Below are 72,089 nucleotides of genomic sequence, written 5' to 3'. Positions count from 1 at the left end.
TGTCAAAAGACACATTCCAAGTAATTTTCATGACAGTGGGTGTTCCTTTTCTTCGAAGGAAACAGCGATTTGTCCATAATGTCCGAACGCAGCTGAAGGAGGTGAAACGACATATAAAAACTGCGATGGTGTCCTGGGAAGTTCACTTACATGTTATGTTTAGGATAGCATGTTAGAAAAATATGTTTTTTTGCCTAAGGATACCTTAAGCAGATAGATCTAAAAATTTGAAGGCCAAGATCATAAAGTTTTCTCCTCGAATAATTGTCAGATTGTCAGATTAGTTGAGGCAAATTCAAGAGAAAAACGAATTGGAGGAGAAGCAACTGCTTGTAAAACATAGTTGATTCTATCACAACCCTGCACTTAAACTTAAAATTAAAAGTGGAAGATTTATTAGAAACTCTGTGATAGTACCGTAGCTTTTTTAAAAAGTGAAAAAAGAATTTGTACTCCGAATTGGTATACCCATCTCTTCATTCCGTTTATTACACCTTAAACAAATAATCTCGCACCACATTTATTGTGAGTTCATATCATCTTCGTTGTGTCTGCGTCCAGACCTCCGCATTCATACTTTTCGCTGCTGCGTTCAGTTCCATCTTCTATCTGTGCAGTACTTGTTCGAAGTTTCTCGTCACCGCCTCCCAGTTCGTCTTGTCTTCCAGCATCCTCTTGACTATTCTCCAAGGCGAAACGTCGTTAATCGCTGTTTCCTGTTCCTTACGTCTTTCGGGCATGCACTAACAGTGGAAGAATATGTGTTTCTCGTTGTCTGCTACCTCTAGCTCCTCATAAATGCCATCGTTCGATAGTCTCCTCTTGTAGGCCCGTCTATGATCCGTTGGGAATTTACCCTGATTTTGCACTTTGCGGCGTAGAGCCTGACGAGCTCCAAGGCGCGCTCCATCGCAAACATTCCGGCTATACAAACGCCACTATCTGGTAGGATGATATGAATATAAGAGTAGCAGGACGTTATTGCATGTCTCCATTAAGAGTCTGCGCCTGCTCGGGAGAAGCCCATCTATGTTTGCCATCAGTCGACTGAGTTAAACCGTTAATTGGCGGATTTGCTCAGCATATGTCAACTTTGTATTCAGTCGAATCCCAAGATATTTGGCCGATCTTTTGGACTTTACTAGTTTGTCGTCTAATCGCATATCCACATCCATTGGGATATTTGTTCTCGTTAGGAGTAGAACTTCGTCTTCTGCATCGCAATTTGCAAGTCGTAGGAGTCCATCCTGTGTTTTTGGTCTTCATCCCAAGTTGGGACGAAAAACCTTTTTTTTTACTTGTACCAAAATGGCAAAAGTAGACTTTTCGATTTTTTCCGCAAAAAGTACTTTTCGACTTTTTTAAAAAATGTACTTTTTGACTGTGGACAAAAATTTAAAAAAATTACTTAATAAGACATCCCTAATTTATATAAGTTTTCGTAAACTTCTTCCTTCTTTCAAATATAATAATTTTTTTTTGACTTTTTTTGTTTTTACATCAAACCACATCGCCATCTTAAAGCCAATATGACTATTTCTATACCGCAACATAGGATGGAGGTTATACAATTTCGTCATTCCGATTGTATCACCTAGAAAGATTCATCTAAGACCCCATAAAGTATATATATTCTAGATCATCTTGACATTCTAAGTCGATTCTAAGCCATGACCGTTCATCCGCTCGTCTGTAGAAAGCTTTCGAAGGAATAAAGCTAGACGCTTGAAGTTTTGCACAAACATTTCTTATTAGCGTAGGTCTGTTGGGATCGTAAGTGGGCCATATCGGTCCATTTTTTTTTTGTTTAGCTGCCATACGAGGGTTGCATTTTATATTTCGGGACTAGAGAACACAAAAACAAATATTAATCATCGAAAATCATTTTATTGTTTTTTCAAAATATTCCCCCTTAAGATTTATACACTTCTGCATGCATTTGAATCAATTGTGGAAGAACTTTTGCCACTCTGATTGAGGTATCTCCAAAACATGCATTCTGAACGCATCAACCGCTTCTTCAGGTGTCGAAAAACGTTGACCTCTCATTTTATTTTTTACGTACGGGAATAAAAAAAAGCCAGTCGGTGTCAGGACTATACGGCGGATGACTCATCAAATCGATGTTTTGAGTGCTCAAAAATGCAGTTGTTTCGTATATTTGGAACATTTCTTTCGTCCAGACACGAGCCTTTTTTGAGCGCTTGACAAATAGTATGGATGCAACGCGAACAAATTTTTTTTGAAGGTCAAATGATAATGTAATATTAAATGCATGCTGGTGCCACTAATGCCTACGGTTGTCTCAATCTCACGATAGGTCACATGATGATCTTGCAATATCAGTTGGCGCAGCGCACCAAAGGTTTTTGGAACAACAACTAATTTTATACGACCTTCACGAAATTCGCCTTGGAGTGAACTACAACTACGGCTGAATTCACAATACAATCGATAAACACTGGTCCTTCATGGAGCTTGATAATCGCACGATAATGTTCACGATTTAATTCCAGTCTTTCGGCGAGATTAATCTTATAATTTACTGTAAACAACACAAATAGCGGTCGTATGTCAAAACGTTCTGAGTAGGTTAGGTTAGGTTAGGTTAGGTTGAAAAGACGGTGCAGATATTAATCCGCCCCATGCCACTATGGACATACACCTAAACCAGTAATCGGCTTGTTGCGCGCTCTAAAAACTGTAAAGTAACCTATAAAAAGAAAATTTTAAATAAGGAATTCCGTGCTACTTACAAAATTCTTAATTGTTTTCAATACCACTCCATTAAGTTGGTTCATGTGTGATATTCTGTCTCCACCTAAGTACCGGCATCCGTTGGACGCGAAAGCCGGGCAATGACAAAGAAAATGCTTCAACGCCTCATCATCTTCCTCGCATGCCCTACACATGCTATCATTTGCCGCACCGATTTTACATAAGTGAGCTCGTAGGTCTATGTGCCCCGTTATGATACCAATAGCTATACTGACCTCCTTTTTACTTCTTTTCGGTAATTGCTTCGTCTTTTCACGATCTGGATCCCCCATAGGATTTTCGCCGTCCTACCGACCATTTCGCATTCGTCACCCACTCCTTTAAATCGGTCTTCGTCGACCCAAAAAGCTTCGGGTTAACCAAGTCTATTGACGGCAGTCCCCTGGCTTTCACCGCCAAATCGTCTGCCTTTTCATTTCCCCTCACTCCGTTATGGCACGGCACCCAAACGATGCGGATTTTGCCATCCTCAGAGAACGCGTTACCGCCCTGGTTTTTATTGCCCTTATGGCAATTTTACTGTCGGTAAAGATGTCCTCTAGCTTTGATCCATCCAGATGGCAATACTAGGGTTCCGTCAATCCAAGACTGTTCCGATGGCAGCAGTGCCTCGCATTCGACTTCAAGGTTCATCTCAGGTATCCCATCAGAAACATCTTCCCGTCCTTCCAGGTTTCCTATCGTCGTCTCGATTATACCGCGATGGTCTGAGCTGCTCCCATCCTCAATCCATTCTCCCATCGCCTTAAGTCTCATAGCCGCAGTGGCCGCCTCACACTTAATCTGTATGTCAATGGGTCGGATATCTAGAATAGTCTCCAGTGCCACAGTGGGCGTGGTCCTCATGGCTCCGCCTATGCCAAGACAACATGTTATCTGAACCTGTTGTATGGTCCTTATGTTGCACTTTTTCTCCATAGCAGTCCACCAAACTACTGAGGCGTAAGTAAGCATTGGTCTAATCACGCACCTGTTGTGAGCCTTCACAGTACGCTCCTGAATGTGAGACTTCCAATTCAGTTTCCTGTCCAAGATCACACCTAAGTATTTGACCTTATCAGATATCGAAATCGTCTTTTTGAGGAAACGTGGTGCGTTAAATTGGCCCACCTTCGTCTTCCTCGGGAGCAGGTATATTTCAGTCTTCTCGTTCGAAACCTTACCCCTTAGAAGTATTATAACATCGTCAGCGTAGCAGACGGGTTCAAATCCCTCCTCAGTCAGCATCCGTAATAGGTCATTTATGGTGGTCACCCATAGGAGTGGTGATAAAATGCCCCCCTGTGGCGTGCCCTGTGCCACTTTCTCCCTTATATTTATGCCATGGGACACACAATTTATCCACCTGTTCCTTATCATATAGTTTGTCCAGTCTCTAAGGACCGAGTCCACCCGGTACTGGTCTAAGGATTGGATCAGGTTGTCGGTCAGCACATTGTTAAAATCCCCCTCGATGTCAATGCATACCGTCAGTGTGTACGTTTTGGCATCGAAGGATTCTTCAATTTTATGCACAATCTCGTGCAGGGCTGTCTCCACCGACCTTTCCTTGACATAGGCATGCTGTTTGTATTTGAGCAGTTCGCTGGATGTCATACTCTTTATCATGGTGTCCACAATACGTTCCATTGGTTTGTGTATAAAGGATGTAAGGCTTATGGGTTTTTAGGCCTTTGGTGTCGCATAACTTGCCTTGTCGGGCTTGGGTATAAACACCACAATTGTCTTCTGCCAGGCTTTCGGAGTACGTGGAAGTCCTTGGTACGCTGTGAAAATTTTGGCCAGACGAGGCGCTGCCTCTTTCTGTAGTAACGCAGGTAATATTCCATCAGGTCCGGGTGACTTTAATGGTTTGAAACACCTCAGGGATTCCGTCACCATAAATTCCGTTATTATAAACGTTCGATCAACGTCATTATTCCAAGATTTCGGTGTCTCCGTGAGTCCCGTCGTACCCTGTGGAAAATGGGTTTTCATCAAAAGCCTCAACATGTCCTCCGTTGTCTCTGCTCTCACTCCCATGTCGTCTACAAAGTTTCAGTTTGGACATGGGTTTTTGAGAGAAACTTTCTTATCTTGGCAGCGTCATTAACGCTATCGACCTGTTCGCAGAAAAGCTTCCAGGAGGCACGTTTTGCCGCTCTGGCAATCTTAAAGTATTCCTTGAGCCGTGTGTAATACACATCCCAATAAACTTCCGCTGTTTTACGACGTTCTCTGTTAAAAAGTCTGCGGACCTCTTTCCCAATATTGCGAATCTCCGCGGTCATCCAGGGTTTTTCTTGGGCTGATTTCCTTTCCCGAAGAGGACAACTGTCTTCGAAGGACCCCACCAGTGCAGTCGTAATCCTGCTGACATTTTCGTCAATGTCTTCTATGCTTGGTTAATCTAAATTATCTTGCCCAAGTCTTCTTCTGAGTCTCCCTGTCTCACCACTGTTGCATCTCTGGGAAATATATATATTTCAAACTTTTATGACAAATAACGCAGGTCCTCGGCCAAGTACCAGAGTTAGCATAGAAACCAGAAACTTTGTTTCGGGTCGTCCATGGCTCCTGAATTAAAGCCATATGAATCTTGCCCTTGCTGATTTTCACCATCAGAGCATGTGTAGCAGTCTCGCTCCGGTGGAGGTTTATCTGGATTACCTCAATCATTGGTCCTCCAGTAAATGGGCATCTTGGGAGTAGGTGATGATCTCATCGTCTACTCCCAGTTATTCGGACTGCATTGACTTTCATGTCGCTACACGGCCTGATGTCATGGTTTTAGGCCCTTTGCCTAGTCTAGTCTTCCGACTTTTTATAAAGTCGGGAATGGTTCTATCGTCGGGTCCCTGTTCGTTAAGCTTTATTGGGTTTCCATTCCCTGTACTGCCTTGTGTTTCAATACTAGGATCTTTGCCTATCTTAGCTTTCCAAATCTTAAGTAAATGGGCTTTTTGGGAGTAGTTGATGGTACCATCATCGACTCCCTGTTCGTTGGGTTGCATTGAGACTCCCGTCGCTGCGCTGCCTAATGTTTCAATATTAGGATCTTTACCTATCCCAGTATTCCGAATCTTTAAGTCGGTGATGGGTCCGTCGTCGGGTTCCTGTTTGTCAAACTGTGTTGGGTCTCTCACCACTGCACTGCCTGATATTTTAGTATTGGGATCATTGCTTCCCCTAGTCTTTCCAATATTGAGAGATGCCGTGATTGTTACGTTGTCGGCCCCCTGTTTGTTGGACGGTGTTGAGTCACCTGCCACTGCACGGCCTGATGTCGCAGAACGAAAATTTCTGCCTATCCTAATCTTCCCAATCTTGAAAAAGACAGCTTTGCTTACGTAGTGCGCCATGCCTTTAGTCTTAGCCAAACTTTTCACGGAGACTTGATCAATGCCAACCACAAAGACAGTTCCTTCCTCCTTTTCCTCCCTGTGGAAGACCTACCACTTCTCTGCGACCAAACCTTCGTTTTGCTTGCCCAATAATCCCAACATGAGTTCCGTCGCAAATTTACTGGCCCATCCCTTGATGAAGAAGGTAGCCTTTGTGAGCTGGGGGATAACCGTCTTCCACACCAGGTCGAGCTTTGGGCCCTCCCAGACGGTATCAATACATTCCGCCGACGCAAAACGCAGCGTAATGATGTTCCCTCTAAACTCGCAGCTCATTATTTTTATGGGTGGACCCTCTACAGAGTTCCACACATGTTCTATAATCCGATCGTTAACCAGATGCTCCACTTGGGACCGATGATCTGGTGGAATCCTACCGGATGCACAGCCAATATTGATGACTGCATAAGTCAGCTCATTTCTGTTGTGCTTCCTTGCCACTCTGGCGTAAGAGGGCGGCTCCTTACCATTCTCAGCAACCATCTTTCCCTTCCGTGATGGCTGTGGCTTCCTTTTGGAAGTCACAGTCCTCCATGAAAACTCAGGGGCCGTGCACGCTTCCTTCATTCCTGTTCCAACTTTGTCTACCTCCGCAGAACACTGTCTGGAATCTCCACTGCGGGATGGCTGGCTTGGTTTTCCCAGAGTACTTTTTCTTCTTTTTTATACCCTCCACCATAAGATGGGGGGTATACTAATTTCGTCATTCTGATTGTAACTACTCGAAATCTTCGTCTGAGACCCCATAAAGTATATATATTCTTGATCGTCGTGAAATTTTATGTCGATCTAGCCATGTCCGTCCGTCTGTCCGTCCGTTCGTCTGTCTGTCGAAAGCACGCTAACTTCCGAAGGAGTAAAGCTAGCCGCTTGAAATTTTGCACAAATACTTCTTATTAGTGTAGGTCGGTTGGTATTGTAAATGGGCCATATCGGTCTATGTTTTGATATAGCTGCCATATAAACCGATCTTGGGTCTTGACTTCTTGAGCCTCTAGAGTGTGCAATTCTTATCCGATTGGAATGAAATTTTGCACGACGTGTTTTGTTATGATATCCAACAACTGTGCCAAGTATGGTTCAAATCGGTTCATAACCTGATATTGCTGCCATATAAACCGATCTGGGGTCTTGACTTCTTGAGCCTCTATAACGCGCAATTCTTATCCGATTGGAATGAAATTTTGCACGACGTGTTTTGTTACGATATCCAACAACTGTGCCAAGTATGGTTCAAATCGGTCCATAACCTTATATAGCTGTCATATAAACCGATCTTGGGTCTTGACTTCTTGAGCCTCTACAGGGCGCAATTCTTATCCAATTGGAATGAATTTTGACACGTAGTATTTCGTTATGATATCCAACAACTGTGCCAAATATGGTTCAAATCGGTTTATAACCTGATATAACTGTCTTATGAACAGATCTGGGGACTTGACTTCTTGAGCTTCTAGAGGGCGCAATTTCTATCCGATTTGGCTGAAATTTCGCATTTATTTTTACTTTCAACAACTTTGTCAAATCGGTCTATAGCCCGATACAGCTCCCATATAAATCGATCTCTCTATTTTACTTCTGAGCCCCCAAAGGGCGCAAATCTTATTCGAATTGGCTGACATTTTACACAGGTCTTCAACATATAATTTAATTGTGGTCCAAACCGGACCATATCTTGATATCGCTCTAATAGCAGAGCAAATCTTTTCTTATATCCTTTTTTTTTTGCCTAAGAAGAGATGCCGGGATACCCTTCACCAAGCGACCCATGGTGGAGGGTATATAAGATTCGGCCCGGCCGAACTTAGCACGCTTTTACTTGTTTCTTCAGTATTTTAGCAGTGTTATTCTCTTCGGGAGACCTGATTCTTTTTATACCCTCCACCATAAGATGGGGGGTATACTAATTTCGTCATTCTGATTGTAACTACTCGAAATATTCGTCTGAGACCCCATAAAGTATATATATTCTTGATCGTCGTGAAATTTTATGTCGATCTAGCCATGTCCGTCCGTCTGTCCGTCCGTCCGTCCGTCCGTCCGTCCGTCTGTCTGTCGAAAGCACGCTAACTTCCGAAGGAGTAAAGCTAGCCGCTTGAAATTTTGCACACATACTTCTTATTAGTGTAGGTCGGTTGGTATTGTAAATGGGCTATATCGGTCCATGTTTTGATATAGCTGCCATATAAACCGATCTTGGGTCTTGACTTCTTGAGCCTCTAGAGTGCGCAATTCTTATCCGATTGGGATGAAATTTTGCATGACGTGTTTTGTTATGACATCCAACAACTGTGCCAAGTATGGTTCAAATCGGTCCATAACCTGATATAGCTGCCATATAAACCGATCTGGGGTCTTGACTTCTTGAGCCTCTAGAGTGCGCAATTCTTATCCGATTGGAATGAAATTTTGCACGACATATTTTGTTATGATATCCACCAACTGTGCCAAGTATGGTTCAAATCGGTCCATAACCTGATATAGTTGCCATATACACCGATCATGGGGTTTTGAATTCTTGAGCCTCTAGAGTGCGCAATTCTTTTCCGATTGGAATGAAATTTTGCACGACGTGTTTTGTTACGATATCCAATAACTGTGCCAAGTATAGTTCAAATCGGTCTATAACCTTATATAGCTGTCATATAAACCGATCTTGGGTCTTGACTTCTTGAGCCCATAGAGGGCGCAATTCTTATCCAATTTGAATGAATTTTGGCACGTAGTATTTTGTTATGATATCCAACAACTGTGCCGAATATGGTTCAAATCTGTTCATAACCTGATATAGCTGCCATATAAACCGATCTGGGATCTTGACTTCTTGAGCCTCTTGAGGTCGCAATTATTATCCGATTTGCCTGAAATTTTGTACGACGGTTTCTCTCATGACAATTAACATACGTGTTTATTATGGTCTGAATCGGTATACAGCTCCCATATAAATCGATCTCTCTATTTTACTTCTTGAGCCCACAAAGGTGCAATTCTTATTCGAATTGGCTGACATTTTACACAGGTCTCCAACATATAATTTAATTGTGGTCCAAACCGGACCATATCTTATATCGCTCTAATGGCAGAGCAAATCTTTTCTTATATCCTTTTTTTGACTAAGAAGAGATGCCGGGAAAAGAACTCGACAAATGCGATCCATGGTGGAGGGTATATAAGATTCGGCCCGGCCGAACTTAGCACGCTTTTACTTGTTTTTAATTACAGTCGTGATTGAAATATCTGCCATTTTCAATTACAGAATGAATTGATTCAATTTATCTTTAAATAGAATCTGAAAATTTGTTCAATCGTAATCGTGGTAGAGGATTTTGTTTGTCCCCAACAATACAAAGGGGAGAAGATTTCAGAAACCCATTCATCTCACACTTCCACAAAGTTATAACAAGACTATGGTAGTCGGTTCAACGTGCCGTATTAATCCGATGGAATCATTCATTTGCCAAGAGCTGCTGCCTCAGGGCACATCACACTGCACGACAACAACAAATCTATAGGGGAACCCTACCCGACATCGGAAGGACTCCAAGGGGATGTTTTTTTTCGGGTGGCCACGGACCTTTACCAGCCAATTCGAATAAGAATTGCGCCCTTTGTGGGCTCAAAAAGTAAAATAGAGAGATCGATTTATATGGGAGCTGTATCGGGCTATAGACCGATTCAGACCATAATAAACACGTATGTTGATGATCATGAGAGAATCCGTCGTACAAAATTTCAGGCAAATCGGATAATAATTGCGAACTTTAGAGGCTCAAGAAGTCAAGATCCCAGATTGGTTTATATGGCAGCTATATCAGGTTATGAACCGACTTGTACCTTATTTGACATAGTTGTTGAAAGTAACAATAAACAAGTAAGAGTGTGCTAAGTTCGGCCGGGCCGAATCTTATATACCCTCCACCATTGATCGCATTTGTCGAGTTCTATGCGCGGTATCTCTTTTAGACAAATAATAATAATTGAATAAGAACTGTTATCCTATTAGAGCTATATCAAGTTATAGTCCGATTTGGACCATAATTGAATGCTGATTGACATTGTAGAAGTCATTGTGTAATATTTCAGTTCATTCGGATAAAAATTGCGCCTTGTACGGGCTCAAGAAGCAAAATCGGGAGATAGGTTTATATGGGAGCTGTATCAAGCTATTGATCGATTCAGACCATACTAGACACGTATATTGAAGGTCATGAGAGAAGGCCTTGTACAAAATTTCAGCCAAATCGGATGAGAATTGCGCCCCCTTGAGGTTCGAGAAGTCAAGATCCCAGATCGGTTTATATGGCAGCTATATCAGGTTCCATATCGATTTAGGCCATACTTAGCACAGTTATTGAAAGTCATAACAAAACACCTCATGCAAAATTTAAGCCAAATCGGATGAGAATTGCGCCATCACTTGGCTCAAGAAGTCAAGATCCAAGATCGGTTTATATGACAGCTATACCAGATTATGAACCGATTTGAATCATACTTAGCATAGTTGTTGAAAGTAATATCAAAACACCATGTGCAAAATTTTAGTTAAAGCGGACGATAATTGCGCCCTCTAGAGGCTCAAAAAGTCAAGACCCAAGATCGGTTTATATGACAGCTATACCAGATTATGAACCGATTTGAACCATACTTGGCAAAATTGTTGGATATCATAACAAAATATGTCGTGCAAAATTTCATTCCAATCGGATAAGATTTGCGCCTTCTAGAGGTTTAAGAAGTCAAGACCCAAGATCGGTTTATATGGCAGCTATATCAGGTTATGGACCGATTTATACCATACTTTGCACAATTGTTGGATATCATACCAAAACACGTCGTGCAAAATTTCATTCAAATCGAATAAGAATTGCGCACTCTAGAGGCTCAAGAAGTCAAGACCCAAGATCGGTTTATATGGCAGCTATATCAGGTTATGGACCGATTAGAACCATACTTGGCACGATTGTTGGATATCATAACAAAATACGTCGTGCAAAATTTCATTCAAATCGGATAAGAATTGCGCACTCTAGAGGCTCAAGAAGTCAAGACCCAAGATCAGTTTATATGGCAGCTATATCAAAACATGGACCGATATGGCCCATTTACAATACCAACCGACCTACACTAATAAGAAGTATTTGTGCAAAATTTCAAGAAGTATTTGTGCAAAATTTCAAGCGGCTAGCTCTACTCCTTCGGAAGTTAGCGTGCTTTCGACAGACAGACGGACGGACGGACGGACGGACGGACAGACGGACGGACAGACGGACGGACAGACGGACGGACGTGGCTAGATCGACATAAAATTTCGCGACGATCAAGAATATATATACTTTATGGGGTCTCAGACGAATATTTCGAGTAGTTACAAACAGAATGACGAAATTAGTATACCCCCCATCCTATGGTGGAGGGTATAAAAACGTCTTGCAAAATTTCAGCCAAATGGGATAGGAATTGCGCAGTCTAGAGGCTCAAGAAGTCAAGACCCAAGATCGGTTTATATGGCATCTATATCAGGTTATGAACCGATTTGAACCATACTTGGCACACTTGTTGGATATCATAACAAAACACGTCGTGCAAAATTTCATACCAATCGGATAAGAATTGCGCACTCTAGAGGCTCAAGAAATCAAGACCCAAGATCGGTTTATATGGCAGCTATATCACGTTAAGGACCGATTTGAACCATACTTGGCACAGTTGTTGGATATCAAAACAAAACACGTCGTGCAAAATTTCGTTCCAATCGTATAAGAATTGCGCACTCCAGAGGCTCAAGAAATCAAGACCCAAGATCGGTTTATATGGCAGCTATATCAAAACATGGACCGATATGGCCCATTTACAATACCAACCGAATTACACTAATAAGAAGTATTTGTGCAAAATTTCAAGCGGCTAGCATTACTCCTTCGGAAGTTAGCGTGCATTCGACAGACAGACGGACGGACGGACATGGTTAGATCGACATAAAATTTCACGTCGATCAAGAATATATATACTTTATGGGGTCCCAGACGAATATTTCGAGTAGTTACAATCAGAATGACGAAATTAGTATACCCCCCATCCTATGGTGGAGGGTATAAAAATCAATTTGTGTTTGTTTGTAGGTTTGTTTGTTTGTATGTTTGTGTGTTCCTTATAGACTCAGAAACGGCTAAACCGATTTTCTTGAAATTTTCGCAGATGGTGCATAATGACCCCGTTGTGAAAATAGGGTACTGAATTTTTTAATATCTGAAGGGGGGGTGGACCCTCCCCCTTACCCTAATTTTCAAAAACGCCAGATCTCGGAGATGGTTGGTGCGATTTAGGCGAAATTTTGTGTGCTCTCATTTAGTGCCCTAAAAATAAAATTTTGGTATCCAAATTTCGGATGGGGTACCTAGGGGGGCTGCCCCACCCTAAAACCTACCAAACATATATTTAGACCAATCACGACAATATGGGACTCAAATGAAAGTTATTTAGAATAAGAAAACGTATCTGATATCCAATTGTCGGACCAAGTGCTAGGGGGACCACCCCAAGCCCCAAAACACCCCCAAATCGGACATATTTACCGACCATGGCAATATGGGACTCAAATGAATAGTAATTGCGAGTAGAATACAAATCTGATATCCAAATGTGGGACCACCCCTTTCCCAAACAGGACTTATTTACTGACCATGGGAATACGGGGCTTAAATAAAAGGTATTTGAATGTAGAATACGAATCTGATATCCAAATATGAGACCAAGTGTTTTGGGGGCGGACCCCTTTCCCAAAACCACCCCCCAAACAGGACTTATTTACTGACCAAATATGGGACCAAGTGTTTGGGGGCCGCCTCTCCACAAAACATCCCCCAAAGAGGACAAATTTACGACCATAGCAATATGGGGCTCAAATGAAAGGTCTTTGGGAGTAAAGCACGAATTTGATATCAATATTCGGGAAGAGTGTCTATGGGGCCACCACACCCCCACAACACCACCCAAATAGTAAGTATTTTCTGACTATTGAAATATGAGGCTCAAATAAGAGGGTTTTTCAGAAGAACACGAATCTGATATATATTTTTAAGGCCAACTCACACAGTGGCCGCCCATCCCACAAAACACTTTACATATATATTTTCCGGGCTTCGTGTTTGGGGGACCACCCCAATGTCAAAACACCCCTAAATCGGGCATATTTACCCACCATGTCTATGTGGAGCTTAAATGAAAGGTATTGGGGGTAGAGCAAAAATAAATACCCATTTTCGCAAGAATTGATACCCAAAATACCCCACAAACAGCAATTTTTAGAGACCATCGCAATATGGGGCTCAAATAACGTTATTTGGGAGTAGAATACGTATTTTAAGAAGGGAGTACACCTTACATCCAAACTTAAATTCGTAGATCAATAAAGATCATATGGGATTCAGATAAAGGCACTTATATTGTTAAACTGTTAGTCAAGCGATATACTACAATATTTTCGTAGCACGGTATTTCACTAAAAGATCTTTAATTGTGGAAAATAAATATTCCAAGGAAACTTTTGTTTCATATAAAGTAAAAGAAGGCGCAGCGGAGTGGGCACGGGTCAGCTAGTTATAGAAATAAAATGGTGTTTTCAAAAAATTTCAATCATTATTTAATTTGACCAATTAAAACAGTAATTGCAAATTTCAAAAAATTCAAGCATGGGGGCATATTTATTTTGTCAATCCGTTTGCAACACACCAAAGTAGCCATTTCCTACCCTATAGAGATATATTCTTGATCGTCGTAAAAATCTAAGACGATCTAGCCATGCCCGTCCGTCTGTCTGTTGAAATCACGCTACAGTCTTTTAAAATTAAGATATTGAGCTGAAACTTAGCACAGATTCTTCTATGTCCATAGGCAAGTTAATTTCGAAGATGGGCGATATCGGACTATATTTTTATATAGCCCCCGACCGATCTCTCTCGATTTAAAGTTTTGGGACCATAAAAGGCGCTTTAATTGCCCGATGTGGCCGAACAGTGGAACAGTGAGTTGTATTACGACCTTCGACATCCTTCTCCAATTCCGCCTAGATCAGTCCAGATTTAGATAAAGCGCCATATAGACCGATATGTCGATTGAAGGTCTTGGGACCATAAAAGCCGCATTTATTGCCCGTTTTGCTAAACTTGGGACAGTGGGTTATGGTAGGCCCTTCGAATTTGGCCAAGAGCGGTCCAGATTTGGATATACCTGTCATATACACCGATCTCTCGAATTAAAATCTTGCGCCCATAAAAGGCGCATTTATTATCCGATTTTGCCTAAATTTGGACAGTGAGTTGCGTTAGGCTCTTCGACATCGTTCTGCAATTTGACCCAGATCGGAATAAATTTGGATATAGCTGCCATATAGACCCATCTCTCAATTTAATGTTTTGGCGCCTTAAAAGGCACATTTCTTGTACGATGTCGCCGAAATTTGGAACAGTGAGTTGTATTAGGGCCTTCGACATCCTTCTTGAATTTGGCTCAGATCGGTCCAGATTTGGATATAGCTGCCATATACACCGATCTCTCGATTAAAGGCGCATCTATAATACGATTTCGCTGAAATTTGACACAGTGACTTATGTTAGCCTTCTCGACATCGGTGTCGTACATGGTTCAGATCGATCCAAATTTGGATATAGCTACTAAAAAGACCAATATTTAGTTACAAAATTTAACAATGACTTGTACTTATTAGACCAATCAATGTCCGTGCCGAATTTGGTCCATAAATTTGGGGGCATATATTATGCATTTTTCACCGGATTATGACGAGAGTTGCTTTACATATATACCCGACGTAGTGGGTGTCCAAAGTTCGGCCGGGCCGAACTTAACGCCCTTTTACTTGTTTCAATTGACTTTGCAATTTTTATACTCACCATCGAAGTAAGGGGGTATATTCATTTTGACATTCCGTTTGCAACACATCGAAATATCCATTTCCGACCCTATAAAGTATATATATTCTTGATCAGCGTAAAAATCTAAGACGGTCTAGACATGTCCGTCCGTCTGTCCGTCTGTCTGTTGAAATCACGCTACAGTCTTTAAAAATAGAGATATTGAGCTGAAATTTTGCACAGATTCTTTTGTTTTGTCCATAAGCAGGTTAAGTTCGAAGATGGGCTATATCGGACTATATCTTGATATAGCCCCCACATAGACCGATCCGCCGATTAAGGGTCTTAGGCCCATAAAAGCCACATTTATTATCCGATTTTGTTGAAATTTGGGGCAGTGAGTTGTGTTAGGCCCTTCGACATCCTTCGTCAATTTGGCTCAGATCGGTCCAGATTTGGATATAGCTGCCATATAGACCGATTCTCCGATTTAGGGTCTAAGGCCCATAAAAGCCACATTTATTATCCGATTTCGCTGAAATTTGGGACAGTGAGTTGTCTTATGCTCTTCGACTTCCTTCGGTAAATTGGCCCAGATCGGTTCAGATTTGGATATAGCTGCCATATAAACCGATCCTCCGATTTAGGGTCTAAGGCCCATAAAAGCCACATTTATTATCCAATATTGCTGAAATTTGGGATTATGAGTTGTCTTAGGACCTTCGAAATCCTTCGTGTATTTGGCTCAGATCGGTCCAGATTTGGATATAGCTGCCATATAGACCGATCCTCCGATTTAGGGTCTTAGGCCCATAAAAGGCGCATTTATTGTCCGATGTCGCCGATATTTGGGACAGTGAGTAAAGTTAAACCCCTTGACATACTTCTGCATTATCGCACAGATCGTTCCAGATTTGGTTATAACTGCCATATAGACAGATCCCGCGATTTTAGGTTTTGGGGCCATAAAAAGCGCACTTATTGTCCTATGTCGCCGTAATATGGGACAGTGAGTTATGTTAGTCCCTTCCACATCCTTCTTAAATTTCACTCAGATCGGTCCAGATTTGGATATATCTGCCCTATTGACCGATCTCTCGATTTAATATTTTAGGCCCATTAAATGCACATTTATTGTCCGTTGTTGGCGAAATTTGGGACAGAGAGTTAAGTTAACCCCCTCCACATATTTCTGCAATTTGGTCTAGATCGATTAAGATTTGCATATAACTGCCATACAGACCGATCTCTCGATTTAAAGTCTTGGCCCCATAAAAGGCGCATTTTTAATCCGATTTCACTGAAATTTTTGACGCTGACTTATGTTATGCTTTTCGATATAACGTCTTAAGAGAGCAATATTTTGTTATATACGATTGAACAATAACTTTTACTTATTAGTATTTGTTAAAAATCGGAAGATATATTGCTGCTATGTGGCATAAGGTATGAATTTTGCACCGGATTTTGACGAAAGGTGGTATACATATATAACCGAGGTGGTGGGTATCCAAAGTTCGGCCAGGCCGGCCAGGATGTTAAAAATCTGTGATAATAGTTTCATTATTTTTTGAGCCCTTTAGATTTGTTTGTTTGTTTGTTTGTTTGTTTGTTTGTTTGTTTGTTTGTTTGTTTGTTTGTTTGTTTGTTTGTTTGTTTGTTTGTTTGTTTGTTTGTTTGTTTGTTTGTTTGTTTGTTTGTTTGTTTGTTTGTTTGTTTGTTTGTTTGTTTGTTTGTTTGTTTGTTTGTTTGTTTGTTTGTTTGTTTGTTTGTTTGTTTGTTTGTTTGTTTGTTTGTTTGTTTGTTTGTTTGTTTGTTTGTTTGTTTGTTTGTTTGTTTGTTTGTTTGCTTGTTTGTTTGTTTGCTTGTTTGTTTGTTGCTTGTTTGTTTGTTTGTTTGTTTGTTTGTTTGTTTGTTTGTTTGTTTGTTTGTTTGTTTGTTTGTTTGTTTGTTTGTTTGTTTGTTTGTTTGTTTGTTTGTTTGTTTGTTTGTTTGTTTGTTTGTTTGTTTGTTTGTTTGTTTGTTTGTTTGTTTGTTTGTTTGTTTGTTTGTTTGTTTGTTTGTTTGTTTGTTTGTTTGTTTGTTTGTTTGTTGTTTGTTTGTTTGTTTGTTTGTTTGTTTGTTTGTTTGTTTGTTTGTTTGTTTGTTTGTTTGTTTGTTTGTTTGTTTGTTTGTTTGTTTGTTTGTTTGTTTGTTTGTTTGTTTGTTTGTTTGTTTGTTTGTTTGTTTGTTTGTTTGTTTGTTTGTTTGTTTGTTTGTTGTTTGTTTGTTTGTTTGTTTGTTTGTTTGTTTGTTTGTTTGTTGTTTGTTTGTTTGTTTGTTTGTTTGTTTGTTTGTTTGTTTGTTTGTTTGTTTGTTTGTTTGTTTGTTTGTTTGTTGTTTGTTTGTTTGTTTGTTTGTTTGTTTGTTTGTTTGTTTGTTTGTTTGTTTGTTTGTTTGTTTGTTTGTTTGTTTGTTTGTTTGTTTGTTTGTTTGTTTGTTTGTTTGTTTGTTTGACGACGGACCCATCACCGACTTAATGATTCGGAACACTGGGATAGGTAAATATCCTAACATTGAAACATTAAGCAGCGCAACGACAGGAGACTCAATGCAACCCAACGAACAAAGAGCCGATGATGGTACCATCACCTACTCCTAAGAAGCCTATTTACTTAAGATTTGGAAGGCTAAGAAAGGCAAAGATCCTAGTATTGAAACACAAGGCAGAACAGGGAATGGAAACCCAATTAAGCTTAACGAACAGGGACCCGACGTTAGAACCATTACCGACTTTATAAAAAGTCGGAAGACTACACTAGGCAAAGAACCTAAATCGATGACATCAGGCAGTGCAGTGACATGAAAGTCAATGCAGTCTAAAGAACAGTGAGCAGACGATGAGATCATCACCTACTCCCAAGATGTCCATTTACTGGAGGACCAATGATTGAGGTAATCCAGATAAACCTCCACCAGAGCGAGACTGCTACACATACTCTGATGGAGAAAATCTGCAGGGGCAAGATTCATATTGCCTTAATTCAGGAGCCATGGATGACCCGGAAAAAAGTCTCTGGTCTGAACCATATCAACTACCAATTTTTCTATGCTAAGACTGGTACTCGGCCGAGGACTTGCGTTATTTGTCATAAAAATTTGAATTATATATTTTCCCCAGAGTTGTCAACATCGCATGCAACAGTGGTGAGATAGGGAGACTGTAGAGCATACCTGGCCATCCACGTCGGAGCTGCAACAGCTGGTGAGGAAAACAAAACAGACAGGAAGCGAGGTACTTATAGGGTGTGATGCGAACTCTCACCACATTTGTGGGGTAGTACCAACACTAATAAGCGGGGCCAAGCCCTGGCAGAGTTCTTAAATACTAACAACCTAATAACACTTAATATTGGTAACACCGTTGCCTTTGTTAATAGGATTAGGGAGGAGGTGTCAGATGTGACGATATATTCGGAAAATCTAATCGATGAGGTTCAACTGCATCGCTTAATTCTCCAAGGCCTTTGAGGGTTATACCTCCTATGAAAACTGTTTTTATACCCTCCACCATAAGATGGGGGGTATACTAATTTCGTCATTCTGTTTGTAACTACTCGAATTATTCGTCTGAGACCCCATAAAGTATATATATTCTTGATCGTCGTGACATTTTATGTCGATCTAGCCATGTCCGTCCGTCCGTCTTGAGCCTCTAGAGGGCCCGACGTGTTTTGTTATGATATCCAACAACTGTGCCAAGTATGGTTTAAATCGGTTCATAACCTGATATAGCTGTCATATAAACCGATCTGGGACCTTGACCTATAGAGGTCGCAATTATTATACGATTTGCCTGAAATATTGTACGACGGATTCTCTCATGACTGTCAACATACGTGTTTATTATGGTCTGAATCGGTCTATAGCCCGATACAGCTCCCATATAAATCGATCTCTCTATTTTACTTCTTGAGCCCCCAAAGGGCGCAATTCTTATTCGAATTGACTGACATTTTACACAGGTCTCCAACATATAATTTAATTGTGGTCCAAACCGGACCATATCTTGATATCGCTCTAATAGCAAAGCAAATCTTTTCTTATATCCTTTTTTGCGTAAGAAGAGATGCCGTGAAAAGAACTCGACAAATGCGATCCATGGTGGAGGGTATATAAGATTCGGCCCGGCCGAACTTAGCACGCTTTTACTTGTTGCTGCTCGTTTTGCTGCAGACACATCTGAAGACGATATGAGATATTATATATAGTCCAAGCTGAACTTAGATGTGAATTTGAAAATATTTAAGTTTCAGTACAGAGACACACGCAAAATGGCATCATTTCGAGTTTTGGCCACCGAGGGCTTTAGTACAGGAATATATATACAAAGAAAGGATTCGTTCAAATATTGCGCATTTGCCTGCACGTTCTGAAGATTTACCAAAAAACTAAGGAGCTCATCTTCTGATAAACAACTGTTTCTGGTTTATCAGAATGTTAGGGGACTAAATACCAAGTTATCTGGTCTGTATACTGATAGTTTTGGATTCGAATACGATGTAATAATTTTCACTGAAACCTGGCTTCATGGAAACATTTTAAATACTGAAATTTTGTGTGATAGATATCAAGTTTTTAGACGTGATCGTACAATTGGTATAAAAAAATCTGGTGTAGGCGTCCTAATTGCTGTCTCGACTGAATACAGTGCATTTATCATAGATGTATTTATTGATCCATCCATCGAATTCCTGGCTGTTAAATTAAAATATGGAAATAAATTTTTATTTTTGACTTGTTCATATATTCCTCCTGGATCTACTACTGAAATCTATAAAGCACACTTAGCTGCTATCCAATCTGTGCTAAGTCTTTCTAAACCAATGGACTCACTAATTGTAACTGGAGATTTCAATTTACCATCTATTCATTGGAAGGAAAATACTGATACAAACTATTTATTACCCGTCACAAAAAATGGTCATGTTGTGGAATTTATTGAAACAATTTTGAATACTGGGTTATGCCAAATTAATAGAAATTTCAACGCTAATGATAAGATGTTGGATTTACTATTTACCACTGAACCTATGCAAACTTCGCTACAAAGAACAAACGCTATTACTAGTCCAGAGGATGTATTTCATCCTACTATTCACGTTGATGTCAACCTTTCTACCTCTTTCCTTCGCAAAAGACGATTGTCTAATATTGATAGTATTTATGCTCTTTCGAAAACTGATTACCGAAAACTTAATACTCTTATATCCGAAGTTGATTGGCAAGAATCACTTCCATTAAATGATTTGGATGAGTCAATTGTTATATTTTATGATATTCTTAAGGGTTGTATCCAGAAATCCGTTCCTGTTAAATGTAATTTCATTGATAATGGGCCACCTTGGAATAATAACAAACTGCGCAACTTGAAGAATAGAAAAAATAAACTATATAAAAAGTATAAGAAAACTGGTACTGCGATGGACTTTTCCAAATACTCTGTTGTTCGTTCTGAATATAACATCTGCATCTGTACTTATGTCAACTACAAGTAAACCCTAAGTCTTTTTATAAATTTGTAAACTCTAAACGTCGGTCGAATACTTTTCCAAAAGTTTTTAAATTTGGAGCCATCGAAGCGGATGATGACCTTTCCATCAGCAATATGTTTGCAGACTTCTTTGCCACTACTTATTCCCGGAAAACATATAATAAATCTAATGAGCCCTCCCAAAGCTTCTACGGAAATAGCACGATATCTGTTCCACTAACAACATCTGATACTGTACAGCATTATTTGAGGAATATGAAATGTTCCTACAATCCAGGTCCAGATGGTATCCCTAGTAATATTCTTAAGCACTGCGCAAATTCTCTGTCCGGTGTTCTCTCAATATTGTTTAATGAATCTTTACGGAAACAATATTTCCCTCCATTATTTAAAAGTGGATGTAAATCTGAAGTCACCAACTACAGAGGAATCGCAAAGCTTAGCGCTATTCCGAAACTTCTTGAAAAAATCATCACTGACTCACTGTCTCATCAATTTTCTTCACTGTTATCACGATATCAGCATGGATTTCGTAAACCGTACTCAACTGTAACAAATGTTTTGGAATTAACTACAATTGTAAACGAAGCATTTAGAAATCGTTTGCAAACTGACGTTATATATTCTGATTTTAGCAAGGCTTTTGATAAGGTAAATCATAGTCTTCTATTACACAAGCTAGACCTCCTGGGGTTTTCAGACTCGTTGCTAGCATGGATATCAAATTACCTGTCTAATCGCACTCAAACTGTAAAATTTAATGATTCTGTTTCTAAAACTATTGATGTTTTATCTGGAGTCCCACAAGGTAGTCATCTTGGGCCTATTTTGTTTTCATTATTTATTAATGATTTACCATCCACTGCCACTTTCTCTCGAGTACTTATGTATGCAGACGATGTTAAACTTTTCAAAACCATTCAAAATGACACAGATCAACTGAAACTACAATCCGACCTTGACCGATTATACGATTGGTGTCAACTAAATCTAATGGAATTGAACATAAAAAAATGTAAACATATATCGTTTTACAGATTAAATCATCTAACAACAATTTACTCTATAAACGGTTCGCCCCTAGAATCCGTGGAATCAATCATGGATCTTGGCTTCTTGTTAGATCAAAGGTTAAACTATAGATCACATATATCTTTGACGATCAATAAAGCCTATGGTTCTTTAGGATTTGTTAAGCGTTGGAGCAAAGAGTTTGTTGATCCAATCGTCATAAGAAATTTATACACATCCCTTGTTCGACCGATACTGGAGTATGGGTCTATTCAATTCAATTGAGTCTGTGCAAAAACAGTTCGTGTTATTCTGCTTACGTAGACGTAACTGGACATTTAATACTTTACCATCTTATAAAGAAAGATTAAATTTGATCAAATTGCCTTCGTTGGAAAGTCGGCGTACAATTCTGAATCTGAATTTCATGTAAAATATACTAAACGGAAACTTGAAGTCGGAGTTTCTGTTGGACCACATCTACTTGAACGTGCCGCTGAGACCTTCACGAAATTTTAATCTTCTTCATGTTGAATACTATCGTACGAATTTTGCGAACAATGACCCATTTAGGCGTTTATGTGTTGAAATTAATAAATTTCACAATAATATAGATCTGTGCGAAAACAAATATTCTTTAAAGAAAAAGATTATTATTTTGCTGAATTCGTAGTTATTAAGCTTAGTTTGTATATATTGTATATAGTCTAGTCTGTAAGGATTATAATATCTATAGACTAATAAATAAAAAAAAAAAAAAAAAAAAAAAAAAAACAAGTAAAAGCGTGCTAAGTTCGGCCGGGCCGAATCTTATATACCCTCCACCATGGATCGCATTTGTCGAGTTCTTTTCCCGGCATCTCTTCTTAGGCAAAAAAAGGATATAAGAAAAGATTTGCTCTGCTATTAGAGCGATATCAAGATATGGTCCGGTTTGGACCACAATTAAATTATATGTTGGAGACCTGTGTAAAATGTCAGCCAATTCGAATAAGAATTGCGCCCTTTGTGGGCTCAAGAAGTAAAATAGAGAGATCGATTTATATGGGAGCTGTATCGGGCTATATACCGATTCAGGCCATAATAAACACGTATGTTAATGGTCATGAGAGAATCCGTCGTACAAAATTTCAGGCAAATCGGATAATAATTGGGACCTCTAGAGGCTCAAGAAGTCAAGATCCCAGATCGGTTTATATGGCAGCTATATCAGGTTATGAACCGATTTGCACCATATTTGGCACAGTTGTTGGATATCATAACAAAATACTACGTGTTAAAATTCAATCAAATTGGATAAGAATTGCGCCCTCTAGATGCTCAAGAATTCAAAACCCCAGATCGGTGTATATGTCAGCTATATCAGGTTATGGACCGATTTGAACCATATTTGGCACAGTTGTTGAATATAATAACAAAACACGTCGTGCAAAATTTCATTCCAATTGGATAAGAATTGCGCACTCTAGAGGCTCAAGAAGTCAAAACCCCAGATCGGTATATATGGCAGCTTTATCAGGTTATGCACCGATTTAAACCATACTTGGCACAGTTGTTGAATATAATAACAAAACACGTCGTGCAAAATTTCATTCCAATCGGATAAGAACTGCGCACTCTAGAGGCTCAAGAAGTCAATACCCAAGATCGGTTTATATGGCAGCTATATCAGGTTACAAACCGATTTGAACCATACTTGGCACAGTTGTTGGATGTCATAACAAAACACTTAGTGCAAAATTTCATTCCAATCGGATAAGAATTCCGCACTCTAGAGGCTCAAGAAGTCAAGACCCAAGATCGGTTTATATGGCAGCTATATCAAAACATGGACCGATATGGCCCATTTACAATACCAACCGACCTACACTAATAAGAAGTATTTGTGCAAAATTTCAAGCGGCTAGCTTTACTCCTTCGGAAGTTAGCGTGCCTTCGACAAACAGACGGACGGACGGACGGACAGACGGACGGACATGGCTAGATCGACATAAAATTTCACGACGATCGAGAATATTTATACTTTATGGGGTCTCAGACGAATATTTCGAGTAGTTACAATCAGAATGACGAAATTAGTATACCCCCCATCTTATGGTGGAGGGTATAAAAAAGGATTGGAGGGTCTCCATCGAACACTCCTTCTCTGACCATTGCCAAATTAGGTTTAGAATAACACGGTCAGCGTCTTCTTCGGGAAAGGAAATCAGCCCAAGAATTACCCCTGGATTACCGGGGAGATTCGCAATGTTGGGAAAGAGGTCCGCAGACCTTTTAACAGAGCAAGGCAAGTAATGCGACACCAAAGGCCTATAGACCCATAAGTCTTACGTCCTTTCTACTCAAAACCATGAAACGTATTGTGGACACCATGATAAAGAGTGTGACATCCAGTGAACTGCTCAAATTCAAACAGTATACCTATATCAAGGGAAGATCGGTGGAGACTGCCCTGCACGAGGTTGTGCATAAAATTGAAGAATCCTTCGATGCCAAAACGTACACACTGGCGGTATGCATTGACATCGAGGGGGCTTTTAACAATGTGCGGAACGACACACTAATCCAATCCTTAGACCAGTACCGGGTGGACCGGTCCTTAGAGACTGGATAAACCATATGCTAAGGGACAAGTGGGTAAATTGTGGGTCCCATTGCATATATATCAGGGAGAAAGTTGCACAGGGCACGCCACATGGGGACATTTTATCGCCACTCCTATGGGTGACCACCACAAATGACTTATTACGGATGCTGATTGAGGACGGATTTGAACCCATGTGCTACGCAGACGATGTTATAATACCTTTAAGAGGTAAAAATCCGAACGAGCTATGCAGAAGGGCCGAAAGGGTCTTGCGTATGGCATATGACTGGGCTAGATGCAGAGGTCTCAATATTAATCCAGAGAAGACTGAAATATGCCTGTTCACGAGGAAGACGAAGGTGAGAAAATTTAATGCACCACGTTTCCTCAATAAAACGATTTCGATATCTGACAAGGTCAAATACTTGGGTGTAATCTTGGACAGGAAACTGAATTGGAAGTGTCACATTCAGGAGCGTACTGAGATGGCTCACGATGTTGGGCACAATGAAGACGGACCGTAGGCTCGAAATGGGGCCTGAATCCGAGGATAGTCCACGGGCTCTACAGGTGCGTGATTAGACCAATACTTACTTACGCCTCAGTAGTTTGTGGACTGCTATGGAGAAAAAGTGCAACATAAGGACCATACAACAGGTTCAGAGAACATGTGGTCTTGGCAAGGGCGTAGCAAGGGCCCACTTGGGCACTGGAGACTATTCTATACATACGACCCATTGAAATACAGATTAAGTGTGAGGCAGCCACTGCGGCTATGAGACTTAAGGGATTACATTAAGAACCCAGGGACTGAGATCTGTTTTAGACTGCCTGACCATAATACGGTCCTGCAGGCGGAGATCCGGGCGATCACGGAATGCGTGAAGTGGTGTGGTGCTAACGCGAGGACGTCGACTGTGGACATCTTTACCCACAGTAAAATTGCCATAAGGGCAATAATAACCAGGACGGTAAGATCACGAACAGTCTTTCAGTGTAAAAAGGAGATTAATGCCTTCTCTAAGGATGGGAAAATCCGCATCGTTTGGGTGCCGGGCCATAACGGAGTAAGGGGGAATGAAAGCGCAGACGGTTTGGCGGTGAAGGCCACAGGACTGCCGTCAATAAACTTGGTTAACCCGAAGCCTTTCGGGTCGACGCATGCATGCAACAGTGGAACAGCGAATCTGTCGGTAGGACGGCGAAAATCCTAAGGGGGGATCGTGACAAGACGAGGCTATTACTGAATGGAAGCAAGAAGGAGGTCAGTATAGCTATTAGTATCATAACAGGACACATAGGACTACGAGTTCACTTATGTAAAATCGGTGCGGCAAGTGATAGCATGTGTAGGGCATGCAGGGAAGATGATGAGACGTTGGAGCATTTCCTTTGTCATTGCCCGGCCTTCGCGTACAACAGATACCGGTACTTAGGTGGAGATACAATATCAGACATGAATCAACTTAGGGGAGTGGTACTGAAAACAATTAAGGATTTTGTAAGTAGCATGGACGGCGAAAATCCTACGGGGGGATCGTGAGAAGACGAGGCTATTACTGAATGGAAGCAAGAAGGAGGTCAGTATAGCTATTGGTATCATAACGGGACACATAGGACTACGAGTTCACTTATGTAAAATCGGTGCGGCAAGTGATAGCATGTGTAGGGCATGCGGGGAAGATGATGAGACGTTGGAGCATTTCCTTTGTCATTGCCCGGCTTTCGCGTACAACAGATACCGGTACTTAGGTGGAGATACAATATCAGACATGAATCAACTTAGGGGAGTGGTATTGAAAACAATTAAGGAGTTTGAAAGTAGCACGGAATTCCTGGCTTAAAATTTTCCTTTTTAGAGGTTACTTTATAGCTTTTAGAGCACACAACAAGCCGATTACTGGCGTAGGTGTATGTCCAAAGTGGCATGGGGCGGATTAATATCTGCACCCTCTTTTAAACCTAACCTATCCTATCCTATATTAAGTTATAGACCGATTCGGACCGTACTTGGCTCAGTTGATGGAAGTCATAACACAACACTGTGTGAAAAATTTCAGCCAAATCGGGCGAAATTAGTGGTTTCCAGGGTCTCAAGAATTCAAATCGGGAGATCGGTTTTTTTGGAAGCTATATAGCTGGTTATAGACTAGACTAGATTATTTCGACCGTACTTAGCACAGTTGTTGCAAGTAATAACGGAACAGCACATTCAAATTTTTAGCCAAATCGAATGAATATTGCGGCTTCTAGGGGCTCAAGAATTCAACTCGGGAGATCGGTTTATATGGAATCTATATTCAAATCTGAACCGATATGGCGCATTTGCGATCTCCAACGACCAATATCAATTTTTAGTATCTGTACAAAATTTCGAGCGGCTAGCTTTACGCGTTCGAACGCTATCTTGATTTTGACAGACGGACTGACAAACACAGCGAGATCGATCTAACTTTATGGGGTCCTAGATCAATACTTCGAGGTGTTAAAAACGGAATGACTAGATTAGTATACCCACATTCTATGGTGGTGGGTAGAAATATTGTTGGCAACCGAACAATTAGACGGACCCTCCCCCTTACCCTAATTTTCAGAAACGCCAGATCTCAGAGATGGGTGGTGCGATTTAAACGAAATTTTGTGTGCTTTCATATAGTACCCCACAAATAAAAATTGTGTATCCAAATATCGGATGGGGTACATAGAGGGGCTGCCCCACCCTAAAACCTACCTATCACGACAATATGGGACTCAAATGAAAAGTATTTAGGATAAGAAAACGTATCTGATACGTCGGACCAAGTGCTAGGGGACCACCCCAAGCCCCAAAACACCCTTAAATCGGAGATATTTACCGACCATGGCAATATGGGACTCAAATGAAAGGTATTTGCGAGTAGAATACGAATCTGATATTCAAATGTGGGTCCACGTTTATGGGGGTCCACCCCTTCCCCGAAACACCCCCCAAACAGGACTTATTTACTGACCATGGGAATACGGGGCTTAAATAAAAGGTATTTGAATGTAGAATACAAATCTGATATCCAAGTATGGGACCAAGTGTTTGGGGGGCCGTCTCTCACCAAAACTATCCCCAAAGGGGACAAATTTACGACCATAGCAATATGGGGCTTAAATGAAAGGTCTGTGGGAGTAAAGCACGAATTTGATATCAATATTCGGGAAAAGTGTCTATGGCCAATGGTGTTGAGGCCAATACCCCAAACCGGACATATTTGCTGACTTTTGCAATAAGGAGTTTAAATGAGAATAGAAAACGACTTTGATATTTAATTTTGAGGGCAATAGCAATATGAGGTTCAAATAAGTGATATATGAGAATAGAGCACGTTGCTGATATATTTTGCGGGCTTAGTGTTTCGGGGACCACTCCAATCCCCAAAACACCCCTAAATCGGGCATATTTACCGACCATGTCATTGTGGAGCTTAAATGAAAGGTATTGGGCAAAGAGCAAGAATTGTTACCCATTTTCGGGACCAATTTCTTATACCCTCCACCATAAGATGGGGGGTATACTAATTTCGTCATTCTGTTTGTAACTACTCGAAATATTCGTCTGAGACCCCATAAAGTATATATATTCTTGATCGTCGTGAAATTTTATGTCGATCTAGCCATGTCCGTCCGTCCGTCTGTCTGTCGAAAGCACGCTAACTTCCGAAGGAGAAAAGCTAGCCGCTTGAAATTTTGCACAAATACTTGTTATTAGTGTAGGTCGGTTGGTATTGTAAATGGGCCATATCGGTCCATGTTTGGATATAGCTGCCATATAAACCGATTTTGGGTCTTGACTTCTTGAGCCTCTAGAGTGCGCAATTCTTATCCGATTGGAATAAAATTTTGCACGACGTGTTTTGTTATTATATCCAACAACTGTGCCAAGTATGGTTAAAATCGGTTCATAACCTGATATTGCTGCCATATAAACCGATCTGGCGTCTTGACTTCTTGAGCCTCTAGAACGCGCAATTCTTATCCGATTGGAATGAAATTTTGCACGACGTGTTTTGTTACGATATCCAACAACTGTGCCAAGTATGGTTTAAATCGGTCCATAACCTGATATAGCTGTCATATAAACCGATCTTGGGTCTTGACTTCTTGAGCCTCTACAGGGCGCAATTCTTATCCAATTGGAATGAATTTTGGCACGTAGTATTTTGTTATGATATCCAACAACTGTGCCAAATATGGTTCAAATCGGTTCATAACCTGATATAACTGTCATATGAACAGATCTGGGGACTTGACTTCTTGAGCTTCTAGAGGGCTCAATTTCTATCCGATTTGGCTGAAATTTCGTATTTATTTTTACTTTCAACAACTTTGTCAAATAAAGTACAAGTCGGTTCATAACCTGATATAGCTGCCATATAAACCGATCTGGGATCTTGATTTCTTGAGCCTCTAGAGTGCGCAATTCTTATCCGATTGGAATGAAATTTTGCACGACGTGTTTCCTTATCCAACAACTGTGCCTAGTATGGTTCAAATCGGTTCATAACCTGATATAGCTGTCATATAAACAGGTCTGGGGACTTGACTTCTTGAGCTTCTAGAGGGCTCAATTTCTATCTGATTTGGCTGAAATTTCGCAAGACGTTCTTTATTGTTACTTTCAACAACTATGTCAAATAAAGTACAAGTCGGTTCATAACCTGATATAGCTGCCATATAAACCGATCTGGGTCTTGACTTCTTGAGCCTCTAGAGGTCGCAATTATTATCCGATTTGCCTTAAATTTTGTACGATGGATTCTCTCTTGATCATCAACATACGTGTTTATTATGGTCTGAATCGGTCTATAGCCCGATACAGCTCCCATATAAATCGATCTCTCTATTTTACTTCTGAGCCCCCAAAGCGCGCAAATCTTATTCGAATTGGCTGACATTTTACAGAGGTCTTCAACATATAATTTAATTGTGGTCCAAACCGGACCATATCTTTATATCGCTCTAATAGCAGAGCAAATCTTTTCTTATATCCTTTTTTGCCTAAGAAGAGATGCCGGGAAAAGAACTCGACAAATGTGATCCATTGTGGAGGGTATATAAGATTCGGCCCGGCCGAACTTAGCACGCTTTTACTTGTTTTTTCATAAATGGTGACAAATGGTTATCACAATAATCCTAATACTATATTTTTATACCCACCACCGAAGGATGGGTGTATATTTATTTTGTCATTCCGTTTGCAACACATCGAAATATCCATTTCCGACAATTTAAAGTACAAAATATATATTCTTGATCAGCGTAAAAATCTAAGACGATCTAGACATATCCGTCCGTCTGTCCGTCTGGCTGTTGAAATCACGCTACAGTCTTTAAAAATAGAGATATTGAGCTGAAATTTTGCACAGATTCTTTTTTTGTCCATAAGCAGGTTAAGTTCGAAGATGGGCTATAGCGGACTATATCTTGATATAGCCGCCATATAGACCGATCCGCCGATTTAGGGTCTTAGGCCCATAAAAGCCACATTTATAATCCGATTTTGTTGAAATTTAAGACAGTGAGTTGTGTTAGGCCCTTCGATATCCTTCGTCAGATTTGGATATAGCTGCCATAAAGATCGATCCTCCGATTTATGGTGTAGGTCCCATAAAAGCCACATTCATTATCCGATTTTGCTGAAATTTGGGACAGTGAGTTTTGTTAGGCCCCTTGATATATTTCTTCAATTTGGTCCAGATCGGTTCAGATTTGGATATAGCTGCCATATAGACCGATTTCTTGATTTATGGTTTTGGGCCCATAAAATGCTCATTTATTGTCCGATGTCGCCGAAATTTGGAACTGTAAGTTAAGTTAAGCTCCTTGACATACTTCTGCAATATCGCACAGATCGGTCCAGATTTTGATATAGCTGCCATATAGACCGATATCTATGTTTTAGGTTTTGGGGCCATAAAAGACGCATTTATTGTCCGATGTCGCTGAAATTTGAGACAGTGAGTTTGGTTATGCTCTTCGACGTCCTTCTTCAATTTTGATCGGTCCAGATTTGAATATAGCTGCCATATAGACCGATCTCTGGATTTAAGGTTTAGGGCCCATAGAAAAGGCATTTATTGTTCGATTTCGCCGAAATTTGGGACAGTGCTTTGTGTTAGGCTCTTCGACATGTTTATGCAACTTGGCCCAAATGGGTCCAGATTTGGATATAGCTGCCATGTAGACCGATATCTCGATTTAAAATCTTGGCCCCATAAAAGGCGCATTTATAATCCGATTTCACTGAAATTTGACACAGTGACTTATGTTCGGCTTTTCGATATCCATGTCGTATATAGTTCAGATCGGTATGAGGTATATGAGTATAAGGTATGAAATTTTCACCGAATTTTGATGGAAATTGGTTAACATATATACCCGAGGTGGTGGGTATCCAAAGTTCGGCCCGGCCGAATTTAACGCCTTTTTACTACTTGTTTTTTTTTTTTTTTGTTGAAAAATGATTGATAAATTTGTTGCATATACGTGTGGGTTTTTACATCCTCCATCATAGGATGGGAGTATACTAATACTATGGTAACTCTTCGAAATATTCGTCTAAGACCCCATAAAGTGTTTAAATTCTTGGTCGACATGATATTAAAAGTCGATCTAGCCTTGTCCGTCCTCCCGTCTGTTTTTGTTGAAAGCATGCTAACCTTCGAAGGAGTTAAGCTAGTATTGTAAATGGGCCATTTTGGTCCATGTTTTGATATAGCTGACATATATACCGATTTTGGATCTTGACTTGTTGAGCCACTAGTGGTGTAGGGTATAAAAAGGCAGGCATATCGCGTGTGCCTTTATGAGGGCATGTTCGTTCAAAAAGTATGTGGGAGGTTTTACATAGGGAGGAGAAGGAGGAAGAAACTCTCCTTGTGGTTGGCATTGATCAAGTCTCCGCGGCAAGTCTGGCTAAGACTACAGGCATGGCATACTACGGAGCCATTGCCGCCTTTTTTAAGATTGACAAAACAAGGAAAAGCAAGTGTCCTCATATTAAGCAGTCAGGCGGAAAGAAGGCTGACGAAGAGATGACCACCGTCTTTCAATATTGGGAAGACTAGAATAAGCAAAGATCCTAATACTGAAACCTTAGACAGTGCAGGGGCGAGAGACCCAACACAGCCTAACGAACAGGGACCCGACGGAACCATCAACGACTCTCTCAAGATCATGAAGACTCGGATGGACTACGATCCTTATGCTGAAACATCAGACAGTGCAGTGACAAAGAACTCAATGCCGCCTAACCCTCAGGGAGCCGACGATGAGACCATGACCTACTCCTTAGAAGCCCATTTTCTCAAGATTTGGAAGACTAGTATAGCCAAAGATCCTTATATTGGTCCATCAGACAGTGCAGAGGCGGTAGACTCATTACAGCCTAACGAACTGGGACCCGATGATAGAACCATTACCGACTATCTCAACATTCGGAAGGCTAAGATAGCAAAGATCCTAATACTAAAACATCAGGCAGTGCAGTGACGGAAAACTCTATACAGCCTAAAAAACAGGGAGCAGACTATCACCCACTCCCAAGAAGCCCATCTAAGGAGGACCAATGATTGAGGTCATCCAGATAAACCTCCACCGGGTCGAGACAGCCACTCCCGCTCTGATGGAGAAAATCAGCAAGGGCAAAATTCATATTTCCTTTATTCAGGGGCCATACACGAGCCAGAACAAAGTTTCTGGACTAAATCATATCAACTACCAATTATTCTATCCTAACACTGGTACTCGGTCGAGGACGTGCGATATCTTTGTTAATAGGATTAGGGAGGAGGTTTTAAATGTGATAATATGTTCCGAAAATCTAATCGATGAGGTTCTGGATTGGAGAGGAATAGAGCGTTCCTTCTCATACCATCGCTACATTAGGTTTAGAGAAGCACGGCCATCGCCGAAACAGATAAGCTTCCGGAATAAGTTGAAAACCAACTACACAAAATTCGGAAGACTACTCAGAAAAAGACCTGGGCATGATAATTTATATTGTCCAATCATTGAAGACATTGACGACAATGTCTGTAGGATTACGATCGCACTAGTGGAGTCTTTCCAAGATAATTGTCCTCTTCGAGAAAGGAAATCAGCCCAAGCAAAGCCCTGCATGACCGGAGAGATTCGCAACATTGGAAAAGAGGTCCGCAGACCTGTATTGGGGTGTGTATTATAGAAGGCTCAAGGAATACAATAAGGTTGCCAGAACAGTAAAACGTGCCTCTTGGAAGCTTTTCTGCGAACAGGTCGATAGCGTTAATGAGTTAAATAGTTTCTCTCAAAAACCCATGTCCAAACTGAATTTTCAGTAGATGAGTGAGAGCAGAAATAACGGAGGAAATGTTGAGGCTTTTGATGAAAACCCATTTAAACAGGATACTACGGGATTGACGGAGACACCGGAATCTTGGAATAATGACGTTGATCGAAGGTTTATAATATCGGAATTTATGGTGAAGGAATCCTTGAGGAGCTTCAAACCATTTAAGTCAACCGGACCTGATGGAATATTACCGACGTTACTACAAAAAAAGGCCGACTATCTCCCTCCTCATCTGGCCGCTATTTCAACAGCGTGCCTAGTGCTTGCATACACTCCGAAAGCATGGCTGGAGGCAAGGGTGGTGTTTATACCCAAGCCCGGCAAGACACGTTATGTAACACCAAAGTCCTAAAGGCCTATAAGCTGTACGTCTACTCAATACCATGAAACGTATTGTGAATACCATGATAAAGAGTATAATATCCAGCGCACTGTGGAGACTGCCCTGCACGAGGTTGTGCATAAAATAGAAAAATCCTTCGATGTCAAGACGTACACATTGGCGGTCTGCATTGACATCGAGGGGACATTTAATAATGTGCGGACAGACACATTGATCCAATCCTTAGACCAGTACCGGGTGGACCGGGTCCTTAGAGAATTTATAAACCGTATGCTAAGGAACAAGTGGATAAATTGAGGGTCCAATGACATAAATATAAGGTAGAAAGTGGCACAGGGCACACCACCGGGGCATCGTCTGCTTCGCAGACGAGGTTACTTTTTAGTTTTTAGAGCGCAGATCAAGCCGATTACTGACTAAGGTTTATGTATATAGTTGCATGGGGCAGATTAATATCTGCACCGCCTATGATGCTGATCGCATGGGTTCAAATCCTGGAGAAACATCACAAAATTTTCAGCAATGGCATTTCCTTTCCTAATGCTTTCGACATTTGTGAGGTACTATGCCATTTGAAACAAGCAGAAAGACCTTAATTTCGGCCGGGCCGAACCTTGGATACCCACCGTCTCGGGTATATATGTAATCTACCTCTCGTCATAATCCGTCGAAAAATTCATGATTTATGCCCCCAAATTTATGGACCAAATTCGGCACGGACCAGTACAATTCATTGTTCAATTTTTTAGAAAAAAGGTGATTTTCTTGGTAGCTATATCCAAATATAGGGCGATCTGAACCATATGCGATACGGATGTCGAAAAACCAAACACTGTGTCAAATTTCAGCGAAATCGAATTATAAATGCGCCCTTGATGGGGCCAAGACTTTAAATCTAGCGATCGCAAAATTCAAGAAGAATGTCGAAGGGCCTTACACAACTCGCTATCCCAAATTTAGGCAATATCGGACAATAAATGCGTCTTTTATGGGCGCAAGACCTTAATAGAGAGATCGGACCTTAATAGACATATGGCAGCTATATCCAAATCTGGACCGATCTGAGCCAAACTTTCAGCAAAATCGGATAATAAATGTGGCTTTTATGGGCCTAAAACCCTTAATCGGAGGATCAGTCTATATGGCAGCTATATCCAAATCTGGACCGATCTGGGCCAAACATACGAAGGATGTTGAAGGGCCTAACACAACTCACTGTCCCAAATTTCAGCAAAATTGGATAATAAATGTGGCTTGTGTAGGCCTAAGACCCTAAATCGGAGGATCGGTCTATATGGCAGCTATATCCAAATCTGGACCGATCGGGGCCCAATTAAAGAAAGATGTCGAGTGGCTTAAGACAACTCATTGTCCCAAATTTCAGCAAACTCGGATAAAAATTTGGCTTTTATGGGCCTAAGACCATAAATCTCTATTTTTGAAGATGTAGCGTGATTTCAACAGACGGACATACAGACTGGTGAACATGGCTAGATGGCTAGATCTTAGATTTTTACGACGATCAAGAATACATATACTTTATAGGGTTGGAAATGGATATTTGATGTGTTGCAAACGGAATGGCAAAATGGATATACCCTGATCCATCGGTGGTTGTTATAAAAATGGTATGGCAGCCATGTAAAAATTTTTCATAAAAAAAAGTGTCATACTGCGTCATGCCGTTCGGACTCGGCTATAAAAAAGAGGCCCCTTATCACCAAGCTTAAAACTTGAATAGGAAAGCACTCGTTGATATGTGAAAAGTCTGCCCCTATTCCTTAATTAAATGTTCGTAGAAAAATGAAAGCTACAATAATCTAAAATATTTCAATGAATAATTTTTTCCCCAAAAATTCGCTCTTCAAAATAATAGCAGCATTGATATAACATGTAAGAGCGTGCTAAGTTCGGCCGGGCCGAATCTTATATACCCTCCACCATGGATCGCATTTGTCGAGTTCTATGCGCGTTCTCTCTTTTGAGGCAAACAAAGAATATTAAATAAGAACTGTTATGCTATTGGAGCTATACTAAGTTATAGTCTGATTCGGACCATAAATGAGTGCTGAACATTGTAGAAGTCATTGTGCAATATTCTTCCTGTTCATTTAGTGATAAGAATTGCGCCTTCTAGGGGCTCAAGAAGTAAAATCGGGGGATGGGTTTATATGGGAGCTGTATGAAGCTATTGATCGATTCAGACCATATGTTGCAGGTCATGAGAGAAGCCCTTGTACAAAATTTCATCCAAATCGGATGAGAATTGCGCCTTCTAGAGGCTCAAGATCCCAAATCGGTTTATATGGCAGCTATATCAGGTTATGTACCGATTAGCGCCATACTTAACACAGTTATTAGAAGTAATAACAAAACACGTCATGTAAAATTTCAGTCAAATCGGATAAGAATTGCGCCCTCTAGAGGCTCTAGAAGTCAAGACCCAAGATCGGTGTATATGGCAACTACATTAAAACATAGACCGATTAAAACCATACTTAGCACAGTTGTTGGAAGTCATGGCAAAACACGTCGTGCAAAATTTCATTCCAATTGGATAAGAACTGCACCCTCTAGATGCTCAAGAAGTCAAGACCCAAGGTCGGTTTATATGGCAGCTATTTCAAAACATAGACCGATATGGCACATTTACAATTCCAACCGACCTACACTAATAAAAAGTATTTGTGCCAAATTTCAAGCGTCCAGCTTTATTCCTTCGAAAGTTAGCGTGCTTTCGACGGACAGACGGACGGACATGGCTAGATCGACTTAAAATGGCATGACGATCAAGAATATATATACTTTATGGGGTCCCAGACGCATATTTGTAAGAATGACGAAATTAGTATACCCCCATCCTATTGTGGAGGGTATAAAAACTAAAATTAGTTCTGTGCCTAGTTAATAACCTCAATAACATCCTAATATCTCATGGGTGATCTTGTTATAGCCTTAAACGGACAGCTTAGCCGGAACATCACTGACCTGAAACCACCCCGTTGCCAATTTAGTAGTATGTTTCCGGTCATTTTCCTATTGGAATACCATTTTCAGAAGCATATATTAGTTTACATAATCTAAAACTTCTTCTCTAAACCCGAACCTGAGCCGATATTGCCTGCAAAGACCTTCGTCCATAAAAATAATCTTTATAAAATTTCAAACGGGTACCTTAATTCATTCACCCGCTATCGTGATTTCGTCAGAAGAAGAGACGGGCGTACATGGTTGGATCGACTAAGAATATCAAGATGATCAAGAATATATATACTTTACAATCAAAACAATATTTCGAGGTGTTACGAATGGAATGACTAAATTTGTATACTCCCATCCAATAGTAGTGTTTATAAAAACTAACACAAAAGTTAACAAATTCGACGGCAATATAAATGTTTTTTAATGCAGCTCCAAAATTAAATAACTATTTCCCAACAACAAGTCATGGTAATACGACTAGTAATTCCGAAGGTTCCCAAGACTTTACTTTATATCTAAAAATCAATTGTTTGTTTGTAGGTTTGTTTGTTTGTGTGTTCCCTATGGACTCAGAAACGGCTGAACTGATTTTCTTGAAATTTTCACAGATGGTGCATAATGATCCCGTGGTGAAAATAGGGTACTACATTTGTTGGTATCTGATAAGGTACTATATTTGTTGATATACCAAATATATATATATACACCAATCACGACAATATGGGACTCAAATGAAAAGTATTTTAGATTAGACAACGTATCTGATATCCAATTTTCGAACTCAGTGTTTGGAGGACCACCCCAACTCCCAAAACTCCCCTAATTCGGACATATATACCGACCCTGGCAACATGGGACTCAAATGAAAGGAATTTGCGATTAAAAATTGAATCTCACATTCAAATGTGGTACCAAGTTTCTGGGGGTCAACCTCTTCCCAAAACACACCCCCAAACAGGACTTATTTACTGACCATCGCAATATGGGGCTTGAATAAAATGTCTTTGAATGTAGAATACGAATCTGATATACAGATGTGGGACCTTGGGTTTGGGGGCCGCCCATCCCCAGGAACATCCCCCAAAGACTCCTGAACTTCAGGAAGAATTTCGCACGGCCAGGAATAAGGTTAATAAAGTTATTAATGATGCAAAGTTACGATATTTTTCATCCAAATATTATTCGGCGTTAGACACGAGAAGCAAGTGGAAGGTTATAAATGATATCGGAGTTGGTAAATCCAAGGCGATTTCTACCTACCATGGAGATATCAACGAATTGAATAGATCTTTTGTTAATATTCCGACCTTGGATATAGACACCACTTTCTATCAAGTCACTAATAGGGTAGTGGACAACACACATGTTGACTGCAGTTTTGAGTTTAGATGTGTATCGCACGATGAAGTTATACATAGTCTTATGTCAGTGAAGTCTAATGCCATTGGTCTTGATGGTATTGACCCAAGATTTATTAAAATACTGATTCCTTACCTACTACCTTATTTTACTCATCTCTTTAACTCAATTCTAATCTCCAGTAGATATCCGAGTATCTGGAAACGATCAAAGATAATTCCTATCCCTAAATCCAATGGCGATTTTCGTCCGATTTCGATATTATGCTACCTCTCGAAAGTTTTCGAAAAGATTTTACATAGACAAATGTCTGAATATCTCCAAAGGGAATCGCTGTTATCTGATAGACAAACCGGGTTTCGAGCTCATTATAGTTGCGTTAGTGCATTAGTTGAAGTTTCGGAATCGATAAGGAGTAAAATTGATGATGGTAATGTTAGTTTTCTCGTCCTTCTTGACCATTCAAAGGCTTTCGACTCGGTTGATCATCGTAATCTATATATGAAGCTCAGAAGATTCTTCAAGTTCAGTGATACTTCTATAAAGCTTTTTCAATCGTATCTCAGTAATCGGCAGCAGTCAGTGTACGTAGGAGATGCCATATCAGAGTCAATAATAGTGCCCAAGGGGGTTCCCCAAGGCTCTATAATAGGTCCGCTTCTTTTTTCACTTTACGCAAACGATCTTCCAAGCCAGCTAGTCCACAGTCAGATCATCATGTATGCTGATGACGTTCAGTTGTTTCTTAGCGGTTCTGTTGATGATATTGGTGAATGCGTTACAAAACTCAACCAGGACCTTTCACGTGTTTATAACTGGGCCACAGCAAATGGTTTATTTCTGAATCCTCATAAATCGAAAATTATTGTTTTTCACAAGAGTAAAAGATTTACTCTACGAGACTTGGATGTCACTATAAATCGTCAGAAGATTGATATTGTGTCTAGTGCGAAGAATTTAGGTGTAATTTTTAATAGCTCATTGACTTGGTCTAATCATGTGAATGCTATAGCAGGGCAGACATATGCAAAGCTGCGTACACTGTGGATCACACACTCTTATACACCTATTGAGGTTCGGACTCTATTAGCGAAGATGTTTCTAATTCCTGGTTTGATCTATGGCTGTGAACTGTTTGCGAACTGCGATTCACTAAGCCAACGGAAATTGAATGTAGTTTTTAACAGCATTATTCGGTATGTCTATGGTGTAAGAAGAAATCAACATATTTCCACCATGGCGAATTCCCTTTATGGCTGTAGTTTTGACAATTTACTCAGAATCAGATCTCTACAATTCCTGCATAAGATCATTGTGACACAAACACCCAATTTCCTCTACGACAAATTAGTATTCGCCCGATCTAGAAGGGGTAGAAAACTTGTACCTTTTCGAAGAAGGAGTCTAGTATCTAAATGGCAATTTTATACGAGTACCATACGTCTTTGGAATACCATTCCCCACGAAATCCAAAACATCAGCAACGCGTCAGACTTTAAGAAAAGACTTTTTATTCTTCTTAGTAACTAATTATTCAAAAATTGTTTTTCTCTCCTTTTAAACATTGTTAACTTCTTCCTTAAAGTGAAAACTATTTTAATTTATTATTTTTCTCAATAATTTGTATTTCCATCATTAATATTCAAAAAATTTTTTTACATTTCTTTTATATTTCCTTAAAATTTTTATATTATTTTTATTATTATTTTTTTCAAAGGATATATGACTGTTCTTATAAGCCTGCACTATAATTATAAGATTTTTTATCTTGTTGTGTAGGTATTCATCAAATAAATAAATAAATTCAAGAGGACAAATTTACGACCATAGCAATATGGGGCTCAAATGAATGTCTTTGGAAAAAAAGCAAGAATCTGATATCAATATTCGGGAAAAGTGTCTATGGGGCCACCCCACCACCATAACACGACCCAAATAGGAAGTATTTGCTGACCATTGTAATTTGAGGCTCAAGTAAGAGGTTTTTTATAGTAAAACACGAATCTGATATATATTTCCAAAGCCAAGTCAATGAGTGGCCGCCCCCTATGGAAAAATGGGGCTCAAATGAAAGGTATTTGGGAGTAGATCATGAATCTGATATCAATATTCGGGACCAACTGTGTAGGGGACATCTCACCAGAAACGAAATTAGATATCCAATTTTTAGACCAATGGCAATGTGGGATTCAAATAAATGATATATGAGAGTATTTCAGAGTAGGGCTAAGAGCAAAATCGATAAACACTTTCGGGTCCAATTTTCTGGAGGTCTACCCCTTTCCCATATGGGGATCGAATAAAAGTTTTTGGGAGTAGAATACGAATGTGATATTCAAATGAAAGATATTTGAAAGATATTTGAGATTGGAAAACTAATTTCATCTCACAAACTCCCCTTAAACCAATGGCAATATGATGTTTAAATAAATGGTATTTGAGAGTAGAGCTCGATGCTAATATATTTTTCAGGGTTAAGTGCCTGGGGAACCACCCCATCCCCCAAACACCCCTAAATCTGACATATATATTTACTGGGATAGTAGAGCACGAAATTGATACTCACTTTCGGGACCACGTTTTTGGGTTTTTGCTCACCAAGACTATTTGGATCTTAAAGAGAGTGAAACTAAATATTTATAGTTTTTAGGCCTAATACCCCAAACCGGACATATTTGCTGACTTTTGCAATAAGGAGTTTAATTGAGATTAGAAAACTAATTTAATATCCAATTTTGAGGTCAATGGCAATATGGGGTTCAAATAAATGATTTATAGATATATGAGAATAGAGCACGTTGCTAATATATTTTCCGGGCTTAATGTTTGGGGGACTACCCCAATCTACCAATCCCAATCTACTAGGGGTCTACCCCTTTCCCAACATACCCCACAAACAGCAATTTTTTAATGACGATAGCAATATGGGGCTCAAATAAAGGTATTTGGGAGTAGAATACGAATTTGATATCCAAATGAATTTAGGGCATCACCCCTTCCCCAAAACACACCCAAAGTGTAAACATTTTTCGACCATGCCAATATGTGGCTCAAATAAAAGGTATTTGAGATTAGAAAACGAAAACGAGATTAGAAAACATTACGTTTTTGACTAAAATTCATGGTCAAATAGATTCCTGCTTTCTTTTGAGTCGAATTTTCTTTGACGTTGCTAACAGACCTGCCAGATATTATGGTCTTTTGAAAATTTTTTATTATAAAACCAACTATGCCAATAATGATCCATTTTGGCACCTAAAACATTTGATAACATTTAATCAACTGACAGATATAATAGATCTATCTGAGAATCGAGAAAGTTTAAAAAGGAAAATTATAATATATTTTAATTTTTATTTAAATGGTATTTGGGAAAAGAGCACGATGCTGATATTTTTTCAGGGCCAAGTGTCTGGGGGACCACCTCACCCTCGAAAGCACCCTTGTCCTTAAAAGTGGGTTGCGAAAACGGTTGAATTGGACATAATTGCATCTTCTGGAGCATGCCAACATACCAAAAATTTAATTAAAACGTTGTAGGCTTTAGATAGGCCAAAAATGTAATTTATTTGTAATAGAACACAGGTAAAAATTTAAAATGAAACCAAAATTTTATAGATATATTCCTATATATATACCAAGGACTACGAATGTGATTAAAGCATGAGAAATACGAATCGCTGCTCATACAAAATATTTTTCCAAGTCTTTAATAGAGACTGGATTTTTATTTAAATCAAAATGTTGTCATTAATTATTTGACAAATGTACATATTTTTTTTTAATAAAAGGCTTCTAGGGTGAAAGAGTTTTTATATTATCACTCATTATAAATAACGCTGATGGAATATTGATCTGATTGTCCCAGCAAAGATCTTTAAAATTCATGAATTTGCAAATCACAGGAAGCAAACAAATTTACAATTCGCAATGTCGATGAAATTAAAGAAAATGCATGTATCTGTGTGTAACAATAATTATTATATTGAAGTGAAGATTATACAAATATTTAAAAATTCACAAATAATGTATTAAATGTCAGTTATTACAAATATTTGAAAATTGACCTTGGCATCTGCTGTAAATCTTTAAAACAGTTGGATAAAAAAAATCACAATAGCAATGGTCGAAAAATCTTTGAAGACCAAAGAAATATAAAACGATTTTTATTAATCATCAAAAAGAGCAAATCTTCCGAGAATTTCAAAATTAATTTTTTTGTACTCATTTCCATTTAGCTTGGAATTTTCATTTTTCCAATAAAGCTTTATTTATTAGAAAAATGTTAATCTCCATTTATAAAGAAAACACTTATCAATGCTTTCCCCCTTTGTGCATGACAAGTATATTAACACTAATCTCTGGCAGCAAAAAAAAAAAACATAAAATTCAAACAACTGGCACCATCAACAATTTTGTTAAAATGGAAAATTTTAAATCAATATTTTGTAATATTTCTAAAATTTTCAATAATTTATATTTTCGTTTCTTTCATATCTACAGCAAAATTTTCACTGATGTTGAAATTATATAAAGACAATTTATGGACACGAATAGTATTTGATGACAAAATTCCAAAAGAGCGAAAATTTACGACTATTATTCTGGTTTGATATAGAAAAATAAAAAAGACGTAGAAAAATGAAACAAAATTCCGTAGCTACGAACTCAATGGTCAGAGATGACAATTGAGAATGAAGACTGTTTATGCTCGGAAACTTGAAAACAGCAGGAACTCTTTGGACAAGTGAATAATTCTCAGCTGTAAAGAAAGAGGGAGAGAGAGTATTAAAAAAATATTTTTTAGTTTCAGCTATTTTAAACTCCGAGTTCATATGAAACATATTCGAATTAGTTCTCTCAAAAAATTCATTTTAGTACTTAAAGTGCCATCTAACGGTGGTTTATAAAATTAAAAGTTATACAGTCTCTCGCTCTAGTATGTTCTCTCTCTTCCGTTTTTATTCTCTTTGTTGAGGTATGCTCACGAAGTATTTTCCTTTCCTTAATTCCCTTGCCTAAACCAAAAAAAGCATTACTACTTTGCTTCCTTTATCCAAAACAAAAAAAAAAAAAAAACATCTGCCTTTTTCATGCCACCATGTTTCATACCTTACTGAATAGCTGTGTGTGTGGATTTGCGGACAGACATTACTACATTCGCTTTATAATTTATCACCACCAAAGCATAGCACACACAGCATAGTTGTGAGCATAGTTGTTTGCCCACATTCTCTCTTTATTTCTTACTCTCCTCAATGCTGACTGCTTTTGGTTTTTGGGCTCTCGATGGAAACCTGTTTACTTAGGCCTTAGATGAATTTGTTTTTGCATTTCCTTTGCTCTCTGTTATTCCTCTCTGTTTTCGAAAATTTGGTCTCGTTTTCCTACTCACTTGCGAGAATTGTTTGACTATTACGCTCTTTGTTGGGATTAGTTATGCTCTTGTGAATTTCTATTGAGTTGCTTGGAAACCGAGGTATTGTTAAAACATTACTTGCAACAGAAAGTCAGTGTAGTTCGTTGCTTCGTCGTGTACGGTTGTATACTTTCTGGAATAAAAAGTCGCAGAAGTGAACCTTATGCAATTTATACTAAACTATATTAAACTATAACGACCGAAATATATACGTGATCCCAGTGAGATAGTAAACGCAGATATTTACGAAACAAACAATACCGTGATTAAAGCGAGCTCTTGGATTATCGCTCACGGCTTAAAACAACTCAAACGAAAATTTATAATTTCGAAGAAAAATTGGATATCAACACAAACATACACCGTAAACAACAAAAAAGCAAGTGCAGTGAATCATTTTAACAAATTGGCAAAGTACAAAAAATTTTAATGTGAAAAATTTATTTAATTGTGAAAAATAAAACCAAAAATTAAAATCTTCAAAAATCTGAAGGTGGGTGCCTTAAAATAATATTTTATAAAAAAAATTAAAATTAATGTAAAAACTATGAATTTAATAAAACTCAAAATGAAACGTGAGAAAGTTAGAAAAATTCCCTTAAGAGGAATATTAATAGAAAACTTTGGAAAAATAAATAGACACTAAACAAATTTTCTAACACATTAAATAAAAAATAAGAAATTATAAAAGAATAAAATCGAAGAAAATTAATTTTTTTTTATTATTTCTCAAGCAACAATTCAGCTAAGAAATGTTTTTTGTTTTTTCTGCGGTCACTTTTAATATTTGTTGCTTTTTTAAATTTTTCAAAATGATTTAGGAACTTGTAAAAAAGTTTTTTAAACTAATGTTTTTATATATAGAGCAATATTTTTGTAAGAAAAAAACTATTTCTGCCCAAAATTTCTATTCTTTAACCGTACATTTGTTTCTTAATGGTAAAAAATTGCAAGTTTATGAAAATAATAAAAATGTTTTACCCAAGACACTTTAAAAATTTTCAAAAGTTCAAAAACCATTTTTTTCCATTCATCAAAAAAAATCCCATAAAGGTTATTTTTTAAATACTTAAATTTATTTATTTATTTTAAATAAAGTGGAGAATAATGTTGCTTAAAAAACAATAATAATAATATTGGGTTGCCCAAGAAGTAATTGCGGATTTTTTAAAAGAAAGTATTGTATTAACGAAATCTATATGGGAAAATGTGTTAACACGTTTTTAATGATTTGTTTCATATTTTTTTTTATTTCCCCAAGAGTACCTTTGCTAATGTTTGACAAAATGTCTACTTCCTGCCAAAAAAAACTAAATTTACGTTTTCGTTTTCTATGCCTTTTGCAGATCATGGAACTTTAACGCAACAAAATTTCCTTTGCCTGCCCGCAAAACTATCATTTCGCAATTCAACGATTCCAGCAACATTTTATTTTTACAATTTTTCATTTTCATCGCAAAGGCGGCGTGTTTATCGCTCGCTCTTAACAACGCAACAAAGCAGCGAACCGACCAAGCCCCCACTACCATAAAAACGCAAAATAAAACAACATGAAGAAACATACCATAGAACTTACCGTGGCCCTAAGCACTTTGGTGCTGTTATTTGCCGCCTCTTCAACATCAGCCTTGGCCAATTGCCCAGCTGGCTGTCAGTGTGATGATAATACTCTCATTGTCCAATGCGGTGAGGGACAATTAGATGTGCTGCCCATTGCCCTGAATCCCTCTATACAGCGTTTGGTCATCAAGAATAACAAAATCAAGACCATTGACTCATCCATACAATTCTATGCCGAATTGACTTTTCTGGATTTGTCCTCCAACCATTTGATGAATATACCCCAACGCACCTTTGCCTATCAGCGTAAATTGCAGGAAGTCCATTTGCAGTACAACAAAATTGGCCAAATCAGCAATAAGACTTTGATAGGCCTTTCGGCGGTAACGGTTCTAAATTTGCGAGGTAACCAAATCTCGGAATTGCATCAAGGCACTTTCGCCCCGTTGGCGAAAATTGAGGAATTAAATTTGGGTGAAAACCGCATTGGCTATATAGATCCCAAAGCTTTTGATGGCCTCTCACAGCTGAGAATTTTGTATTTGGATGACAATGCCTTGACATCGGTACCCGATCCCATACATTTCCAGGCCATGCCCATGTTGGCTGAATTGTTTTTGGGTACCAATGCATTGATGACAGTGCCTTCGGCGGCCTTCCAGGATTTGAAAGGCTTGACTCGTTTGAATCTAAAGGGAGCTGGTCTGCGTAATATATCCCACGATTCCTTTCTGGGTTTGGAATCTCTGCGTATTGTAGATTTGTCCGACAATCGCTTGCCGCGTGTACCCACCAATAGTTTGAGCCAATTGAGCCGTTTGGAGGAGTTATTCTTGGGCCAAAATGATTTCGAGGCCATTTTGGAGGGAGCCTTTGTGGGTCTGAAGCAGCTCAAACGTTTGGAAATAACCGGTGCTTTACGTTTAAAAAGGGTCATGAATGGCGCCTTCTCCAGCAACACCAATTTGGAATATTTGAATTTGGCCTCCAACAAAATGCTAAATGAAGTTCAAGAAGGTGCTCTCAGTGGTTTGCCCCATTTGAGGTATGTTAACCTAAAGGCCAATGGTTTGACCACTCTCGCCGAAGGTCTATTCCCTTGGCAAGATTTGATTACCTTGGATATCTCCGAAAATCCCATTGCCTGCGATTGTCGTGTCATGTGGCTGAGAAATGTTTTGGTAAGCAAAAATCAAACCGCCGACACAGGTGTCAGTGAAGTGTTGTGTGAATTTCCCGAAAGCTTGCGAGGCGAAGAGCTGAAGAACCTTAACCCGGCTCTTATGGGTTGCTCTCACAATGATGCCCGCAAACAGGCTTTGATTGGTGCTTTATTGGTGGGTACTGCCGCCACCATAACCACTTTGGTCTTAATTGTCTATCGTTGCCGCAGAAAGATTCGCGATTATCTTAAAGGAGGTCTCTTTGGCAACTCTGCTTTGGGTAACAAAGAACGTGAATACCAAAAGACTTTCTGCGATGAGGACTATATGACTCGCCATCAACATCATCCCTGCAGTTTGGGCATACACTCGACATTTCCCAATACCTATACGCCACACAACATGGGCCAGGCCCACTTTGGCCCCATGTGTCCAATGCCCTTAAATGGCAATGAACAAAAGAATTTCCAGCAATTGCAAGTGCCCACCGCCTCCATGCAGAGCGACAAAAAATCTGTTAAGTCGCAGGCGAGTCACACCGATGACAGTGATTCCTTTGTAGTTCACATCAAGAACAATGTCGACAATTTAGCTGCCGTCCAAAAACTCAACCATTACACTAAGCCCCATTTGTTCCAGCAAACTGCAGCTGTAGGTGATTCTTGCTATTCCTATGCCGACTTGCCCATCATACACTCGAATAGCATTCAGGAGAACAATATCAACTATCACCAGCAACCCTTGCACTATGGCACCTCACAGGACTATTCCAATTCCACTGCCAGCACGGAGATAATAGATCCTAACTACATCTACAGCAATACCCATTATTCCATTCCCCTGGAGCAGAGCAATGGCCAAAGAATCAAAACTCCCACTCCTCCACCAGTGCCACCAGCATTGCCTCTGCGTAATCCACCACAAATGTTAAATGTAAACACCACCGGGCGCCGCTCCTTCAACCATGGCACCCAGAAGCACCAAGCAAATCAAAGCAATAGCCATGCCAACACACATGCTCAGACGATGCGTTATCAACAGCAGCACTGATTGTGGGAAACCACGGCAAGTTTGAAGAGGCCCGGCCAGGGCCAGACTCGAACTCCGGACAATTATCCTATGCCGCAAGCCGCCGCAACAACAGCAGCGGCTGTTGCACCATTAACTTATCATCGCCAAAACTTAAACATTTGGGCTTAAAACCAAATTCAATTTCAAAGTGGTCAACTGTGATGCCAGACTTTCTTAACAAAAAACAAAGGACTTAAAATTCCCCTCCCGCCCTCTCTAACTCACACCTCGTACTGAACCAATAGACGACGTTAATTGCAGATAAGACACCATACGATACTAAAAAACCAACTAACTGACAAACCAACAAACAAACCGAACAAAGACAATTAGTTTTCTAAGAATTATTTAGGATTACAAAATTAGGCTAAACTTCTCATCTAATTGCAAATCACATCACTCATCATAAGCGCACACACACCCTCACATACATTTTTCGTATGTATCCTGGTGCCTGCACACAACATAGGGACTCATTGTAAATATATCAATTCATATAAGAAATGATCTCTTTAAATCCCCTGCAAAATGAAAATGAAAAGGAAACAACAAAATAAAAGATTTATCTTCGAATTTTTCCATTTAACTTCTATATTCTTCATTTTCGAAAAATTTCGAAATATTGTAATATTTATTATTGTAAAAACAAAACGAAATCAACATTACTTAAATTAAATTATATTAAAAACAAGGACATAAAATCCCAGCACTGAAGTCATTTAGTTGTCTAAGCCTTAGCTTAACTGAAGTATACTGTATTATTCATATAAATGTATATGTAATTGAAAGCATTACTTTAACGAACAAACAAACAAACGGAACTGTAAACGTATTTATTATTGATTTAACTCAAATGTTAAAACTTGTTTTTTTTAGTTTTCTAACAGTTTTTAGTTGTATAATTTAGTTAGTGATTTAAATTAAACAAAAACGAATGATAAAAAACAAACAACAAAACACTTTAAAAAATATAAAAACAAACAAATCAACTTAAATAAAACCAAACAAATTTTATTAAAAATATAAATCTCCCCTGTGTGTTATCATTTTATAGTTGTGGAAAAGAAAATGGCCATTTCGTATTGGTTGTAAAAGGTTGGCAGCAATATAGTTTTTTTAGTGGTATTTTGAGTTAAATTTCCAAAGGTTTGGTACACATAAAAAATATTTCAAATCAAAAACAAAAAAAAAAAAAAGAAAATCGCTTATTCATAAAAAAATCATAGTTTGGCGAAATATTTTTCCAATACTAATTTTCAAAAAAAAACCATATTAATATTAAATTTTAGAGGAATTTTGTACGAAAATTTTTACTTTTGAATATATCATGGAAAATAAATTTAAAAGTTTTTCCGTTACCAAAAAAATTTAAAGATATTCAAATCTGAGCAAAATTTCGACAACATTGTTTGATTAGCTTATTAGACAGCTTTAGATGTTTTGCGTGGTAACCAAAGTTCTTTACAGAAACAATTATTTTTCTCAAAATTAAACCTTAAAGAATCAAAATAATGGAGGCCACCGTGGAGCAGAGGTTAGAATGTCCGCCTAAGACGCCGAAGCCGAAGTCAAGACCCAAGATCGGTTTATATGACAGCTATTATCAACCGATTTGAACCATGCTTGGTACAGTTGTTGGGTATCATAAAAAACACGTCGTGCAAAATTTCATTCCAATCGGATAAGAATTGCGCACTCTCGAGGCTCAAGAAGGCAAGACCCAAGATCGGTTTATATGGCAGCTATATCAAAACATGGACCGGTATGGTCCATTTACAATCCCAACCGACCTACACTAATAAGAAGTATTTGTGCAAAATTTCAAGCGGCTAGCTTTACTCCTTCGGTAGTTAGCGTGCTTTCGACAGATTGACGGACGGACGGATGGACAGACATGGCTAGATCGAAATAAAATGTCACGACGATCATGAATATATATACTTTATAGGGTCTCAGACGAATATTTCGAGTAGTTACAAACAGAATCACGCTAATTAGTGTACCCCCATCCTATGGTGGAGGGTACAAAAAAAGGAAAATTTGATCAACATTTTATTTTAAGAGAAAATTTCATTAAAGTTTTGAATTTTGAATTTAGTTGATAGTTTCGTCTTTTCAGAAAATTTTATAAAAACATTTTCTTCAGCTAAATCAAAGTTTTAGAAACTGAGGGATATGCTGGTCTACTTCTACTTCATATAATGTTAATTTATAAAATTTTAAAGGGGTTAACTTTTAAAGAAAGAAAACTGGTTTAACCGCAAATTTTTCGAATAGTTCGAAAACCGGGTTTAGGAAAAAACTGGTTTATTGATCACTATAATCTTCACTTCAACTCATGCAAAAACAAAAAGTTTTTTTGTGCACTTCTTATTTAGATGACATTTTTCATCGGAGTTTAAAAGCATAAACATATTTTTTAAAACAATATGTTCTCTTGATTTGAACAGTTTTTGGATTGTTGGCGCTTAATACCATATGACACATTATTAAGAATCCGAATCTGTTCTTCGAATGCAAGTCTGTGGTATTTATAAATGTTTTCGTATATCACAAAAAAACGAGGCCAAAATTGTTCAAAACTTAGTGGAGCGTATACAGGATTCGGCCGAGCCGAATCTTATATACGCTCCACAATGGATCGCATTTGTCGAGGTCTTTTCCCGGCATCTCTTCTTAGGCAAAAAAATGATATAAGAAAAGATTTGCTCTGTTATTAGAGCGATATCAAGATATGGTCTGGTTTGGAAACAATTAAATTATATTTTGGAGACCTATGTAAGCCAATTCGAATGAGAATTGTGACCTTTGGGGGCTCAGGAAGTAAAATAGAGAGATTTATTTATATGGGAGCTGTATCGATTTAAACCATACTTATCGGGCTATAGACCGATTCAGACCATAATAAACACCTATGTTGATGGTCACGAGAGAAACTGTCGTACAAAATTTCAGGCAAATCGGATAATAAATGCGACCTCTAGGGGCTCAAGAAGTCAAGATCCCAGATCGGTTTATATGGCAGCTATATTAGGTTATGAACCGATTTGAAACTCATTTGACGTAGTTGTTGAAAGTAAGAGTAAAATACGTCTTCCAAAATTTCAGCAAAATCGGATAGGAATTGCGCCTTCTAGAAGCTCAAGAAGTCAAGTCCCCAGATCTGTCTATATGACAGCTATATCAGGTTATATTTGAACCATACATGGCACAGTTGTTAAATATCATAACAAAATACTACGTGCAAAATTTCACTCCAATCGGATAAGAATTGCGCACTCTAGAGGCTCAAGTAGTCAAGACCCAAGATAGGTTTTTATGGCAGCTATATCAGGTTATGGACCGATTTGAATTATTCTTAGCACAAATGTTGGAAGTCGTAACAAAACACATGCTAAATTTCAGCCAGATCGGATAATAATTGGGTTTTCTAGTGGCTCAAGAAGTCAAGACCCCAGATAGGTTTATATGGCAGCTATATCAGGTTATGAACCGATCTGAACTATTCTTAACACAGTTGTTGAAAGTCATAACATAACACGCCGTGGAAAATATCAGCCAAATCGGATAAGAATTGCGCACTCTAGACTCCCAAGAATTCAAGACCCCAGATAGGATGATATAACAGCTATACCAGGTTATGGACCGATTTCAACCATACTCAGCACAGTTGTTGGAAGTCACATTAAAACATCTCATGCAAAATTTCAGCCAAGAAGTCAAGATCTCAGATCGGTTTATATGGCAGCTTTATCGGTTTATTGATCGATTTAACCTATATTTGATACATTTAGCAAGACATAACAAAACACCTCATGTAAATGTTAACAGCCAATTTGTATAAGAGTTGCGCCATGAAGTGGCTCAAGAAGTCAAAACCCCAGATCGGTTTATATGGCAGCTATATCAGGTTATGAACCGATTTCAACCATACTCTGCACAGTTGTTGGAAGTCGTAATAAAACATCTCATGCAAAATTTCAGCCTAATGGCCAAGAAGTCAAGATCTCAGATCGGTTTATGGACGGACACGGCAGCTATATTAGTTTATTGATCGATTTAACCCATATTTGACACATTTAGCAAGTCAAAACAAAACACATCATGCAAAAATTTCAGCCACATAGGATAATAATTGCATCCTCTAGTGGCTCAAGAAGTCAAGACCCCAGATCGGTTTATATGGCAGCTATATCAGGTTACGAACCGGTTTGAACTATTCTTAACACAGTTTTTGAAAGTCATAACAAAACACTTCGTTCAAAATTTTAGCCAAATCGGATGAGAATTGGGGTCAAGAAATCAAGACCCCAGATAGGTTTATATGACAGCTATACCTGGTTATGGACCGATTTCAACCATACTCAGCACAGTTGTTGGAAGTCATAATAAAACATCTCATGCAAAATTTCAGTCCAATCGGATAAGAATTGCGCCGTCTAGCGGTTCAAGAAGTCAAGAACCCATATCGGTTTATATGGCAGCTATATCAAAACGTTGACCGATATAGCCCATTTACAATCCCAACCGACCTACACTAATAAGAAGTATTTGTGCAAAATTTCAAGCGGCTAGCTTTACTTCTTCGAAAGTTAGCATGCTTTCGACAGACAGACGGACGGACGGACAGACGGACGGACATGGATAGTTCTACTTAAAATGTCATGGCGGTCAAAAATATATTTTCTTTATGGGGTCGTAACTTCTCGAATATTTCGAGGAGTTACAAACAGAATGACGAAATTAAAACACCCCTGTCCTATGAAGGAGGGTATAAAAAAAAACCCTGCACATAAGAACATATTTTTATAACCTACAGCATTTGTAGGATAATACAAAGAAGGAAGAGAATCACTTTCTGATTCGATTTAGCTTTGTGCCTGTCCATGTTCAATTGTGTACAAAGTATAGGTCGCAATTTTCATCCGATCGTTTTCAAATTTGGTGCGGCCATGTTTTTTGTCTTAGAAACTAAGCCTATTAAAATCGCAATTTTCATCCGATCGTTTTCAAATTTGGTGCGGCCATGTTTTTTGGCCTAGAGACTAAACCTATTAAAATTGGAAAAATTGGTTCAGATTTGGATATAGCTCCTATACATATATATTTGTTGTGTATAGTAATGTGGTAATTTGTTAACCGATTCTCTCCAAATTTGCGAGGAAGGATTCTCTATCGACTCTTGACATAATTGGTGAATTTCATTAAAATTGTTTCGATATTCCTCTCATATATATATATATATATATATATATATATATATATATATATATATATATATATATATATATATATATATATATATATATATATATATATATATATATATATATATATATATATATATATATATATATATATATATATATATATATATATATATATATATATATATATATATATATATATATATATATATATATATATATATATATATATATATATATATATATATATATATATATATACATATCTATATATATATATAGAGAGAGAGAGAGAGGAATATCGAAATCTGAACCTTTTTTATACCCTCCACCACAAGATGGGGGGTATACTAATTTCGTCATTCTGTTTGTAACTACTCGAAATATTCGTCTGAGACCCCATAAAGTATATATATTCTTCATCGTCGTGACATTTTATGTCGATCTAGCCATGTCCGTCCGTCTGTCCGTCCGTCCGTCCGTCCTTCCGTCCGTCTGTCTGTCGAAAGCACGCTAACTTCCGAAGGAGTAAAGCTAGGCGCTTGAAATTTTGCATAAATACTTCTTATTAGTGTAGGTCGGTTGGTATTGTAAATGGGCCATATCGGTCCATGTTTTGATATAGCTGCCATTTAAACCGATCTTGGGTCTTGACTTCTTGAGCCTCTAGAGTGCGCAATTCTTATCCGATTGGGATGAAATTTTGCACGACGTGGTTTGTTATGACATCCAACAACTGTGATAAGTATGGTTTAAATCGGTCCATAACCTGATATAGCTGCCATATAAACCGATCTTGGATCTTGACTTCTTGAGCCTCTAGAGGGCGCAATTCTTATCCGATTGGGATGAAATTTTGCACCAAGTGTTTTGTTATGACATCCAACAACTGTGCCAAGTATGGTTCAAATCGGTCCTTAACCTTATATAGCTGTCATATAAACCGATCTTGGGTCTTGACTTCTTGAGCCTCTAGAGTGCGCAATTCTCATCCGATTGTGATAAAATTTGGCACGACGTGTTTTGTTATTATATCCAACAACTGTGCCAAGTATGGTTCAAATCGGTCCATAACCTGATATAGCTGCCATATAAATCGATCTTGGGTCTTGACTTCTTGAGCCTCTAGAGGTCGCAATTGTTATCCGATTTGCCTGAAATTTTGTACGACGGATTCTTTCATGACCATCAACATACGTGTTTATTATGGTCTGAATCGGTCCATAGCCCGATACAGCTCCCATATAAATCGATCTCTCTATTTTACTTCTTGAGCCCACAAAGTTCGCAATTCTTATTCGAATTGGCTGACATTTTACACAGGTCTCCAACTTATAATTTAATTGTGGTCCAAACCGGACCATATCTTGATATCACTCTTATAGCAGAGCAAATCTTTTCTTATATCCTTTTTTTGCCTAAGAAGAGATGCCGGGAAAAGAACTCGACATATGCGATCCATGGTGGAGGGTATATAAGATTCGGCCCGGCCGAACTTAGCACGCTTTTACTTGTTTACTTCTTGAGCCAGTACAAACGCAATTGCTGACCAATATTGCCACAATTTTCACAATGTTGTCATATGTCAACGGATACGGAAATTTGATACCGATTGTTTAATAACCCATCTGTAAACATCCTCCGAGGTCTATCAAAATACAGCTCCCACTTTGAACTTATATGTTAGGTGTAGGGTATAATAAAATAGACATCGCCCGACTTTTGCCTTTCCTTACTGGTTTAAGTTTGAGGTTCATCTCACAAAAAGTAAAACAAGTATAAAGAGCATTATGTTTGCCCGGCCGAACTTTCGATACCCACCACCTCGGCTATATACGTAAACACCCTTTCGTCACCATCCGGTGAAAAGTGGATAACTTATGCACCCAAATTCGGCAATTAAAAAAATTTTCCCCAAAAAGGGTATCGCACTGTAGGATGCCGTTCGGACTCGACTATCAAAAAAGGTCCCTTATCATTTAGTTTAAACTTGAATCGGAAAGCACTCATTGATGTGTGAGAATTTGACCCTTTTCGGTTCCTGGTGGTAATGTTCTTCCTTAGGGAAATGTTCTCAGTAGGGGAGGGATGGCACCTTAGATATTTCGGCTCAAATATGGATAACAAATTCGTGCTGCACTTCCAAATCCCTTTAATTTTAGCCCCATATTGCCATGGTCGGTAAATATGAACCGTTTGGAGGGTGTTTTGGGGATGGGGCGGGCCACCGTTACTTTTTACTGAAAATAGATATCAAATTCGTTCTTAATTCCCAACGGAAATGAAGTTCAGTTTAGAGAGTGCTTTAGGACGTACCCCAAAACACTTGGCTCCAAAATTGGATATCAAATTCGTTTTCTACTCTCAACTACCTTTCATTTGAGTCCCATATTGTCATAATGGGTCAATCAACCTATTTGACTTAGTTTTGGAAGGAAAAGCGCCACCTAGACTTAAAAGCAAAATTTAATGTCATATTTGTAATCTTCTTTCTTTTGAGACCGATATAGCCATAGCTGGAGCTACGTCCCCCATACTGTCATAATGGGTCAATCAACCTATTTGACTTATTTTTGGAAGGAAAAGCGCCACCTAGACTTGAACGCAAATTTTAATGTCATATTCGTAATCTTCTACCAAATAGCTTCCATTTGAGACCGATATAGCCATGGCCGACTAATATGCCATTTTGGAGGTATTTGGCGGTGAGCGACCTCCCATTACTTGGCTCTAATGTTTTATGCCATACTAGCTGGACTGGGCCCGCTCCGCTGAGCCTTCTTTTACGTTATATGGAACAAAATTTTCCTTGGAATATTTATTTTCGACAGTTAAAAAGCTTTTAGTGACATACCATGCTACGAAAATAGTATATCGCTTGACAAACAGTTTAATAATATAAGTGCCTTCATCTGAATCCCATATGATCTCTATTGGTCTACGAATTTAAGTTTGGATGTAAGGTGTACTTCATTCTTAAAATACTTTATTTTAGCCCGATATTGTCATTATGTCTGATTTAGGGGTGTTTTCGGGGGTGAGGCGGTTACCCAGACGCTCGGCCCTGAAAAAATATCAGCATCGTGCAATTTCTCAAATATCATTTATTTAAGGTCACGAGAACTCATATACAAGTAACCTTTTTTAGACAATAAATCTGCTTTCTATGGAATTAAGACTCTAATTTGGAAGATCGATCTATATGACAGATATATCTATATAGTTTGATCTGACTCATATTTGGGTCGGATGTCGGGAGGCTTAAGCAACTCACTATTTTAAATTTCAACGAAATCGGATAATAAATAAAGCTTTTATGAGCTTCAGACCCTTAGACGGCATATTGGTCTATATCGCAGCTATATCTAAATACAGTCCGATCTTTACCATATTTGGATCAGATGGCTGGTGGCTTAAAACAACTCACTGATTGAAATTTGAGCGAAATCGGGACATAAATGCAGCTTTTATGGGTTCCAGACCCTTTAATAGCAGATCTGTCTATATAGCAACTATACCCAAACATGGTCCGATTTGGCCCCTTCAAGAACTTAACCAGCGTGCATCGAAAAGACATATCTGTGCCAAATTTCGGCTTAATATCTCAATTTTTGAAGGATGTAGAGTGATTAAAACAGACGGACGGACAGACACACAGACATCGTTGAAAACGGAATGACAAAATGAATATACCCCCTATCCTATGGTGGTGGGTATAAAAAAACAAGTAAAATCGTGCCAACTTCGGCCGGGCCAAATTCTGGACACCCACCACCACGGATTCTGCTTAAAATTTATACAAAATAAATTCAGTTGTGGCGCATAAGGACAATCGAGAGACCGATTTACATGGGAGCTATGTCAGGTTATAGACTGATTTGGACGGTATTTAGTTGTTGGCAGTCATAACACATGCAAAATTTCAGCCAAATCTGACAAAAACTGAGGCTTGTAAGGACTAAAGAAGTCAAATCGGGAGTTCGGTTTATATGGGAGCTACATCAGATTAAAGACCGATTTGGACCGTACTTGACACAGTTGTTGGAAGTTATAAAGGAGCCCCAGACGCAAAGTTTCAGCCAAATCGGACAAAAAAACTGCGGCTTCCAGGGGTTCAAGAAGTCAAATCGAGCGGTCGGTTTATATGAGAGTTATAATAGGTTATATACCGATTTGAACCGTACTTGGCACAGTTGTTGGAAATCATAGCATAACTCTACTTGAAAAATTTCAGCCAAAACGGACAAAAATTGCGGCTTCCAGGGGCTCAAGTAGTCAAATCGGGAGATCGGTTTATGGAGCTATTTCAGGTTATTGACCGATGTGTACCGTACTTGTTACAGATGTTGGAGGTTACAACAGAACACTAGACGCCAAATTTCTGGCAAATCGGGCAAAATTGCGGCTTCCAGGGGCTCAAGAAGTCAAATCGAGAGATCTGTTTATATGCGAGCTATATCTAAATCTAAACCGATATGGCCCATATAAAATCCCCAATGACCTACATTGCTATTAAGTATCTGTGCAAAATTTCAAGTATCCATCTTTACGCGTTCGACCTCTATCGTGATTTAAACAGACGACATGACGATCAAGAATATATATACTTTTTGGGGTCTTAGACTTTTTCGAATATTTCTTGGTGTTACAAAAGGAATGACTAGATTAATATACCCCCATACTTTGGTGGTGCGTATAACAAACCAAACAGGTAAAAAGGCGTTAAGTTCGGCCGGGCCGAACTTTGGATACCCACCACCTTGGATATATATGTGAACCACCTTTCCTCAAAATCCGGTGCAAAATTCATACCTTATGCCCCATAGCAGCTATGTTCCGATTTGGACCAGATACTAATAAGTAAAAGTTATTGTTCAATTGTATATAACAAAATATTGGTCTTTTAGTAGTTATATCTAAAAATAAACCGATCTGAAATACATACCACACGGATGTCGAAAAGCATAACATAAGTCAGTGTGTAAAATTTCAGTGCAATCGGATTAAAAATGCGCCTTTATGGGGCCAAGTTTTTAAATCGAGAGATCGGTTTATATGGCAGCTATATGCAAATCTTGATCGATCTAGACCAACTTGCAGAAAAATGTGGAAGGGCTTAACTTAACTCTTTATCCCAAATTTCGGCAACATTTGGACAATAAATGCGCTTTTTATGGCCCCAAAACCTAAAACCGAGAGATCGGTCTATGTGGCAGTTGTATCCAAATCTGAACCGATCTGAGCCATATTGACGGAGATCGTCGAAGGGCCTAAGACAACTCACTGTCCCAAATTTCAGCAAAATCGGGTAATAAATGTAGCTTTTATGGGCCTATGACCCTAAATCGGAGGATCGGTCTATATGGCAGCTATATCCAAATCTGGACCGATCTGGGCCAAATTGACGGAGGATGTCGAAGGGCCTAACGCAACTCACTGTCCCGAATTTCAGCAAAATCGGATAATAAATGTGGCTTTTAAGGCCTTAGACCCTAAATTGGAGGATCGGTCTATATGGCAGCTATATCCAAATCTGAACCGATCTGGGCCAAATTGATGGAGGATGTCGAAGGGCCTAACACAACTAACTGTCCCGAATTTCAGCAAAATCGGATAATAAATGTGGCCTTTATTGGCCTAAGACCCTAAATCGGCGGATCGGTCTATATGGGGGCTATATCAAAATCTAAACCGATCTGAGCCATATTGACGGAAGATGTCGAAGGGCCTAACGCAACTCACTGTCCCGAATTTCAGCAAAATCCGATAATGAATGTGACTTTTATGGGCCTAAGACCCTAAATCGGAGGATCGGTCTATATGGCAGCTATATCAAAAACTAAACCGATCTGAGCCATATTGACGGAAAATGTCGAAGGCCCTAACACAACTCACTGTCCCGAATTTCAGCAAAATCGGATAATAAATGTGGCTTTTAAGGGCCTTAGACCCTAAATTGGAGGATCGGTCTATATGGCAGCTATATCCAAATCTGAACCGATCTGGGCCAAATTGACGGAGGATGTCGAAGGGCCTAACACAACTCACTGTCCCGAATTTCAGCAAAATCGGATAATAAATGTGGCCTTTATTGGCCTAAGACCCTAAATCGGCGGATCGGTCCATATGGGGGCTATATCAAGATATAGTCCGATATAGCCCATCTTCGAACTTAACCTGCTTATGGACAAAAAAAGAACCTTTGAAAATTTTCAGTTCATTATCTGTATTTTTGAAGACTGTAGCATGATTTCAACAGACAGACGGACAGACGGACGGACATGTCTAGATCTTTTACGCTGATCAAGAATATATATACTTTATAGGGTCGGAAATGGATATTTCGATGTGTTGCAAACGGAATGACAAAATGAATATACCCATATTCGTCGGTGGTGGGTATAAAAATAGCATAATAAAATGCACTAAGTGCGGCCAGGTCGAATTTCGGATACCTCACACCTCGGATATACACAAACCAAACCAAGTACGGTGAGAAATACTCCTTTTATGATAGCAGCTTTAACGAAAAATAGTTCGATCTTGACAAAAGTCGACATCGACGAAATGTGGCTTTTAAACTCCCTGGACTAAAATCAAAGGATTGGTACATGTGTCAGCCATAATGCATATTTTGTGGGCTCACGACGTTTAATGGGGAGATTGGTCTATATGGAAGCTATATCAAGATATAGTCCGATATGACCGATCTTCGAGCTTAGCCTGCCTATGAACAAAAAAAGGAATCCCTGGCAAGTTTCAGCTCAATATATCTATTATTTAAGACTGTAGCGTGATTTCAAAAGACAGACGGACGGACGAACATGGCTAGCTCGTCTTAGATATTTTCGATGATCACGAATATAAACGATTATGCTTTAAAGGGTCGGAAATTGATATTTCGATGGGTTTTGGACGGAACGACTAAATAAAAGTAGCCCCATCCTTCGGTGGAGGGTATAAATATAACAATTAAAAAGTCGGTCCACACATGAATCTATTCGCATCAAAAACAATGTTTAATAAGTGTTAAAATTTGAGCGCCCTCAAATGGCTTGAGCTCATTGGCATGTTGTACATCATCAGGAATACAGCTAAGCCTATGAATTTTACATTTCGTAGGCAAATTTTATCCATTTAAAAATGGCAGGATTGTTCCCGCTTCTTTTTCTTATACCACTTTGAGAAGCTCAACCAAAGGAAGTGTTTGCTTAAGTTCAAGTAGGGGGTTTTAACAACAAAAAAGCATTTGAAGAGGGTAAAATTACCTTGATTGTCCTAGACTATGTAGTCCTGCTCTAGTGACTCTGGTAATTTTTATTTAGAGGAAACTCGGTATTGTTTCTCCAAAACAGACTATAATTAATTGAATTAATTTTTAAGTTCGATTGATTGGTCTATACTTGAATCATTAGACTCATGAGATGAGATGATTGAAACGTTCTATTCTATTCTGAAAGATGGTGCATCTAGAGTCAAGTCAGTTATATGTAAGAATACTGGTCCCCAGTCCCCGACTGCTTTATCGAGATTAAAGAATCAAAAGAATAAGCTTTATAAAAAGTTGAAAAATGGTTCTTCTTTGGGCTTTGTAAATTATTCCGTCAAAAGATCAGAATACACCATCTTAAATAAAAGACTATATCACGGATATATATCGAGGATGAAGAATGAATTGGTGTCCAACCCGAAATCTTTGTATGGATTCATAAAATCTAATCGTCGATCTAATGATTGTCCAAAGAGCTTACTTTTTGGATCAGATGTTGCAGATAAATTTCCGCTATTCTTTAAAACCACCTACTGTGATATGTGAGTATATGACTCTACTACAATATCCCTACAACGGTGTTGCTAGGTACGAATTAAATTCCTTCATGTATTTTTAAATACTACGCAGCGAATTTTGTTTCTCTCTCTATAATGTTTAATAAGTCTCTGGATATAGGCCATTTAAATCGGGTAGTAGAATTGAAGTATTGAACTATAGTGGAATTGCAAAATTTAATACAATTCATATGTTATTTGAAAAGATGGGACTTACGTATTATCCCTTCAAGTTTCATATATTTTTTGTAAACTTCAACATGGCGTCCTGAAACATCTTTTAGAATTAACAACAATCATGAATGAAGGGTTAAGAAGATGATATCAAACTGACTGTTTTTATACAGACTTTATTAATGCTTTTGATAAGGTCAATCACGAATTACTGTTGAAGTTGTATCTGATGGGCTTCTGCAACGCATTCTTGAACTGGATGATATTGTATCTAATGGGCAGAGCTGAAATGGTGAAGCCATCTCGGACCAATCTTATTCACATTGTTTTGTATAAATGTCATACTTCACTCGAAGGTTATAACATAATATTAACATTTTCTATTCTTTTAATGAGGAAGCAAACCAGTGTATACTGCAATCCGATATTAACGAATTTTATTAATGGAGCAATTGTAATTTGTTAGAATTTCGAAATGTAAACATACATATGTATGTAGTTCTTTCGGCTAAGGAAGATTGTTAAAAAAGGTATTATATGAATGATTGTATAGTGCAGAATGCGGTCTTTATTCATAATTTGGGGATTCTATTGAACCACAAATAAAAGTTCCGAAATTCATAGTTAAGGAAATTTCTGATGGGGTACCTAGGGGGGCTGCCCCACCCTAAAACCAACCAAACACATATTAAGACCAATCACGACAATATGGGACTGAAATGAAAGGTATTTAGGATAAGAAAACGTATCTGATATCCAATTGTCAGACCAAGTGCTAGGGGGACCACCCCAAGCCCCAAAATACCCCTAAATCGGACATATTTACCGACCATGGCAATATGGGACTCAAATGAAAGGTATTTGCGAGTAGAATACGAATCTGATATCCAAATGTGGGACCACGTTCCTGGGGGTCCACCCCTTTCCCAAAATACCTCCCAAACAGGACTTATTTACTGACCATGGGGATATGGGGCTTAAATAAAAGGTATTTGAATGTAGAATACGAATCTGACATCCAAATACGGGACCAAGTGTTTGGGGGCCCGCCTTTCCCCAAAGACATACCCCAAAGGGGACAAATTTACGACCATAGCAATATGGGCCTCAAATGAAAGGTCTTTGGAAGTAAAGCACGAATTTGATATGAATATTCGGAAAAAGTGTCTATGGGGCCACCCCACCCCCACAACACCACCCAAATGGTAAGTATTTTCTGACTATTGCAATATGAGGCTCAAATAAGAGGGTTTTTACAGTGGAACACGAATCCGATATATATTTTCAAGGCCAACTCACTGAGTGGCCGCCCATCCCCCAAAACACACCCATGCCGTTCATGTTTGCCTACTGTGGAAATATGGGGTTCAAATTAAAAGTATGTGGGAGCAGACTACTTATCTGATATCAACGTTAGGGGCCAACTGTCTAGCGGGCGTCCCACCACCATAACAACCACCAAATAGGGAACTAAATATTCATAGTTTTTAGGGCCAATACCCCAAACCGGACATATTTGCTGACTTTTGCAATAAGGAGTTTGAATGAGATTAGAAAACGAATTTGATATCCAATTTTGAGGGCAATGGCAATATGGGGTTCAAATAAATATATGAGAACATATAGATATATGAGAATAGAGTACGTTGCTGATATATTTTTCGGGCTTAATGTTTGGGGGAGCACCCCAATCGCCAAAACACCCCAATATCGGGCATATTTAACCACCATGTCAATGTGGAGCTTAAATGAAAGGTATTGATACTCAAAATACTCCACAAAAAGAAATTTTTTAGTGACCATCGCAATATGGGGCAAAATAAAGGTATTTGGGAGTAGATGCGAATTTGATATCCAAATGTAGGACCATGTATTTAGGGCATCACCAGTTTCCCAAAACACCCCCAAAGGAAAAAAATGTTTCAACCACGCCAATATGTGGCTCAAACAAAAGGTATTTGAGATTAGAAAACGAATTTGATAACCTATTTTGGGGCCATGTGTTTAGGGGATGCCTCATCCTGTAAACTCCTCTTAAGCCAATGGCAATATGGGGTTTAAATAAATGGTATTTGAGAGAAAAGCACGATGCTGATATTTTTTCAAGGCCGAGTATCTGGGGGATCGCCTCTCCCCCTAAAACACCCCTAAATCAGTCATCATGAAAATATCGGGCAAAAAATGAAGTATTTTAAGAATGGTGTACACCTTACATCCAAACTAAAATTCGTAGACCAATAAAGATCATATCGGATTCGGATAAAGGCACTTATATTGTTAAACTGTAAGTCAAGCGATATACTATTTTCGTAGCATGGTATTTCACTAAAAGATCTTTAATTGTCGAAAATAAATATTCCAAGGAAACTTTTGTTCCATATAAAGTAAAAGAAGGCGCAGCGGAGCGGACCCGAGTCAGCTATTTGGATAAAAAATTCGTTTTCTACTATCAAATACCTATTACTAATCGCCATAGTTGACAATCACGAACAACATTAGATTCGAAATATACTGCCATAGACATTTCTTTATATGGATATATTATCCCGATCGAACTACACGTCCTATTGAAGAGTATTTAGTAGGAGGGCCGATCCCAGATTCTGTCCTTAATGTGTATACCAAATTCTTAGTCAACTCCCAAAGACCTTTTATTTTATACTCATTTTGTGACGTTGGAAATTTATGCCCGTTTTGGGGGTTTTTGGGGTTGGGGGGCCCAGTAGTTGTGAACTCTGCTTCTTAAAATCTTTCGTTTGATACCTATATTGTCACAATCGGTAAATATGTCCTGTTAGAGGGTTTTGGGGGATGGGCCTCAGTCACCAAGGAATAATTTTTTTATCAGCATTGGACTCTACCTTTAAATAGCGTTCGTTAAATATCCAAATTGTTCCAATCGGTAAATTTGCCACCCTGGGGGGTTGCGGGGAGGGCCCTCAGTACCAAAAAAGAAATTTTTGTGTCAGATCTGTATTCTACTGTTAAATATATTTTATTTGATACCCATATTGCCCAAAGCGGTTAAAGTGTCCTGTTGGGTGGTGTTTTAGGAAGTGGGGAACCCCCGACACTTAGGGTCACATTTTAATGCCAAGTTCGTACTCTACTCTTAAAAACCTTTCATACTCTTCTCTTAAATACCAATATCGTGTTTTTGGGGTACCATGAGGTGACATACCAAATTTCGCGTAAATCAGTGCGAGCATCTCCGAGATCTGGCGTTTTTCTAATTTTGGTAAGGGGAGGGTCCGCACCCCTTCGGATATCAAAAAATGTAGTACCTTATTTTCACCAGAGGCTCAAACTCTACCATCTGTGAAAATTTCATGAAAATTGGTTCAGCCGTTTTTGTGTCTATACGTAACAGACAAACAAACTTAAAAATAAACATACAATTAAACACATTGTATGCCACATTATCGAAAAATTTTAAAAATTCTTCTCTACAGTAAAATACATTAATTTTTATTTGAAAATTGTGATAGCTACTGGGTGTGGGAACTGACACATCGGCGGTGACATTTGGTTGGATCTGAATTTAAAATATTTAAAAAATTTAAAAAAATCTGAATATAAAATAATTTTCAAATATTTTTAAAAAAGCTAATACTCTGGACAGATTTTTCATTCAACTATCCAAAGATGTCCACTAATTGATGTTAAATCTCCAGCGGCAAACTACGTATAATATAAAACTTGGATTCGTAAAAAATCTGCTGAATAATAGGATTTAACTAAAAACATTAACATTTTAACACATTTCCTTTTCAAAGATTAACGGATACACTTAAGGAAATAAATATTCCCAAAAACTTTTTATTGTAAAAATAATTTTTTGGAAGAAAATCAAAAATTCAACAAGTAAATTTTGAAATTTCGCTGTGCCAAAATCTACGGCCAAGTTTACAGAACTAATAAATTTCTATGAAAGTCAATTTTGCTTGCTATTACTGATAGATTCCGACTCGTATCGCAAGGAGCTCTCTACTAACCAAGGTGATCATTTCAGCGTTTTAAAATTGTGTTTTTCGAGTCCTTAAAATTTTTCATTTCATTGCCGAAGTAACTCAAATAATTCTTCAAATTCTAATTTTCTTTGGAAACCATATTTATTATAAACTAAAGTGTTTCAGACTAACAAGCTTAATATTTTATTGAAAGACCCTTTCCAAATAATTTATTTATCTACAGGTAAAATTTCAAGTGAAATAACAAATATAGAATTAAGAGAAAATTTGTGTAGAATTATGTCTTAGAGAAACTTCTGTTTATCCATTAACGATGAATGGGTGGAAAAATACCCAAGAATAGAGCTGTTTTAGGAAAATTCTAGCTCGAGTAAAGAAAGAGATATTTTAACGAAATTTGGGAAACTAGTTAAAGAAAATTTTTCCCGTCATATAAGGTCATGTTTCGAGAGAAACATGGTTTTTAAATATTCGACAATTTCTTTCCAAAAATAAATAAATATCAAACAAAACATTTTCTCAAAATCCTTAGGAGTGAAAATTGTCAAATATAAACAAGTAAAAGCGTGCTAAGTTCGGCCGGGCCGAATCTTATATACCCTCCACCATGGATCGCATTTGTCGAGTTCTTTTCCCGGCATCTCTTCTTAGGCAAAAAAGATATAAGAGAAGATTTGCTCTGCTATTAGAGCGATATTAAGATATGGTCCGGTTTGGACCACAATTAAATTATATGTTGGAGACCTGTGTAAAATGTCAGCCAATTCGAATAAGAATTGCGCCCTTTGGGGGCTCAAGAAGTAAAATAGAGAGATGGATTTATATGGGTGATGTATCGGGCTATAGACCGATTCAGACCATAATAAACACGTATGTTGATGGTCATGGGAGAATCCGTCGTACAAAATTTTAGGCAAATCGGATAAGAATTGCGCAATCTAGAGGCTATGGACCGATTTGAACCATACTTGGTACAGTTGTTGGATATCATAACAAAACACGTCGTGCAAAGTTTCATTCCGATCGGATAAGAATTGCGCACGCTAGAGGCTCAAGAAGTCAAGACCCAAGATCGGTTTATATGGCAGCTATATCAGGTTATGGACCGATTTGAACCATACTTGGCACAGTTGTTGGATATCATAACGAAATACTTCGCGCAAAAATTCGTTCAAATCGGATAAGAATTACGCCCTCTAGAAGCTCAAGAAGTCAAATCCCCAGATCTGTTTATATGACAGCTATATCAGGTTATGGACCGATTTGAACCATACTTGGCACAGTTGTTGGATATCATAACGAAATACTTCGTGCCAAAATTCATTCAAATCGGATAAGAATTGTGGCCTGTAGAGGCTCAAGAAGTCAAGTCCCAAGATCGGTTTATATGGCAGCTATATCAGGTTATGAACCGATTTGAGCCATACTTGGCGCAAGTGTTGGATATTATAACGAAACACGTCGTGCAAAATTTCATTCTGATCGGATAAGAATTGCGCACGCTAGAGGCTCAAGAAGTCAAGACCCAAGATCAGTTTATATGGCAGCTATATCAGGTTATAGACCGATTTGAACCATACTTGGCACAGTTGTTGGATATCATAGGAAAACACGTCGTGCAAAATTTCATTCCAATCGGATAAGAAGTGCGCGCTCTAGAGGCTCAAGAAGTCAAGACCCAAGATCGGTTTATATGGCAGCTATATCAAAACATGGACCGATATGGCCCATTTACAATACCAACCGACCTACACTAATAAGAAGTATTTGTGCAAAATTTCAAGCGGCTAGCTTTACTCCTTCGGAAGTTAGCGTGCTTTCGACAGACAGACGGACGGACGGACGGACGGACGGACGGACGGACGGACAGACGGACGGACATGGCTAGATCGACATAAAATGTCGCGACGATCAAGAATATATATACTTTATGGGGTCTCAGACGAATATTTCGAGTAGTTACAAACAGAATGACGAAATTAGTATACCCCCCATCTTATGGTGGAGGGTATAAAAAAAAGTTGCGTCAATATAAATGCTCTAAATAATGAATTTATGAAATTTCATCAAAATTGGACAAGGAAATCGAGAGACCGGTTAAATGGGAGCTATATCAGGTTATAAATTGATAATTTTACGACACAGTTGCTAGAAGTCATAAAGGAAACCCACATGCAAAATTTCAGCCAAATCGGACAAAAACTGCGTCTTGTAAGGGCTTAAGAAGTCGGGCGATCGGTTTATATGGGAGCTATATCCAAATCTGAACCGATATGGCCCATTTTTATTGAATGAAATTTTTATTGAATTTTATACCCACCACCGAAGGATGGGGGTATATTCATTTTGTTATTCCGTTTGCAACACATCGAAATATCCATTTCCGACCCTATCTTATATATAACAAGTAAAAGCGTGTTAAGTACGGCCGGGCCGAATCTTATATACCCTCCACCATGGATCGCATTTGTCGAGTTCTTTTCCCGGCATCTCTTCTTAGGCAAAACAGGATATAAGAAAAGATTTGCTCTGCTATTAGAGCGATATCAAGATATGGTCCGGTTTGGACCACAATTAGATAATATGTTGGAGACCTGTGTAAAATGTTAGCCAATTCGAATAAGAATTGCGCTCTTTGTGAGCTCAAAAAGTAAACTAGAGAGATCGATTTATATGGGAGCTGCATCGGGCTATGGACCGATTCAGACCATAATAAACACGTATGTTGATGGTCATGAAAGAATCCGTCGTACAAAATTTCAGGCAAATCGGATAATAATTGCGACCTCTAGAGGCTCAAGAAGTCAAGATCCCAGATCGGTTTATATGGCACCTATATCAGGTTATGAACCGACTTGTACTTTATTTGACATAGTTGTTGAAAGTAACAATAAAAAACGTCTTGTGAAATTTCAGCCAAATCGGATAGGAACTGCGCCCTCTAGAAGCTCAAGAAGTCAAGTCCCCAGATCTGTTTATATGGCAGCTATATCAGGTTATGAACCGATTTGAACCATATTTGGCACAGTTGTTGGATATCATAACAAAATACTACGTGCCAAAATTCAATGAGGCTCAAATAAGAGGGTTTTTACAGTGGAACACGAATCCGATATATATTTTCAAGGCCAACTCACTGAGTGGCCGCCCATCCCCCAAAACACACCCATGCCGTTCATGTTTGCCTACTGTGGAAATATGGGGTTCAAATTAAAAGTATGTGGGAGCAGACTACTTATCTGATATCAACGTTAGGGGCCAACTGTCTAGCGGGCGTCCCACCACCATAACAACCACCAAATAGGGAACTAAATATTCATAGTTTTTAGGGCCAATACCCCAAACCGGACATATTTGCTGACTTTTGCAATAAGGAGTTTGAATGAGATTAGAAAACGAATTTGATATCCAATTTTGAGGGCAATGGCAATATGGGGTTCAAATAAATATATGAGAACATATAGATATATGAGAATAGAGTACGTTGCTGATATATTTTTCGGGCTTAATGTTTGGGGGAGCACCCCAATCGCCAAAACACCCCAATATCGGGCATATTTAACCACCATGTCAATGTGGAGCTTAAATGAAAGGTATTGATACTCAAAATACTCCACAAAAAGAAATTTTTTAGTGACCATCGCAATATGGGGCAAAATAAAGGTATTTGGGAGTAGATGCGAATTTGATATCCAAATGTAGGACCATGTATTTAGGGCATCAACCACGCCAATATGTGGCTCAAACAAAAGGTATTTGAGATTAGAAAACGAATTTGATAACCTATTTTGGGGCCATGTGTTTAGGGGATGCCTCATCCTGTAAACTCCTCTTAAGCCAATGGCAATATGGGGTTTAAATAAATGGTATTTGAGAGAAAAGCACGATGCTGATATTTTTTCAAGGCCGAGTATCTGGGGGATCGCCTCTCCCCCTAAAACACCCCTAAATCAGTCATCATGAAAATATCGGGCAAAAAATGAAGTATTTTAAGAATGGTGTACACCTTACATCCAAACTAAAATTCGTAGACCAATAAAGATCATATCGGATTCAGATAAAGGCACTTATATTGTTAAACTGTAAGTCAAGCGATATACTATTTTCGTAGCATGGTATTTCACTAAAAGATCTTTAATTGTCGAAAATAAATATTCCAAGGAAACTTTTGTTCCATATAAAGTAAAAGAAGGCGCAGCGGAGCGGACCCGAGTCAGCTATTTGGATAAAAAATTCGTTTTCTACTATCAAATACCTATTACTAATCGCCATAGTTGACAATCACGACCAGTTTGGAGGGAGTTTAGAGGCGGACCCCGAAGTAGAATCCACATCATGCTTGAGCACGATTTTCTTTGAGGCCCATAATGTCAAGCATTTTGAAGGTTCCTATCAAGATATTCAGGTTCACACACTAATAATTTTTCTTTTGTTTTTGTTATCTACATTGAAAATTATATTTCAAAGCGACCACTTGGGATACCACATTCTGAAAGATCCCCAGATCCTCGTATGTCCATCCCAATTTGAGGGTAAAAATTGTACTCTACTACCAAATACCTTTTATTTCTGTCCTATTATATCCTGATCGGCCTTCATATATTAGTTTTAATTCCTTGTTTTTTGGGTAGTATAGGGGCAACGGGATTGCCGTCCGACGCATTCTTTTATTTGAGAACAATATATTAGCGGCCGTCCTACATGACAGTTTGGCGTTGTATTTATTGAGAGGAGAGGGTCGGTTCCTCCGAGGCTAAGAACCAAACGACAATTTATTGTCGCGATCTATTTGTCCTGCGGAAAGGAAAAACGTGGCCCCGATACTTTAATCATTATACCAACATTAGATTCGAAATATACTGCCATAGACATTTCTTTATATGGATATATTATCCCGATCGAACTACACGTCCTATTGAAGAGTATTTAGTAGGAGGGCCGATCCCAGATTCTGTCCTTAATGTGTATACCAAATTCTTAGTCAACTCCCAAAGACCTTTTATTTTATACTCATTTTGTGACGTTGGAAATTTATGCCCGTTTTGGGGGTTTTTGGGGTTGGGGGGCCCAGTAGTTGTGAACTCTGCTTCTTAAAATCTTTCGTTTGATACCTATATTGTCACAATCGGTAAATATGTCCTGTTAGAGGGTTTTGGGGGATGGGCCTCAGTCACCAAGGAATAATTTTTTTATCAGCATTGGACTCTACCTTTAAATAGCGTTCGTTAAATATCCAAATTGTTCCAATCGGTAAATTTGCCACCCTGGGGGGTTGCGGGGTGGGCCCTCAGTACCAAAAAAGAAATTTTTGTGTCAGATCTGTATTCTACTGTTAAATATATTTTATTTGATACCCATATTGCCCAAAGCGGTTAAAGTGTCCTGTTGGGTGGTGTTTTAGGAAGTGGGGAACCCCCGACACTTAGGGTCACATTTTAATGCCAAGTTCGTACTCTACTCTTAAAAACCTTTCATACTCTTCTCTTAAATACCAATATCGTGTTTTTGGGGTACCATGAGGTGACATACCAAATTTCGCGTAAATCAGTGCGAGCATCTCCGAGATCTGGCGTTTTTCTAATTTTGGTAAGGGGAGGGTCCGCACCCCTTCGGATATCAAAAAATGTAGTACCTTATTTTCACCAGAGGCTCAAACTCTACCATCTGTGAAAATTTCATGAAAATTGGTTCAGCCGTTTTTGTGTCTATACGTAACAGACAAACAAACTTAAAAATAAACATACAATTAAACACATTGTATGCCACATTATCGAAAAATTTTAAAAATTCTTCTCTACAGTAAAATACATTAATTTTTATTTGAAAATTGTGATAGCTACTGGGTGTGGGAACTGACACATCGGCGGTGACATTTGGTTGGATCTGAATTTAAAATATTTAAAAAATTTAAAAAAATCTGAATATAAAATAATTTTCAAATATTTTTAAAAAAGCTAATACTCTGGACAGATTTTTCATTCAACTATCCAAAGATGTCCACTAATTGATGTTAAATCTCCAGCGGCAAACTACGTATAATATAAAACTTGGATTCGTAAAAAATCTGCTGAATAATAGGATTTAACTAAAAACATTAACATTTTAACACATTTCCTTTTCAAAGATTAACGGATACACTTAAGGAAATAAATATTCCCAAAAACCTTTTATTGTAAAAATAATTTTTTGGAAGAAAATCAAAAATTCAACAAGTAAATTTTGAAATTTCGCTGTGCCAAAATCTACGGCCAAGTTTACAGAACTAATAAATTTCTATGAAAGTCAATTTTGCTTGCTATTACTGATAGATTCCGACTCGTATCGCAAGGAGCTCTCTACTAACCAAGGTGATCATTTCAGCGTTTTAAAATTGTGTTTTTCGAGTCCTTAAAATTTTTCATTTCATTGCCGAAGTAACTCAAATAATTCTTCAAATTCTAATTTTCTTTGGAAACCATATTTATTATAAACTAAAGTGTTTCAGACTAACAAGCTTAATATTTTATTGAAAGACCCTTTCCAAATAATTTATTTATCTACAGGTAAAATTTCAAGTGAAATAACAAATATAGAATTAAGAGAAAATTTGTGTAGAATTATGTCTTAGAGAAACTTCTGTTTACCCATTAACGATGAATGGGTGGAAAAATACCCAAGAATAGAGCTGTTTTAGGAAAATTCTAGCTCGAGTAAAGAAAGAGATATTTTAACGAAATTTGGGAAACTAGTTAAAGAAAATTTTTCCCGTCATATAAGGTCATGTTTCGAGAGAAACATGGTTTTTAAATATTCGACAATTTCTTTCCAAAAATAAATAAATATCAAACAAAACATTTTCTCAAAATCCTTAGGAGTGAAAATTGTCAAATATAAAAAAAAAGTTGCGTCAATATAAATGCTCTAAATAATGAATTTATGAAATTTCATCAAAATTGGACAAGGAAATCGAGAGACCGGTTAAATGGGAGCTATATCAGGTTATAAATTGATAATTTTACGACACAGTTGCTAGAAGTCATAAAGGAAACCCACATGCAAAATTTCAGCCAAATCGGACAAAAACTGCGTCTTGTAAGGGCTTAAGAAGTCGGGCGATCGGTTTATATGGGAGCTATATCCAAATCTGAACCGATATGGCCCATTTTTATTGAATGAAATTTTTATTGAATTTTATACCCACCACCGAAGGATGGGGGTATATTCATTTTGTTATTCCGTTTGCAACACATCGAAATATCCATTTCCGACCCTATCTTATATATAACAAGTAAAAGCGTGCTAAGTACGGCCGGGCCGAATCTTATATACCCTCCACCATGGATCGCATTTGTCGAGTTCTTTTCCCGGCATCTCTTCTTAGGCAAAACAGGATATAAGAAAAGATTTGCTCTGCTATCAAGATATGGTCCGGTTTGGACCACAATTAGATAATATGTTGGAGACCTGTGTAAAATGTTAGCCAATTCGAATAAGAATTGCGCTCTTTGTGAGCTCAAAAAGTAAACTAGAGAGATCGATTTATATGGGAGCTGCATCGGGCTATGGACCGATTCAGACCATAATAAACACGTATGTTGATGGTCATGAAAGAATCCGTCGTACAAAATTTCAGGCAAATCGGATAATAATTGCGACCTCTAGAGGCTCAAGAAGTCAAGATCCCAGATCGGTTTATATGGCACCTATATCAGGTTATGAACCGACTTGTACTTTATTTGACATAGTTGTTGAAAGTAACAATAAAAAACGTCTTGCGAAATTTCAGCCAAATCGGATAGGAACTGCGCCCTCTAGAAGCTCAAGAAGTCAAGTCCCCAGATCTGTTTATATGGCAGCTATATCAGGTTATGAACCGATTTGAACCATATTTGGCACAGTTGTTGGATATCATAACAAAATACTACGTGCCAAAATTCATTCACATCGGATAGGAACTGCGCCCTCTAGAGGCTCAAGAAGTCAAGACCCAAGATCGGTTTATATGACAGCTATATAAGGTTATGGACCGATTTGAACCATACTTGGTACAGTTGTTGAATATCGTAACAAAACACGTCGTGCAAAATTTCATTCCAATCGGATAAGAATTGCGCCTTCTAGAGGCTCAAGAAGTCAAGACCCAAGATCGGTTTATATGGCAGCTATATCTGGTAATAAACCGATTTGAACCATACTTGGCACAGTTGTTGGATATCGTAACAAAACACGTCGTGCAAAATTTCATTTCAATCGGATAAGAAATGCGCACTCTAGAGGCTCAAGAAGTCAAGACCCAAGATCGGTTTATATGACAGGTATATCAAAACATGGGCCGATATGGCCCATTTACAATACCAACCGACCTACACTAATAAGAAGTATTTGTGCAAAATTTCAAGCGGCTAGCTTTACTCCTTCGGAAGTTAGCGTGCTTTCGACAGACAGACGGACGGACGGACGGACAGACGGACGGACGGACGGACATGGCTAGATCGACATAAAATGTCGCGACGATC

General features: G+C 38.6%; 1 protein-coding gene across 1 annotated transcript; it reads left to right on the top strand.

Moving 5' to 3' along the window:
• The first annotated feature begins 42,808 nt into the window (after positions 1 to 42,808).
• Positions 42,809 to 47,348, top strand: LOC106086578 (leucine-rich repeat and immunoglobulin-like domain containing-NOGO receptor-interacting protein 4). The gene is made up of 2 exons (XM_013251309.2): positions 42,809 to 43,114; positions 43,968 to 47,348. The coding sequence occupies exon 2, from the start codon at positions 44,172 to 44,174 to the stop codon at positions 46,392 to 46,394; it is 2,223 nt and encodes a 740-aa protein (XP_013106763.2). The 5' UTR covers positions 42,809 to 43,114; positions 43,968 to 44,171; the 3' UTR covers positions 46,395 to 47,348.
• Positions 47,349 to 72,089: the final 24,741 nt, after the last annotated feature.

This window comes from Stomoxys calcitrans, chromosome 1, assembly GCF_963082655.1.
Source record: "Stomoxys calcitrans chromosome 1, idStoCalc2.1, whole genome shotgun sequence".
Lineage (NCBI taxonomy): Eukaryota > Metazoa > Arthropoda > Insecta > Diptera > Muscidae > Stomoxys > Stomoxys calcitrans.
The sequence above is the reverse complement of the archived record's forward strand: the minus strand, read 5'-3'. Positions and strand labels throughout refer to the sequence as shown.

Coding starts and splice junctions, on each gene's coding strand:
- LOC106086578 (XM_013251309.2), top strand. CDS start 44,172: ATGAAGAAACATACCATAGAACTTACCGTGGCCCTAAGCACTTTGGTG.